This window comes from Rhinatrema bivittatum, chromosome 1 (assembly GCF_901001135.1).
Source record: "Rhinatrema bivittatum chromosome 1, aRhiBiv1.1, whole genome shotgun sequence".
NCBI lineage: Eukaryota > Metazoa > Chordata > Amphibia > Gymnophiona > Rhinatrematidae > Rhinatrema > Rhinatrema bivittatum.
The window spans coordinates 477853769-477925696 of NC_042615.1; the positions used below are offsets into that span (position 1 = coordinate 477853769).

The following is a 71928-nucleotide window of genomic DNA, read 5'->3' on the forward strand; positions in this document are numbered from 1 at the left end:
TACCACGTATGCAACATGTTGCGCTGGAGGTGGACCCTTAGCCTGGTGCAGAATAGGTACGGCCCTTTGGTCGGACTCAGAGAGCGCCTGCCACCAGGAGGTGGAGCACACTAGGTGACAGAGGCTAGCTGGAGCTTCGCTAATATCAATCTGGGGTTTCCGCAGGTTGAGCCCATGGGTACTCAGACCGCCAGGACTTAGGTGGGCCTCAGAGAGTCTCCCAGATAGGTAGCAGAGAGGTGTGTCCACCACTAGCAAAGGTGCGCGGCTGATGAGGAATGAATGCACTAGATCTGGATCTGGATCACTGGAGACCTCTGGAAGAAGCCGGGAGGTGAAGGTCTTCCAGGCGAGATAGGCAGTGCCTATGGGTCTAGTTAGAGGTAGGCCACTGGTAGCATACAAGTAGGCTGGTCTGGTTGTCACAGGAGTGAAAAGAGTATCCAAGTGAAGTGCAAGGGTGAAAGCCAGGGTATCAGTCCGAGAATGGTCAGCCAAAGCAAGGGTAAGTTCCGAGATCAGTCCATACGTGGTCAGTAGGCAGGCAGTGGTCGGTTCCAGGAAGCTGTCAAACGTGGTCAGTGGGCAAGCAGTGGTCGGTTCCAGGCAGCGGCACCAACGTGGCCGGGACGTGCAACAGTACCCACCTTCTAGGCCTCCCCCTTACCGGCTTGGGCTTGTCTGGATGATGTTGATGGAACTCATGGAGGAGATTTTTATCCAGTATGTGGTGCAAGGGCTCCCAAGAATTATCTTCTGGCCCGAAGCCTTCCCAGAAGAGAAGGTACTCCCAATGGCCTCTACGACATCGGATGTCGAGGACCTCTCTCACTTGTAGGGTATTCTCTGATTCCGCTGAGTGTTGCATCAGCGGAGGAGGCCTTCGGGAATACCAAGTCAACACTAAGGGCTTGAGTAGCGAGACATGTAAGGTATCATGGATACCAAGACTCGTTGGTAACTTCAGTTGGTATGTGATAGCTCCAACCTGTCATACAATGGGGAATAGTCCCACATATTTTGGGGTCAGCCGTTGGGCAGGCAAGCGGAGGCAAATATGTCTGGTGCTGAGCCAGACACGTTGCCTAGGCAAGAACATTGGGGCAGCATGGAGATGGGCATCCAACACACATTTAGCTCGGTCATCAGCTTGGCGGAGCCGCCCCTTAACCTGGTCCCAGAGGTGACAAATAGACTGAGCTGTGGACTGGGCTTCTGGTGAAGGTATGCTGGTGGAATCGGCAAAGGTAGTTGGGGTTGACGGCCAAAACTACCGATAATGGTGAATCCTCTGTGACAGAGGCGACGTGGGTGTTATGAGATAGCTCAGCCCATGGGAGGAGGTCAGCCCAATTGTCCTGCTGGTTGTTAACGTATGATTGCAGGAATGTTTTGAGGGATAGATTGGTCCTCTCGGCTTGGCCATTAGCCTGTGGATGGTTTGCAGAGGTTAAATTCAGGGAGATGTTGAACTTTTTACAGAGAGACCTCCTATATCTTGCGGCAAATTGAGGGCCACGATCTGAAATGATCTCTTGGGGAAGTCCATGGAGGCGGAAGATGTGCGTCAAGAAGAGGCGAGCCAGTTACAGGGCTGAAGGTAGCCCCGGTAAGGGGACAAAGTGGGCCATTTTTTAAAAACGGTATATTATGATCCAGATCACAGTATACCCTTTGGAAGGGGGTAATTCCACGATTAAGTCCATAGATATGCTAGTCCAAGATTCCGTGGGTGCAGGAAGTGGTTGAAGGAGCCCCCAGGGCCGTACAGTAGGAGGCTTTTGTTGAGCACATACAGGACACGAGTCACCATAATCTCGGGATCTTTGACTATGCTGAGCCACCAGTAGTGTCGTCGAAGCATTTCGAGAGTATGAGTTCAGCCAGGATGGCCAACGAGTTTGGAGTCATGGGCCCAACGGAGTACACGTTCTTTGAGACAACGGGGTACGACCATCTTACCAGTGGGTATGGTGGTAGTAACCACAAGCGAGACACAGACAGGGCCAATAATGTACGCTGGGGTCTCAGAAGTGTCTTCTGGCGCTAGAGACCATGAGAGCGCATCTGAATGGAGGATCTTTGCCACCGGGCAGTAGTGGAGCTCGAAGTTAAAGCATGCAAAGAAGAGAGCCCAGCGGGCTTGTCTAGGGTTGAGTAGTTGAGCTTCTTTCAAGTGCTCAAGTTTTTTATGGTCAGTAAAAATGGTGAACCGATGTTGCGTCCTTTCAAGCTAGGGACGCCATATTTGGAGGGCGAGTTTCATTTCCAGGAGTTCACGGTGCCTGATCGAATAATTCCTCTCAGTGGGCAAGAACTTGTGGGAATAAAAGGAACATAGTACCAGAGTTCCTTTGGTAGAGTACTGACTAAGGACCGCCCTGGCTCCGATGGTGGATGCGTCGACCTCTACCATGAAGGGGCGACTGGGGTCTGGATGGCGCAGACAAGGCCCAATGTGGAAGGCTTCTTTTAGAGCTTGGAAGGCGGACTGTGCTTTGGGGTTCCAAACCCGAAGGTCGGTTCCTTTCTTTGTCATGGTGGTGAGTGCAGCGGCCAGCATTGAGTAGTCTGCTATAAAGTGACGATAATAATTTGTGAACCCGGGAATCTTTATATTGCTCACATTTCTTCTAGCTGGGGCCAGTCGTGTATACCTTGAAGTTTATCGGGGTCCATGGTGAACCCTTGGCTCGAGATAATGTAGCCCAGAAATGGAAGGCTGGATTGCTCAAACAAGCATTTCTCTAGCTTACCATAGAGGTGATGTTCCCTGAGCCATTGCAGAACGGTTTGTATGTGGGAGCGATGGGACTCCAGATCCTTGGAGAAAATTAAGATGTTGTCCAGGTATACTACGAAGAATGAGTATAGAAGGTCATGGAAGATCTTGTTCAACATTCTCTGGAAGATGGCGGGGGGCATTGCATAGCCCTAAGGGCATAACGACATACTCCTAGTGTCCATCCCGTGTGTTAAACGCTGTCTTCCAGATGTCTTCCAGCTGAATTCGGATTAGGTTGTAGGTTCCACGCAGGTATAATTTAGTGAAGATTTGAGCCCCTTGCAGTCGATTAAAGAGCTCACTGATGAGTGGGAGAGGGTACAGTTATTCCGGGTAATGGCATTCAGTCCCCTATAATCGATGCAGGGTCTCAGACTCCCATCCTTTTTTTTTAGAAAGAAGAATCTGGCACCAGCTGGAAAGTAGATGGTCTTATAAAACCTTTTGCTAGGTTCTCTTTAATGTATGCAGACATTACCTGGGTCTCCGGGAGTGACAGAGGATTGTTCCTGCCATTAGGAGGAGTAGAGCCAGGTAAGAGTTCTATAGGGAAGTAAAAGTTCTGGAGTGGAGGCAGGATATCTGCCTTCTGTTTGGAGAATATGTCTTGGAATTCCATGTATGGAATAGGTAACCCCAGAAGGGATGTTGAAGTCACTACAGGTATGGGTGGAGACACCTGTCATAGACACTGACCTTGACATTGAGGGCCCCACTGGGTCAATTGAAGAGACTGCCAGTCAAAGTAGGGTGAGTGTAACTGGAGCCATGGAAGGCCAAGGACGATGGGGTTTACTGACCATTTCAGGATCAAAAGGGTGATCTCTTTTTCATGGAGTATCCCCACAGTCAATCGGATAGCCATAGTACAGTGAGTAATACTTCAGGGTAGGGGCGGATTGGCCTGTAGGGGGATCGGGCATCCCCCCGTGGGCCGATCACTCCAGTCACGTGGTCTGCCATGTGCGGCCGTGACAGAGCCATGCTCCTCAGACCACGTGATGTGTCCTGGGCCGGCCTCGGCGGTGAATACCCGGGCCGGTCCGACATCGTGAATCCGCCGCTGCGTCAGGGAGAGGTTCTCCATGTATTGATGCAATGCACAATGGTATCTCCAACTGTTGGGTAGGTATCCATAGGAGAGTAACTGTCTCCTCAAGGATGAAGTTCCCACCTGCCCCGGTGCTACGAGGGCAGTGGTGGTGAAGGAGTGTGCCTCCTTAAGGAGGGATACAAGTAACAACAATTGAGGGCCAGATACTGTGGCACCCAAGCTCAGGACCCCCACTGGGCTTAGGCATTGGAGTTTCCAGGATGAACTGGACAAGTCTGAAGAAGATGGCCAGAACCCCCACAATAGACGCATAAGCCAGACTTTCGTCTTCGGAGTCGTTCCTCGGGAGTAAGGCGACCGCGGTTGATTTGCATGGGTTTCTCCAGAGGTTGGGAAGCCGCTGATAGTGTCTTTAACTTGGGGCTCATAGACTGTGGTGTTCATAGGGTGGGAGGTCAGAGAGCCTTTACCTCCAGGTACTGTTCCTGGAGTCGGTGGTCTGTGTGTCCGGCCAAAGATATCAATTCTTCCACGCATATGGATCTTTCGGGTGGCCAATTCGTCTTTCAGATCAGCGATAACCCCTCTAGATAGAGTGCCCATGGACAGTCTTCCTGCCATTCCAACTTGGTTACGAGGGTCCGGAATTCCACTGTGTATTCTGAGAGAGTGTGTGATCCCTGGTGGAGGTGTAGAAGATGGTGGCCGGTGACCGCAAGTCGGCCTGGATCCTCAAAGGTGCGTCGGAATGCTGAGATAAATTGTGGAAGTTGCTGTAGAAGGGAATCGGAACATTCTCACAGTGGGGAGGCCCATGACAGGGCCTTCCCCTCCAGATGAGAAAGAATGAATGTGATTTTTGTCACTTCATCTGGGAAGAGGATAGATTGCAGTGAGAACTGCATGTAGCATTGATTAATAAAACCTCAACAGAGATGAGGATCCCCATGGAAACAGGGAGGAGCTGGGAGGGTCAGCAATACCCATGAGGGCGATGAGACAGCGGGTTAGCTGTGGGCCAGAGCCCCAGGGTTGGCCAGAGTAGATTCCTTGAGTTGGGTACGCAGTCGTTCAACCGAGGTGGCCAATGCTTCAATAAATTGTTGCTGCTTCTGGACACATTTTGCCAAACCCAGAATGGCCTGCAAGGCAGAGAACTCTGCCAAGTCTATGTTCTTAGCAACCTGTTGCGCTGGAGGTGGACCTTTGGCCTGGTGCAGGATTGGTACGGCCCTCTGGTCGGACCCAGAAAGTGCCTGCCACCAGGAGGTGGAGCATACTAGAAGAAAGAGGCTAGCTGGAGCTTCACCAACAGCAATCCTGGGTTTCTGCAGGTTGAGCCCTTGGGTACCCGGACCGCCTGGACTTAGGTGGGCCTCAGAGAGTCTCCCAGAGTGCTGGTGGAGACGTGTGCCCACTAGGTATGTGAATCGTTTTAGGACGATTAAAATTATCGTCCGATAATTTTAATATCGTCTTAAACCGTTATGGAACACAATACAATACAGATTCTAACGATTTATCGTTATAAATCGTTAGAATCGTGAGCCGGCACACTAAAACCACCTAAAACCCACCCCCGACCCTTTAAATTAAATCCCCCACCCTCCCGAACCCCCCCCCCCAATAACTTAAATAACCTGCGGGTCCAGCGGCGGTCCGGAAGGGCAGCGGTCCGGAACGGGCTCCTGCTCCTGAATCTTGTCGTCTTCAGCCGGCGCCATTTTCCAAAATGGCGCCGAAAAATGGCGGCGGCCATAGACGAAAAAGATTGGACGGCAGGAGGTCCTTCCGGACCCCCGCTGGACTTTTGGCAAGTCTCGTGGGGGTCAGGAGGCCCCCCACAAGCTGGCCAAAAGTTACTGGAGGTCCAGCGGGGGTCAGGGAGTGATTTCCCGCCGCGAATCGTTTTCGTACGGAAAATGGCGCCGGCAGGAGATCGACTGCAGGAGGTCGTTCAGCGAGGGTTCCGGCGCCTCGCTGAACGACCTCCTGCAGTCGATCTCCTGCCGGCGCCATTTTCCGTACGGAAAATGGCGCCGGCCATACGCGTATGGCCGGCACCATTTTCGTACGAAAACGATTCGCGGCGGGAAATCGCTACCTGACCCCCACTGGACCTCCAGGAACTTTTGGCCAGCTTGTGGGGGGCCTCCTGACCCCCACGAGACTTGCCAAAAGTCCAGCGGGGGTCCGGAAGGACCTCCTGCCGTCCAATCTTTTTCGTCTATGGCCGCCGCCATTTTTCGGCGCCATTTTGGAAAATGGCGCCGGCTGAAGACGACAAGATTCAGGAGCAGGAGCCCGTTCCGGACCGCTGCCGTTCCGGACCGCCGCTGGACCCGCAGGTTATTTAAGTTATTTGGGGGGGGGTTCGGGAGGGTGGGGGATTTAATTTAAAGGGTCGGGGTGGGTTTTAGGGGGTTTTAATGTGCCGGTTTTTCGATTTTTCGATTTTTAACGATTTTTCACGATTTTTCACGATATTTTACCCCCCCAAACGGCAACAATACGATTCCCTCCCCCTCCCAGCCGAAATCGATCGTTAAGACGATCGAGGACACGATTCACATCCCTAGTGCCCACCATTAGCAAAGGTGCATGGCTGATAAGGAATGGATGCACTAGACCTGAATCTGGATCACCGGAGACCTCTGGAAGGAGCCAGGAGGTGAAGGTCTTCCGGGTGAGATAAGCAGTGCCTATGGGTCTAGTTGGAGGTAGGCCACTGGTAGCATCTGAGTAGGCTGGTCTGGTTGTCACAGGAGCAAAAAGAGTATCCGAGTGAAGCCCAAGGGTCAAAGCCAGGTTATCAGTCCGAGAATGGTCAGCCAAAGCAACGGACAGTTCCGAGATCAGTCCGTACGTGGTCAGTAGGCAGGCAGTGGTCGGTTCCAGGCAGCGGTGAAACGTGGTCAGTGGGCAGGCAGAGATCAGTTCCAGGCAGCAGTCAAACGTGGTCAGTGGGCAGGCAGTGGTTGGTTCCAGGCAGCGGTCAAATGTGGTCAGTAGGCAGGCAGTGGTCGGTTCCAGGCAGCGGTCAACGTAGTCAGGCAGGCAAAGGTCAGTACCGTGAATCAGTCCGAGGAGGTACGACAAGAGGAGGAACGAAGGCAGGAAACAGGAGAGACACTGGATCACAAGGAGAACCATGGGAACACAGGAACGCAGAAGCACTGAAACGAACAGGAACACAGGAACGCAGGAACACTGGAATGAGACAGGATCAGGCAGAGGAACAAAGAACAGCAAACTAGCTACACCGAAGTGTCAACCTGATTGCCAAGGTGAGGTTCTGGGGCCGGGACCTCGCCTTTTATACAGCACTTATGTGATGTCATCACCAGGCACCGCGGACTGGGTTCCCACGCTGGGCCCTTTAAAAGGGAGCACGGTCCACGCGCATGCACCTAGGGGCATGGCCAACACTGAGGAGGATGCCGAATCCCTGCGTGAGAAGTGCTGAGATTCGGAAGGCCCTGATGGGCCTGGGGAAGCCTGGGAGTGCTGCGAACGGCGGGAGTTGGCCGCGGCAGCCAGAGACGAGGAGCCGGTGCTGGTGGAAGGGAGTGTGAGGTGAGAAGGCCTGGTTGTGGCACCAACGCGAGTGGGAGGTGCAACACAACAAAGGAGGCCATTTTTTATTCATTCCAAATGGAATGGAGGAAGCAATCCCTAGATCTTTGTGCTGGCCCAGCCATGCCTAGTGAATGCTTCCACCAATTACTTCAATTTTCTTTTTTTTTTTCATTTGATATGGACCAAATGAGTTCAGTTGACCTACAAAGTGAACCAAAACCTAAATTTGGTTTCTGCACATCCCTATGATTTGTTTTCATTTTTAAAAAGTTTATTTCTCTCAACGTCCTCCCCTGTTTTGGTTCATCTGTCATTGGTCTTCATTTGCAATTAACAGGGTTACAAACCCCCAGCCCTCATCTTTATTTTCTTATCCTCTCTCTAGTCATTTAAACAACAGTCTTTGGTAGAGCATAATATATAATCTCAGGACCTTAAGCTTATGATAACTCATTCATTGACTGTTATGGTAGCAGAATAAATATGTCAGTATGTCCAGTCATGTAAATGTGATATGTCTTTCAGCAGAATGTGCATTTCAAGGAAAGCATCTGCATATGACACTGTCAAGTAATCTTGCAAATAAATCATTAAAAGGCTTTTGAAAATCACCATCCTTAAGTTCAAACTGAAGGAAATGATGGCAAATCTGACTAATTAAAATGCTGGGTATCTTGTAGAAGACTGAGAAAAGTAAGGGCAGCTCATGCATAGGGCATAAAACTATGAGAATAAAACAATACAAGAGAAATGAGTCCATCCATACGATGACATCTACTGGCACAGAAGCAGTGCACAAAACAGTTTTGCATCAGACATGATATACATCTCCTCTTCAATCATCAGATTACTCTCATGATGCTTTTACTTAGAAATGATATAAAACCTATTATACAGTAGGTGTTCTATAGTAGAATAGAACCAGATATACTCGTGTATAAGTCGAAAAATGTTACCCCAAAAATGGATCCTTAAAAATTGCGGTAGTCTTACTTATCCATGGGTCAATCCACATTAATAAGAACATAAGAACATAAGAAATTGCCATGCTGGGTCAGACCAAGGGTCCATCAAGCCCAGCATCCCGTTTCCAACAGAGGCCAAAACCAGGCCACAAGAACCTAACAATTACCCAAACACTAAGAAGATCCCATGCTAATGATGCAATTAATAGCAGTGGCTATTCCCTAAGTAAAATTGATTAATAGCCATTAATGGACTTCTCCTCCAAGAACTTATCCAAACCTTTTTTGAAGCCAGCTACACTAACTGCACTAACCACATCCTCTGGCAACAAATTCCAGAGCTTTATTGTGCGTTGAGTGAAAAAGAATTTTCTCCGATTAGTCTTAAATGTGCTACTTGCTAACTTCATGGAATGCCCCCTAGTCCTTCTATTATTCGAAAGTGTACCGAGTCACATCTACCCTAAGACCTCTCATGATCTTAAAGACCTCTATCATATCCCCCCTAACCCATCCCTTCTCCAAGCTGAACAGCCCTAACCTCTTCAGCCTTTCCTCATAGGGGAGCTGTTCCATCCCCTTTATCATTTTGGTTGCCCTTCTCTGTACCTTCTCCATCGCAACTTTATCTTTTTTGAGATGCAGCGACCAGAATTGTACACAGTATTCAAGGTGCGGTCTCACCATGGAGCGATACAGAGGCATTATGACATTTTCCGTTCTATTAACCATTCCCTTCCTAATAATTGTTAACATTCTATTTGCTTTTTTTGACTGCTGCAGCACACTGAGCTGATGATTTTAAAGTATTATCCACTATGATGCCTAGATCTTTTTCCTGGGTGGTAGCTCCTAATATGGAACCTAACATCATGTAACTACAGCAAGGGTTATTTTTCCCTATATGCAACACCTTGCACTTATCCACATTAAATTTCATCTGCCATTTGGATGCCCAATCTTCCAGTCTTGCAAGGTCCTCCTGTAATGTATCACAGTCTGCTTGTGATTTAACTACTCTGAATAATTTTGTATCATCTGCAAATTTGATAACCTCATTCATCGTATTCCTTTCCAGATCATGTATATATATATATATATATATATATATATATATTGAAAAGCACCAGTCCAAGTACAGATCCCTGAGGCACTCCACTGTTTACCCTTTTCCACTGAGAAAATTGAGCATTTAATCCTACTCTCTGTTTCCTGTCTTTTAACCAGTTTGTAATCCACGAAAGGACATCACCTCCTATCCCATGACTTTTTATTTTTCGTAGAAGCCTCTCATGAGGGACTTTGTCAAACGCCTTCTGAAAATCCAAATACACTACATCTACCGGTATCATAAGGCAAGATGCATGAATCATTTGCACACTCCTCCTTCCGATCCCTTAACTCACCCGCTGCTTTGAGGGCAATGATGACACTTGCAGCTGCGCAGGCATGTCCTCTCCCCTCCCAAGCCAGGGTCTGATTAGCACACTTAGAACCATGTGGTTCAAAGCACACCACTTGGACCCCATAGGAGAGGAAGGAGGACACAATTGAGCGATTGCAAGTTCATCATCCTCACAGCAGCAATGAGCGCTTGAATTAAGGGATCCAGTGGAGTTTTGAGGAGAGAAGCTGTCCTACTGCTACACTGGGACACCGCGGGGGAGGAGGAAGGATGTTTCTGAGCAAATGCAAGTGCCGTTGTTGTCCAGATAACAGTGGGTGAGTTAAGGAATCAGGAGGAGGGAAGGATTCAAACCAGAGGGGCAGCCATTGGGGAGGGAGGGAAAGATTCAAATGGGGGGGGGATCAGCCATGGGGGAGAAAGGGAAGGATTCAGACAGCAGGGACAGCCATGAGAATAATGACATCTTACCCTTAGGAAAATGAGCGCTGAGAAGAAAAAGAGCCTTTTACACCGCATCACTGAAACTCAAGGTTATAGAATGTGTAAAGGAGGCCAATAATTTTGTAGCTGCAGGAGAATTTGTCATTAGTGACAAACTCTTCAAAGATTGAAGAAAAAATGAAGAAAAGCTGCTAGAAATGCCAAGCCAAAAAAGCCTTACATTTCAAAATTGCATTTTTAAAGATGGGGCCGGCCGTCCATTACTCCTACCATGTGACAGGGGCCGGCCAATTGCATGGATACCCTGTCACATGGTAAGGGCAAAGGGCCATCGACACCATTTTGATTAGTGGCAGCTGACGGCCCGAGAGCGGGAGATCGCTCCCGGGACCCCCACTGAACCACCAGGTACTTGATGTGTTTTAAAGGGTCTGGGTAAGTTTAGGGGTTGCCATTTTTCCTGCCCTCCCCCAAAACGATACGAGAACCCCACAAACAATTTTGTGGGGTTTTCCTATCGGTTTCAGGGAGCCCCCAATTTCTGACGAGTTTGAAAATATTGTACGATATTTTTAATCATCAGAAAAACGATTCACATCCCTAAACAACATTGTCTATGTCCTTTCTTATCATTTCAAAACAAAATGATAGAAAAAGCATTTCATTTTCTGTTTTTCTACTAATGTTTTTAGTGTTCATTATTTCTAAATAGTGTGCACTATTTGGAAACAGTGTGTACTCTTTCTAAAAATTTAAAAAATAAAAGGGAAAACATTAGCAAAACAAAAATAGACTCCCAAACAAAATGACACAAAATTACATTTTTTGGGCCACATACCCTGATGCAGAGATGCTAACTACCTACAGTTAGAGATTTTGAATCTACAAAGATATATTTATTATTTATTATTATTTATTAACTTTTATATACCGACATTCTTGCATTAAATGCAAATCATGCCGGTTTACAGTGAAACAGAAAAAGCAGGAAAAAATTCCTTAGTCGAATACAATGAAACAGCTTAGTTAACAAAGGAAACATAAAAATAAATTTTTACATATACACAAAGGTTTGCATAATATATAGTTGGAAAGCAGGTTTTATATGGCCCTAGGGAATTGAGCTGGTCTCTGAGAGACTACCAATGTATCCTACTGGGGTGATCTTACTGGAGCTCAGCAAACAAACTATGAAAACTGATACATGGAATAAAGTTACTTTTTTTTAATGAAAGTGGCTGTCTCTGAGCTGTGTGATCCAGAGAACTGTCAGTAAGTTGTAGGGATGTGTAGAAGGAAAAACATGTGTTTCGTTTCATTTTTTGTTCCGCTGGGACCCAAATTCGTTTCATAGGGAGGAAAACCAATTCATTTATTAGTTTCATTTGTTTTTCATTTTGCCATTAAAGTCAATGGGGGAAGTATTTGCAGCCTATTTTTGGCTGCAGAATTAGGGTTTTCTTATCAATTATGATGGAACTTCTGGGGAGCAATCATCAGAACAAGAAAAGAGCTCCAAGGTACTTAAACTGTGGCAAAGTGGCACCAAAGTGGCATGAATAGCCTAAGGTACTGTAAAGGGGCAAAGGGGTACCAGGAGTGGCAAGAATGCTTTAACAGAGGTGCAAAGCAGCAGCAAGAGTGTCAAAAACACACCACAGCTTCAAAAGAGAGCACCGATAACAGTTGCATGAACCCTCGAAGACAGCACAACAGGCAAAGCGGCAAGCAAGTGGCATCAACATCCTACAGCACAATGAAGGGGGAACATAGCAAGCAGAAAGGGTGTAAGAAAAAACCCACAAGGTACTGATAAAGGGAAAAGCAACAGAAAGACTAGCATCAACACACTGAGGAACCATGATAGTGGCAAGGAGTAGAATTGCCCGGTGAATGGCAGCAAGGCAGAATGGCAGAAAATTGATAGGGGCAAGACAAGCTGGCAGAGCTGAGGTTGTCTAGCAAGCAACCTTCTCAGATAGAACCCAAGAAGAAAGTACACTATGTGCTATGCTTGCTTAAGGTAGAAATACAGTAGTCCCTTGACTTACAATATCAATTGATTCCAGAGGGCTGGTTGTAACTCAAGTTGGTTGTAAGTCAAGACTATTTTTCCCATAGGAAATAATGGAAATACTCATAATGCATTCCAAACCTCCCAAAAGCACCCCTTACCTAACCATCAACCTAATAAATGAAGGTTGACCAATGTGCAACTCTACTGCGGGCGAGCATGTCGGTCAGAGAGGAGCGTCAGCTCTTAAAAACATGGCGGCGGCGAGGCGAAGTATTGGCGGCGGCGGCAGCGGCGAGGCGAAGTATCAGCAGCGGCGAGGCGAAGTATCGGCGGCGGTGGTGGCGAGGCGAAGTATCGGCGGCGGCGAGAAGAAGTATCGGCGACGAGGAGCGACGGTGAAAGAGGGAGTAGGAGGGGGGAGGTGAGAGAGAGTGAGGGGAGGGAAGGAGGAGGTGAGAATGAGTTGGGGGAGGGAGGGAGGAGGTGAGAGTGAGTGGGGGAGGGAGGAGGTGAGAGTGAGTGGGGGGAGGGAGGAGTGAGAGTGAGTGGGGGGAGGGAGGAGGTGAGAGAGAGTGGGGGGAAGGGAGGAGGTGAGAGAGAGTGGGGGGAGGAAAGGGAATGGGGGGAGGAAAGGGAATGGGGAGAGGGGGGAGGAAAGGGAATGGGGAGGGGAGGTGGGGGAAGTGAGGGGAGGGGAGGAGGGGGAGGAAAGGGAATGGGGGGAGGTGGGGGAAGTGGGGGAGGAAAGGGAATGGGGAGGGGAGGAGAGGGAAGGGGAGATTGAGGGGGAGAATGAGGGGCAGGAGAGGGAAGGGGAGAATGAGGGGAAGAGAGGGAAGGGGTGAGAATGAGGGGGAGGGGAGAGACAGAGGGATGTGAGTAAGTGGAAAGGGTAAGAAGTTGTGGAGCAGAGAAAAAGAGGGAGTGGAGGAGGGCTGAGGGAGAGGGAAGGGGTTGTGGATGAGCTGAGAGGGGATTGGAGGGGATGAGAGTGAGGGATGGGATTGAAAGAGGGTGGGGAGTGACTGAGAGTGAGGGGAGGGAGGCAGTGGGAGGCAGAGGGTGAGTAAGACTGAGGGGTGGGAAGGGGGTGAGTGACTGAGGGGAAGGGGGAATGTGGGAGAAAATGTGTAAGAGGGTGCTGTGTTCGAAAATGGACCGAAAACAAAAATGTAATGTAGCCCATTGTGACGGGCTTAACGGCTTGTAAGCTATATAATTGAGCGGTGACCGACGTGCCACGAATGCGCAGTAGAGAGCAGCTTTCACTGACTTGCCGTGCTTGCGCAGATGAGACAGCTCTCACTGACGTGCCGCACAAATGTGCAGAAGGGAGCAGTTCTGACTGTACAGAACAGAGCTCTGACAGACGTGCCGTGAACATCCAGAGCTCTGACCGACATGCCGCGAATATATCGCCCATTTTAATGGGCCCATGAGCAGCTGTGACTGCGCAGAATAGACTGCTCTTGCTGGCACACCTTGCCTGTTTTAACAGCTTAACGGCTTGTTTCTATAATAAAAAATGGTTGTTTAATGTCTGTAATTACCAGAAACACCAATAATTTCCTAGTGTACTCACCAAAAAGTTATAAAATGTGCCTAGCCTACCAGAAACAATTTCACCTCCTCTACAAAATTATTTTTTTATTTAGATTTATATTCCACAGCACTTCAAAGTAGATTACATTCAGGTACTCTAGTTATTTTCTTAACCTGGGAGGACTTATGATCTAAGCTTGTACCTGAGGCAACAGAGAATAAAGTGACTTGCCCAACATCACAAGGAGCAACAGCAGGATTCAAACACTGGTCTCATGGTTTATAAGCCCACTGCTCTAACTACTAGGGTACTCATCCATTCTGCATATGGACTCGTTACCTGGGTATCTGTATATGGACTCTCTACCTGGTTAACATCAAGCTAGGTTGAGAGAACATTGCACAAATCTCATCTTTGTGTGAGTTTCCTCACTCTGAAGGTCATCAAATCTTCACAAGCGTGCACTGTTCTGTTTGTATATCACACTCTGCATGTCAAAGTGGCCCCTAACCCCTCCACTAATATCTACACCTCACCTTGAGTAACTAGGTGGGCTTCATATAGGGGTATAAATACCTATCTAGTATGCAAAAACTATGGTTAGGGTCTCTCTCTCTCTCCTGCTACTCATTTTGCAGACCCAGGCAGTGTCCTGTGACATTACACACAATATATAAAGAGTGTGCTTGTACAGTAACAGAATATTTGATTTAAATAATTTTCTAATGTTTGATTGAATTTTGAGGCATGTTTTTTCTGTAAGAGTAATGGTTTCTGATGTTAATTATAATTGTAAACTTACTAGTAGTCTATGGGTCTACTCTTACTTAAGAGAAACATTGTGCCAAACATTTTAATAACAACCTTTCAAACCTCTTGTCATTGTAGGCGATAAAAAACTGAAAGTAGCATTACCACAATAACTGTTTGTAAATTAAGCATTTAAATTGTTGTACCATGAACAGATTCCTATTAAATCCACTAAAAATCCTATTATATGAAAATAATTTCCACATAATAAGGTAGCATGTAAGTCGCTTCTGAATATATGTTATTTTAATAATGTAATAATTCTTGCTAAAGTATTTAAAGAGCTATTTTTCTTCACAATTAAGAAACAGTTTCTCATTTATGCAGCATTTTAATATAATTTCCTGTAGAGTTGATCTGGAACAAATTGCCACTTCAACAAACTTGAAGCTTATTGACCTGAATGGCACCTAATCTTAAGAATCAGCTTTTAATCCACATTAAAATTTAGAAAAATAAACATTGTTTTGACAAGTCAGTATAACTAAATACAGATTAAGGAGTGAATTTCAAATGGGTTTCATGTGCAAAAATGCCTTGTACGTGTGTATGTTTAACATATGGAAATTTCCATGGTATTCTCAAGAGTTAGGTGGGATAAAGAAATCAGTAGGGGTGATACCCCCAAACATTTTCTGTTTTTTTTCCTTTTCTTTCTGGGGGTGAGACATTTTGGGTCCACCTCCAGATCACTGGTTTTCTTTTTGTTCTAAATTTCATTAAAAAAACAAAACCCTGCCCCATTCCTTTCCATTTATTAAAATAAAGACCCCCTCATAACCCTCTGACTCTCCCAACACTCACCAAAAATCCCTGTTGGTCTAGCAGAGGGACTGAGACTGACCTCTCACTCCAGGCCGGTGGCTGCCATTAACCAAATAGTGCCAGCTGCCCTTTGCCCCTACCTTGTGACAGTGGTTGCCTAATCTGAAAAGATTAATACATCAATTAATCAGCTGTAGGAGTTGCTTATATTTGTTAAATCTATGGTTGGGAAATCAAAACTGAACTGCTTAGAGAAAGTGGATTGTGATGCTATAGCTGATTATTTTGAATAGAAGATTTAGTTGATTCAACAAAAATTACCAATTGTCGATGTTCAGATTAGTAGGGAAAGTATATTGGGTGGTGGAGGGAATGAACAATACGAGTTTAATCTGATGAAGGTTGAGGCTATTCCTAGAATAATTAACATGTTGAAAACTTTAAGCTCTCCAATGGATCCAGTGCCATTTAGGATTATTTGTGGGTTGTCTACTGAAATGTATGGTATTATTCTCCAGATTATGAACAGATCTTTGCTGAAGGGAATAGTGCTGCAAGTTTTAAAAGAGGTTTTAGTTTACCCATTTTTAAAGGATTCTTCTGTGTCTTGGTTAGAAATGTCTAATCTCTGCTGAATCTCAAATTTGTCTACAATTGGTGAAAGTACTAGAAACTAGAGATGTGCTTCATTTTTAGGTTTCGGGTCGGGCTTCGGTCGGCTTCTTCATTCAAAGATTTAGTTCAAAGATTTAGTTTTTCTACATGTCGTTTTTTTTTTTTTCCCGACGAACTGGGTTAGTGCGCACTATCGGGATGTAATGCACACTATCTCGGTGTCAGTGCGCAATATCCAGATGTTGTATACTTGTGAGCAGTAGCGCCAATGTCAAGGCTTCAACCATGGCTACTGACCATTCACACATTTTTCAACCTGGCCAATGCAATATTGTGCAGTGTGCAGCACTCAAGCTACTGCAACGACTCACACTTCGATGCCAAAAATTGCTGCATGACCAAGCAGCCATTTGAAGCAGAAAATGTGGGTGAGGGGGGAGATGGGAGAATTTTGAAGGGTGAGACAGCTCCCTCCCTGAATTAGTGTGTGAGCTTCTGACAAACAGCTGTCCTAAAGCACATACTTTTTTTTCATCTTCTTTTTTATTTTCGCATGGTAGGATGGAACATGAAAGGGATGGCAGGGAGAGGGAGTCCAACTCCTCCCCACCGTCCTCCTCCAAGGAGGCAACTGCAAAAAAAAACCAGATCCAGGAAGCTGCACTTTACCCAGGCTGACGTGGACCTCCTGGCTTGGCTCATCCTCCTGGATGAGAGGAACCTATACACCCCCCTAGCAGCAGGTCTAACCTGGAAAGTGAGTCTGCTGCCTTGGCCTCTCTCCAGGAGGAGTTTTGCTGGCGGGCCTCCTACCATTGTGAGGTTGAAGACCTCAAGAAGAAAGGGGAGAGATAATAATGTTGGTCATATTATTTAATTATTATGTATATTTTGTAATTGAAAATTGAATAGAGTATGATAGTAGTACTAGCTACAGTAGTTAGTAGCATAGAGTGAGTTATACAATTATAAAGTAATAACTACTATAACTAATAACAGTTATAATTTTAAATAAAAATATTTTAAAAGTACAGAAATACTAGTAGCTAGCTAGCTACTAGTTTACCACCCTTACCCTATACTATACTATTACTTACTAATAACTAAACTACAAAGGAAAGAAAATTATCTGTGGTATTTTATTGATATTTATATTTATCATTTTGAAATGCTGGTATTTAGGATTTTGAATGCCACATTGAAATATAAATTAAATAGTATTTTGTTATTACTAACTTTTCTGTGTTGCATAAAAAGTATTCTAGTAGGTCAAGGCAAAACTTGGGCATGTTGTAATAATTAATCAATGTTATTCTTTTTCCTGTATACTCCTCTAATTCTCAGGTCGCCATTTATGACTGCACCAGGGTAGGAGGCTCGAGGAGATCTGCAGAATATTGTCCTGTCCCTTGTCTGGTAGGTTGTTTTCAGAATACTACACAAGTACACACATATTATTCAATTAATTGTAATGGAATTTGTGTTTAATTATGTTTGTTTACTATAACAGTGAATGAATCATTGTGTCTGATCTCATTCTTGTTTTTAAAATTTTAACTATTGTTCTCTGAATTTTGATTTGTCTTGTACAGAACCACACCCCGGCAGGCACGAGGTGGGGCTTCTTGGGCCTAGCAGGAGGCAGAGCTGCCACCAGAGGAGTAGGAAGGCACTAGCAATGGCTAGTGGTCTAGGTAATAATATATCTGGGCCAGTAGTATATCTGAGGCTGAAAAACAAAATCTTTTTTTTTTTTATATCGGTCAGTTACAGTGGCTGGGGAATGTAGGGATGTGTGTATGTATTTAGTTATTTGTATATATTATAAATAACACTGAGTGACTACGAGAGTAAACTAAGGAATAGAAGGAGAAAGAGAAGAAGAGATTTGTTTGTTAGTGTACTTCCTACCATCATATTCTGTCTAACCTGAGAGTGACTCCATTATTTCTCCTTCCAATCCTTCAAATTATGTACTATCTCTAATCTATGTAGATTGATTTTATATCCCTCTGCTCTCCCCCTCCCTCCTTCTCCCCTCTGATGGACTCCTCATTTTCCTATAACCCTCAAGGTTAATAAACTAAGGGGTAGATTTTTTTTATAAACTTGCTTGCACATGTCCAGTATTTACTTACTTATTTGCCATATATGACTATGTATGTAATGTATGTATTGTTCTATGTCTCATGTTGAATTTTTTTTTTTTACATTTCTTTACAGGAGAAGAGGAACAACCGGTGGCAGCAGCCTGGCCCAGGACCAGTACTGCTGTACTTCCTCCAGGATATCCTCCTAGCTGTAAATGGCTTTTCCTTCTCCACATGATGATGAGTCTGACTCTGCTGCAACATTATGAAGTCAAGGCATCATATTTCACCTTGGCCTGGGCTCCTCCACTCATTTTTTTTTAATAGAAAATAAAAATATATATATATTTTTTTATTTTATTTTAGTTGAATTGGTAAAAATAAACTATATATTTGTTGTTGAAAATGTTTGTTTGTTCATTTTTATATATTATTTCTGCGCTATTTAAATAATAATAATAATAAAAATTAAATAGTATGGTACTACTAAATTACAAGAGCAGACATGTAAGGATGTACGTCGTATTATAATCCAACAAACTTCAGTGTTTTTCTACTAGAATGGCACTCAGTCAGTCATACACTTCCATAAAACATTCAGTCTGGTTGAATTAGCACAAGTTGTATACTTGTGAGCAGTAGCTCCAACATCAAGGCTTCTGCCATGGCTACTGACCATTCACACATTTTTCAACCAGGCCAATGCAATATTGTGCAGTGTGCAGCACTCAAGCTACTGCAACGACTCACACGTCGATGCCAAAAATTGCTGCATGACCAAGCAGCCATTTGAAGCAGAAAATATAATGCTTGTGACACTAAAGTAGGAGTAAGAAGAAAGCAGAATCATGAAAAAAAATCCTTTAGAAATGTACAGCTGCCGGCTGCTCAGTTTTCTTTTTTTATTATGATTTCTTAAGGTCTTTTGTTTGTTCCACATGATTCTGCTTTCTTAGTCCTAGTACTAGTAGTAAGTTAGTTACTGTAGTCTGTTAGTACTTTACTATTAGTAGTATTGCAATGAACAACAACAATACCGGGACTGGCAGAATTACAGGCATTAATACATTCTCTGCTTTAAATGGGCTCCTAGGACACATGGAAAATTTTGGTATCAAAGTGTATCTATTCTGCAATCTGCATACATTACCAGTACACACACAATCGAAGGTGTGTATATGTTTTTTAATCAATGTATTGTTACAGTAGTGAGATATAAAAGCATAGCTAGCTACTACTAGTAGTAGCTAATATCACATTAGTAGCCACTAGCTAGCAACCTTTCTTTGCTCTGTAAGTGCAATTTAATATTGCATTGGCATGAAATTCTTTCATACTTCATTCACACAATCATGCCATCGGAGATGGATGCTGAGGCAGAGGAACCCAGCGAGGACTAGCCTGCCTTGGAGGTGGACGCTGGGGGAAAGGAGCCTGGGAGTGAGAAGCCTGTATGTGTGTGTGGGGGCCATGTCCTGGGGGCCACAAGAGGCAGCAGCAGTAGCAGCAGCAGTGTAGTGGTAGCGGCACTGCCGGTGCAGGGTGTCCCAATGAGCGATGCAGGGAGCACAGCTGCATAGATCCAAGCCGCTCTTCCAGCCCTTGACCTTGGATCTCGAGCCTCAACAAGAGGCTCACTCCTACTAGTCACAGGAAAAGACCGGATACCCAAGTGGATACCCAAGTGGAAAGTTAATTTTGATGAAAACCAATTGCTCTACTAAGTCTGGAGACAAACGTGCATGGTGTGGACTCACTATGTTCCCTGTCATTGAACATACTCTTTCACTTTGCACACTGGTTGTTGGGCAGGAAAGAAAGTGCTGTGCTACTATTGCAAGATCAGGCCACATTGAAGCTTTTGTGCCCATTATGTCAGGGATGTCAGTCCATGCTCTGAATTTGCTCAGACAGAAAACACTTATCATGCATTTCTGAAACATTCTCTTGCAGGTAGGACTCAGTAGTCACACTTCTGCCAACAGCTGATGTGATTGCTTGTGACATGGCAGCCAGTTCATTAAAATTGGAATGACTAAAAATTTGATGTGTCAAGGAAGAGGTAGGGGAACAGCTGATACTAGTACTTGAGCAGGATGGAATTGGAGACTGAGAGGATGATACTAATTCTTTTTCATCATTACCAGTGGCACAGACCCAGTTTGACATTATGTTTTCAACCATTGTAATCAATTTTTTTCCCAGTGTATAAAAGCACTGAACTTAAAAGCAATACTGCCTTTCACACGTAGGTCACACATCGCGGCTAACATATGGCAAACCCTTTGCATAAAAGATTTCAATCTTAATGTTCCAAAGTAGTTAGCTGCAATTGTATAGTGGTCAGTACTCCTTATAGAGTCAAAGTTTGAAAACCTGGCGCATTCCCCTTTGCTTAGATCCTTCAAGTGATTTCAGCTATCAAACGGTTGTTGATTTCTTTCTTCAGAAGCATTCAACAAGTTTTATAACGCACTCCCAAGAGCAGGTGGTGCTAGTGCTAAGCAGGCAGATCTTTTCAAGTGCATCCTAAAGCAAAAGCAACTCCCACTTGCAATGTAGCTAGCCGTGATCGTATAGTGGTCAGTACTCTGCGTTGTGGTCGCAGCAACCTCGGTTCGAATCCGAGTCACGGCACAAGTGAGCGTTCTTTAGTATGGTGGCAAGAAGTTGTTTTGTCTACTTCCATTTGAAATTTAAATCTGTTTCAGGTTCAAAAAGATTTACGGAATCCTGCAGTCTTTACACATACGCTGTAACAACTGTGTGGAATTGTGCCCTTCCCATTGCAGATTCTAGAACCTTGCAAAATTCTGTAGCTTAAGAGCTGTAGGCTTTGAAAAGGGGAAATGGGAGGCTTCGGCTGCGCTGTGGGTGACATCGGGAGACGGAAAGCTAACCGACATTTGAGAGGTGAAAAGAGAGAGACTGAGGAATGGAAGGTCAGTTGATGGAGAAAAAGGAGTGAAATTTAACTGTGACTGGATGGAAAGGATATGAAGAGTGTAAAAGATGAAAGGAAAGGTTCAATGTCTGACACTGATGTTGCGAAGAAGGCAGGAGGAGAGAAGAAATGGGAAGCAGGATGAGACATCTGAAGAGAGTACGAGAGAGAGAGTGCAGGAGGAACGCAATCACAGAAAGATAATTGCCTAGACAAAAGAGGTTGAAAATATTTAAATTTCAGGTTTGAGAGAGGGGAATATGTCAACTGTGGGAATGTGTGTTTCTAAAATCGTTGCATGTTCTGCCTGCAGAGTCAGACTTTGCCAATAATTTTAGGAAGTTTTTCGGTTGTGTGACCGTGGCTCCAGCTGTCAGAGGGCTGAGCTCTTTCCTCCAAAGGGCTGTGGGTTTGATCCTGGGATGGGGGGAGGGAAACAAGAAGTTGGTACTAGTCAAGCTTTTTGATGGGCTGTGCCATGCAGTCTTTTCTATGAGGCAATCTGTTAACGTGCACTGTCTGGCTTTTCCTGTTTTTCCAAAAAGAGGTGTTTTTGAAGGTTCTAGAGCCTATAGTAATAGTTGCAGTGCAGCTCCTTCCCAGGTACAGTTGCTGCATTTTGCTTCTGTGAGTAGGTGTCTTACAGTATGGCAGGTTAGCTACATAGGTCCTGAGAGTCTTTTGGGCAGATTTTTGTGTTACTTCCCTAACTTTCTGGCAGTGAAAGGTGTCTGTGTAGCTGTTAATGAGGTGACACTGAATTTGAACTTTGTTTTGTATTGGTGAGTTAGTGAGCACCTGTCTTCCTCAACCAGATATCATCATGGAATGCCGGCTCAATATCATGCATATTAGCGAATGAAAGGGGACATTTCGGGACCGGCCTTGGTGGACGATATCAGGCTGGCGAGGGAACTGAGAGGATCTGTCACAGAGCAGCAGGAGGTTTTGTGGTGCACTAGCAGCTTTGGGGGTCACCCCATGCCCCACACTCAACGGAAGGGCTCGACCACCCAAATTGAAATTTCAAGGTGACACAGAAAGGACAGAAGAAGAGATTTCCCTCCAGCGGTCAAAAGTTTGAAAACCTGGCGCATTCCACTTTGCTTAGATCCTTCAAGTGATTTCAGCTATCAAACGGTTGTTGATTTCTGTCTGGCTTTTCCTGTTTTTCCAAAAAGAGGTGTTTTTGAAGGTTCTAGAGCCTATAGTAATAGTTGCAGTGCAGCTCCTTCCCAGGTACAGTTGCTGCATTTTGCTTCTGTGAGTAGGTGTCTTACAGTATGGCAGGTTAGCTACATAGGTCCTGAGAGTCTTTTGGGCAGATTTTTGTGTTACTTCCCTAACTTTCTGGCAGTGAAAGGTGTCTGTGTAGCTGTTAATGAGGTGACACTGAATTTGAACTTTGTTTTGTATTGGTGAGTTAGTGAGCACCTGTCTTCCTCAACCAGATATCATCATGGAATGCCGGCTCAATATCATGCATATTAGCGAATGAAAGGGGACATTTCGGGACCGGCCTTGGTGGACGATATCAGGCTGGCGAGGGAACTGAGAGGATCTGTCACAGAGCAGCAGGAGGTTTTGTGGTGCACTAGCAGCTTTGGGGGTCACCCCATGCCCCACACTCAACGGAAGGGCTCGACCACCCAAATTGAAATTTCAAGGTGACACAGAAAGGACAGAAGAAGAGATTTCCCTCCAGCGGGTTTGTTATACCCCAGCGCATACTCTCAAAAAGTGCCAAATGCAGATAAAAGTATGCATTCTGGCAACATGAGACATTTTTGCATTCTGCAATTGGGGAGAGAGTTATGCTGAGGAATGATGTGCAGAATTTGAAATCCCCAACACACTGAGCGGCCCCGACTTGGCCCATTAACTTTCTAGCTGGCTAAAGAGACATCCAGCTAACTTGGTGGTGGGGTGGGAGGCTTTCCGGTGCGGAGCTGTCTATCCAGTTATGTTAGTTGGTCAGTGCTGGAGGTCACAAAATAACACAGTACATAAAGACAGATAAAGATCTCAACGGTCCGTTCAGTCTGTTCAGGGGCGCTTCGTCTACTTTCGCTAGATGTGCATAGAAATTCCCATATGCAACTCAACAGCATCTTCCGCCTCTGCCGTGTCTTTTACCTGACCTTTGAACCCTTTGGGTATCACCACAAATTCTAAACTATTCCCCGGTAGCTTTCCATCATGCTCTTCTATCCTGCATTAACTTCACAGAAAAGAGCGGGGCAGTATCAGGACAGGTTGATAGAGGCCTGGTTTTACTCCCCCCTCCGCCGACGTAGGTGCTTACAGCCTTGATTTTGGGTGGGAATTTATAAGGTAAATCAGAATAAGTCCAATGATGCAATGGGGCAGAACCAGGGCTGGGTCTACCTGCCCTAAAAATTCAGTGCTGGTTGGAGACGTTACACTTTACTTTTAGATATCATTATAAGCCTCCTTAAAAAAACCAGGATTTTAGCATTTTTCTAAATAGTTTAAACTCACTCATTCCGTCATTACAAAGGGTGGAATCCAAACTACCGCTCTAGTCCTAGCTCGCAAACGTAGTCTCCATTCAAAAGAGGTTCGGACTGTAAATGTTTCCTCCTTATAGAGTCAAAGTTTGAAAACCTGGCGCATTCCCCTTTGCTTAGATCCTTCAAGTGATTTCAGCTATCAAACGGTTGTTGATTTCTTTCTTCAGAAGCATTCAACAAGTTTTATAACGCACTCCCAAGAGCAGGTGGTGCTAGTGCTAAGCAGGCAGATCTTTTCAAGTGCATCCTAAAGCAAAAGCAACTCCCACTTGCAACGTAGCTAGCCGTGATCGTATAGTGGTCAGTACTCTGCGTTGTGGTCGCAGCAACCTCGGTTCGAATCCGAGTCACGGCACAAGTGGCGTTCTTTAGTATGGTGGCAAGAAGTTGTTTTGTCTACTTCCATTTGAAATTTAAATCTGTTTCAGGTTCAAAAAGATTTACGGAATCCTGCAGTCTTTACACATACGCTGTAACAACTGTGTGGAATTGTGCCCTTCCCATTGCAGATTCTAGAACCTTGCAAAATTCTGTAGCTTAAGAGCTGTAGGCTTTGAAAAGGGGAAATGGGAGGCTTCGGCTGCGCTGTGGGTGACATCGGGAGACGGAAAGCTAACCGACATTTGAGAGGTGAAAAGAGAGAGACTGAGGAATGGAAGGTCAGTTGATGGAGAAAAAGGAGTGAAATTTAACTGTGACTGGATGGAAAGGATATGAAGAGTGTAAAAGATGAAAGGAAAGGTTCAATGTCTGACACTGATGTTGCGAAGAAGGCAGGAGGAGAGAAGAAATGGGAAGCAGGATGAGACATCTGAAGAGAGTACGAGAGAGAGAGTGCAGGAGGAACGCAATCACAGAAAGATAATTGCCTAGACAAAAGAGGTTGAAAATATTTAAATTTCAGTTTTGAGAGAGGGGAATATGTCAACTGTGGGAATTTGTGTTTCTAAAATCGTTGCATGTTCTGCCTGCAGAGTCAGACTTTGCCAATAATTTTAGGAAGTTTTTCGGTTGTGTGACCGTGGCTCCAGCTGTCAGAGGGCTGAGCTCTTTCCTCCAAAGGGCTGTGGGTTTGATCCTGGGATGGGGGGAGGGAAACAAGAAGTTGGTACTAGTCAAGCTTTTTGATGGGCTGTGCCATGCAGTCTTTTCTATGAGGCAATCTGTTAACGTGCACTGTCTGGCTTTTCCTGTTTTTCCAAAAAGAGGTGTTTTTGAAGGTTCTAGAGCCTATAGTAATAGTTGCAGTGCAGCTCCTTCCCAGGTACAGTTGCTGCATTTTGCTTCTGTGAGTAGGTGTCTTACAGTATGGCAGGTTAGCTACATAGGTCCTGAGAGTCTTTTGGGCAGATTTTTGTGTTACTTCCCTAACTTTCTGGCAGTGAAAGGTGTCTGTGTAGCTGTTAATGAGGTGACACTGAATTTGAACTTTGTTTTGTATTGGTGAGTTAGTGAGCACCTGTCTTCCTCAACCAGATATCATCATGGAATGCCGGCTCAATATCATGCATATTAGCGAATGAAAGGGGACATTTCGGGACCGGCCTTGGTGGACGATATCAGGCTGGCGAGGGAACTGAGAGGATCTGTCACAGAGCAGCAGGAGGTTTTGTGGTGCACTAGCAGCTTTGGGGGTCACCCCATGCCCCACACTCAACGGAAGGGCTCGACCACCCAAATTGAAATTTCAAGGTGACACAGAAAGGACAGAAGAAGAGATTTCCCTCCAGCGGGTTTGTTATACCCCAGCGCATACTCTCAAAAAGTGCCAAATGCAGATAAAAGTATGCATTCTGGCAACATGAGACATTTTTGCATTCTGCAATTGGGGAGAGAGTTATGCTGAGGAATGATGTGCAGAATTTGAAATCCCCAACACACTGAGCGGCCCCGACTTGGCCCATTAACTTTCTAGCTGGCTAAAGAGACATCCAGCTAACTTGGTGGTGGGGTGGGAGGCTTTCCGGTGCGGAGCTGTCTATCCAGTTATGTTAGTTGGTCAGTGCTGGAGGTCACAAAATAACACAGTACATAAAGACAGATAAAGATCTCAACGGTCCGTTCAGTCTGTTCAGGGGCGCTTCGTCTACTTTCGCTAGATGTGCATAGAAATTCCCATATGCAACTCAACAGCATCTTCCGCCTCTGCCGTGTCTTTTACCTGACCTTTGAACCCTTTGGGTATCACCACAAATTCTAAACTATTCCCCGGTAGCTTTCCATCATGCTCTTCTATCCTGCATTAACTTCACAGAAAAGAGCGGGGCAGTATCAGGACAGGTTGATAGAGGCCTGGTTTTACTCCCCCCTCCGCCGACGTAGGTGCTTACAGCCTTGATTTTGGGTGGGAATTTATAAGGTAAATCAGAATAAGTCCAATGATGCAATGGGGCAGAACCAGGGCTGGGTCTACCTGCCCTAAAAATTCAGTGCTGGTTGGAGACGTTACACTTTACTTTTAGATATCATTATAAGCCTCCTTAAAAAAACCAGGATTTTAGCATTTTTCTAAATAGTTTAAACTCACTCATTCCGTCATTACAAAGGGTGGAATCCAAACTACCGCTCTACAAACAACCGCTCTAGTCCTAGCTCGCAAACGTAGTCTCCATTCAAAAGAGGTTCGGACTGTAAATGTTTCCTCCTTATAGAGTCAAAGTTTGAAAACCTGGCGCATTCCCCTTTGCTTAGATCCTTCAAGTGATTTCAGCTATCAAACGGTTGTTGATTTCTTTCTTCAGAAGCATTCAACAAGTTTTATAACGCACTCCCAAGAGCAGGTGGTGCTAGTGCTAAGCAGGCAGATCTTTTCAAGTGCATCCTAAAGCAAAAGCAACTCCCACTTGCAACGTAGCTAGCCGTGATCGTATAGTGGTCAGTACTCTGCGTTGTGGTCGCAGCAACCTCGGTTCGAATCCGAGTCACGGCACAAGTGGCGTTCTTTAGTATGGTGGCAAGAAGTTGTTTTGTCTACTTCCATTTGAAATTTAAATCTGTTTCAGGTTCAAAAAGATTTACGGAATCCTGCAGTCTTTACACATACGCTGTAACAACTGTGTGGAATTGTGCCCTTCCCATTGCAGATTCTAGAACCTTGCAAAATTCTGTAGCTTAAGAGCTGTAGGCTTTGAAAAGGGGAAATGGGAGGCTTCGGCTGCGCTGTGGGTGACATCGGGAGACGGAAAGCTAACCGACATTTGAGAGGTGAAAAGAGAGAGACTGAGGAATGGAAGGTCAGTTGATGGAGAAAAAGGAGTGAAATTTAACTGTGACTGGATGGAAAGGATATGAAGAGTGTAAAAGATGAAAGGAAAGGTTCAATGTCTGACACTGATGTTGCGAAGAAGGCAGGAGGAGAGAAGAAATGGGAAGCAGGATGAGACATCTGAAGAGAGTACGAGAGAGAGAGTGCAGGAGGAACGCAATCACAGAAAGATAATTGCCTAGACAAAAGAGGTTGAAAATATTTAAATTTCAGTTTTGAGAGAGGGGAATATGTCAACTGTGGGAATTTGTGTTTCTAAAATCGTTGCATGTTCTGCCTGCAGAGTCAGACTTTGCCAATAATTTTAGGAAGTTTTTCGGTTGTGTGACCGTGGCTCCAGCTGTCAGAGGGCTGAGCTCTTTCCTCCAAAGGGCTGTGGGTTTGATCCTGGGATGGGGGGAGGGAAACAAGAAGTTGGTACTAGTCAAGCTTTTTGATGGGCTGTGCCATGCAGTCTTTTCTATGAGGCAATCTGTTAACGTGCACTGTCTGGCTTTTCCTGTTTTTCCAAAAAGAGGTGTTTTTGAAGGTTCTAGAGCCTATAGTAATAGTTGCAGTGCAGCTCCTTCCCAGGTACAGTTGCTGCATTTTGCTTCTGTGAGTAGGTGTCTTACAGTATGGCAGGTTAGCTACATAGGTCCTGAGAGTCTTTTGGGCAGATTTTTGTGTTACTTCCCTAACTTTCTGGCAGTGAAAGGTGTCTGTGTAGCTGTTAATGAGGTGACACTGAATTTGAACTTTGTTTTGTATTGGTGAGTTAGTGAGCACCTGTCTTCCTCAACCAGATATCATCATGGAATGCCGGCTCAATATCATGCATATTAGCGAATGAAAGGGGACATTTCGGGACCGGCCTTGGTGGACGATATCAGGCTGGCGAGGGAACTGAGAGGATCTGTCACAGAGCAGCAGGAGGTTTTGTGGTGCACTAGCAGCTTTGGGGGTCACCCCATGCCCCACACTCAACGGAAGGGCTCGACCACCCAAATTGAAATTTCAAGGTGACACAGAAAGGACAGAAGAAGAGATTTCCCTCCAGCGGGTTTGTTATACCCCAGCGCATACTCTCAAAAAGTGCCAAATGCAGATAAAAGTATGCATTCTGGCAACATGAGACATTTTTGCATTCTGCAATTGGGGAGAGAGTTATGCTGAGGAATGATGTGCAGAATTTGAAATCCCCAACACACTGAGCGGCCCCGACTTGGCCCATTAACTTTCTAGCTGGCTAAAGAGACATCCAGCTAACTTGGTGGTGGGGTGGGAGGCTTTCCGGTGCGGAGCTGTCTATCCAGTTATGTTAGTTGGTCAGTGCTGGAGGTCACAAAATAACACAGTACATAAAGACAGATAAAGATCTCAACGGTCCGTTCAGTCTGTTCAGGGGCGCTTCGTCTACTTTCGCTAGATGTGCATAGAAATTCCCATATGCAACTCAACAGCATCTTCCGCCTCTGCCGTGTCTTTTACCTGACCTTTGAACCCTTTGGGTATCACCACAAATTCTAAACTATTCCCCGGTAGCTTTCCATCATGCTCTTCTATCCTGCATTAACTTCACAGAAAAGAGCGGGGCAGTATCAGGACAGGTTGATAGAGGCCTGGTTTTACTCCCCCCTCCGCCGACGTAGGTGCTTACAGCCTTGATTTTGGGTGGGAATTTATAAGGTAAATCAGAATAAGTCCAATGATGCAATGGGGCAGAACCAGGGCTGGGTCTACCTGCCCTAAAAATTCAGTGCTGGTTGGAGACGTTACACTTTACTTTTAGATATCATTATAAGCCTCCTTAAAAAAACCAGGATTTTAGCATTTTTCTAAATAGTTTAAACTCACTCATTCCGTCATTACAAAGGGTGGAATCCAAACTACCGCTCTAGTCCTAGCTCGCAAACGTAGTCTCCATTCAAAAGAGGTTCGGACTGTAAATGTTTCCCTCCTTATAGAGTCAAAGTTTGAAAACCTGGCGCATTCCCCTTTGCTTAGATCCTTCAAGTGATTTCAGCTATCAAACGGTTGTTGATTTCTTTCTTCAGAAGCATTCAACAAGTTTTATAACGCACTCCCAAGAGCAGGTGGTGCTAGTGCTAAGCAGGCAGATCTTTTCAAGTGCATCCTAAAGCAAAAGCAACTCCCACTTGCAACGTAGCTAGCCGTGATCGTATAGTGGTCAGTACTCTGCGTTGTGGTCGCAGCAACCTCGGTTCGAATCCGAGTCACGGCACAAGTGGCGTTCTTTAGTATGGTGGCAAGAAGTTGTTTTGTCTACTTCCATTTGAAATTTAAATCTGTTTCAGGTTCAAAAAGATTTACGGAATCCTGCAGTCTTTACACATACGCTGTAACAACTGTGTGGAATTGTGCCCTTCCCATTGCAGATTCTAGAACCTTGCAAAATTCTGTAGCTTAAGAGCTGTAGGCTTTGAAAAGGGGAAATGGGAGGCTTCGGCTGCGCTGTGGGTGACATCGGGAGACGGAAAGCTAACCGACATTTGAGAGGTGAAAAGAGAGAGACTGAGGAATGGAAGGTCAGTTGATGGAGAAAAAGGAGTGAAATTTAACTGTGACTGGATGGAAAGGATATGAAGAGTGTAAAAGATGAAAGGAAAGGTTCAATGTCTGACACTGATGTTGCGAAGAAGGCAGGAGGAGAGAAGAAATGGGAAGCAGGATGAGACATCTGAAGAGAGTACGAGAGAGAGAGTGCAGGAGGAACGCAATCACAGAAAGATAATTGCCTAGACAAAAGAGGTTGAAAATATTTAAATTTCAGTTTTGAGAGAGGGGAATATGTCAACTGTGGGAATGTGTGTTTCTAAAATCGTTGCATGTTCTGCCTGCAGAGTCAGACTTTGCCAATAATTTTAGGAAGTTTTTCGGTTGTGTGACCGTGGCTCCAGCTGTCAGAGGGCTGAGCTCTTTCCTCCAAAGGGCTGTGGGTTTGATCCTGGGATGGGGGGAGGGAAACAAGAAGTTGGTACTAGTCAAGCTTTTTGATGGGCTGTGCCATGCAGTCTTTTCTATGAGGCAATCTGTTAACGTGCACTGTCTGGCTTTTCCTGTTTTTCCAAAAAGAGGTGTTTTTGAAGGTTCTAGAGCCTATAGTAATAGTTGCAGTGCAGCTCCTTCCCAGGTACAGTTGCTGCATTTTGCTTCTGTGAGTAGGTGTCTTACAGTATGGCAGGTTAGCTACATAGGTCCTGAGAGTCTTTTGGGCAGATTTTTGTGTTACTTCCCTAACTTTCTGGCAGTGAAAGGTGTCTGTGTAGCTGTTAATGAGGTGACACTGAATTTGAACTTTGTTTTGTATTGGTGAGTTAGTGAGCACCTGCCTTCCTCAACCAGATATCATCATGGAATGCCGGCTCAATATCATGCATATTAGCGAATGAAAGGGGACATTTCGGGACCGGCCTTGGTGGACGATATCAGGCTGGCGAGGGAACTGAGAGGATCTGTCACAGAGCAGCAGGAGGTTTTGTGGTGCACTAGCAGCTTTGGGGGTCACCCCATGCCCCACACTCAACGGAAGGGCTCGACCACCCAAATTGAAATTTCAAGGTGACACAGAAAGGACAGAAGAAGAGATTTCCCTCCAGCGGGTTTGTTATACCCCAGCGCATACTCTCAAAAAGTGCCAAATGCAGATAAAAGTATGCATTCTGGCAACATGAGACATTTTTGCATTCTGCAATTGGGGAGAGAGTTATGCTGAGGAATGATGTGCAGAATTTGAAATCCCCAACACACTGAGCGGCCCCGACTTGGCCCATTAACTTTCTAGCTGGCTAAAGAGACATCCAGCTAACTTGGTGGTGGGGTGGGAGGCTTTCCGGTGCGGAGCTGTCTATCCAGTTATGTTAGTTGGTCAGTGCTGGAGGTCACAAAATAACACAGTACATAAAGACAGATAAAGATCTCAACGGTCCGTTCAGTCTGTTCAGGGGCGCTTCGTCTACTTTCGCTAGATGTGCATAGAAATTCCCATATGCAACTCAACAGCATCTTCCGCCTCTGCCGTGTCTTTTACCTGACCTTTGAACCCTTTGGGTATCACCACAAATTCTAAACTATTCCCCGGTAGCTTTCCATCATGCTCTTCTATCCTGCATTAACTTCACAGAAAAGAGCGGGGCAGTATCAGGACAGGTTGATAGAGGCCTGGTTTTACTCCCCCCTCCGCCGACGTAGGTGCTTACAGCCTTGATTTTGGGTGGGAATTTATAAGGTAAATCAGAATAAGTCCAATGATGCAATGGGGCAGAACCAGGGCTGGGTCTACCTGCCCTAAAAATTCAGTGCTGGTTGGAGACGTTACACTTTACTTTTAGATATCATTATAAGCCTCCTTAAAAAAACCAGGATTTTAGCATTTTTCTAAATAGTTTAAACTCACTCATTCCGTCATTACAAAGGGTGGAATCCAAACTACCGCTCTAGTCCTAGCTCGCAAACGTAGTCTCCATTCAAAAGAGGTTCGGACTGTAAATGTTTCCTCCTTATAGAGTCAAAGTTTGAAAACCTGGCGCATTCCCCTTTGCTTAGATCCTTCAAGTGATTTCAGCTATCAAACGGTTGTTGATTTCTTTCTTCAGAAGCATTCAACAAGTTTTATAACGCACTCCCAAGAGCAGGTGGTGCTAGTGCTAAGCAGGCAGATCTTTTCAAGTGCATCCTAAAGCAAAAGCAACTCCCACTTGCAACGTAGCTAGCCGTGATCGTATAGTGGTCAGTACTCTGCGTTGTGGTCGCAGCAACCTCGGTTCGAATCCGAGTCACGGCACAAGTGGCGTTCTTTAGTATGGTGGCAAGAAGTTGTTTTGTCTACTTCCATTTGAAATTTAAATCTGTTTCAGGTTCAAAAAGATTTACGGAATCCTGCAGTCTTTACACATACGCTGTAACAACTGTGTGGAATTGTGCCCTTCCCATTGCAGATTCTAGAACCTTGCAAAATTCTGTAGCTTAAGAGCTGTAGGCTTTGAAAAGGGGAAATGGGAGGCTTCGGCTGCGCTGTGGGTGACATCGGGAGACGGAAAGCTAACCGACATTTGAGAGGTGAAAAGAGAGAGACTGAGGAATGGAAGGTCAGTTGATGGAGAAAAAGGAGTGAAATTTAACTGTGACTGGATGGAAAGGATATGAAGAGTGTAAAAGATGAAAGGAAAGGTTCAATGTCTGACACTGATGTTGCGAAGAAGGCAGGAGGAGAGAAGAAATGGGAAGCAGGATGAGACATCTGAAGAGAGTACGAGAGAGAGAGTGCAGGAGGAACGCAATCACAGAAAGATAATTGCCTAGACAAAAGAGGTTGAAAATATTTAAATTTCAGTTTTGAGAGAGGGGAATATGTCAACTGTGGGAATGTGTGTTTCTAAAATCGTTGCATGTTCTGCCTGCAGAGTCAGACTTTGCCAATAATTTTAGGAAGCTTTTCGGTTGTGTGACCGTGGCTCCAGCTGTCAGAGGGCTGAGCTCTTTCCTCCAAGGGCTGTGGGTTTGATCCTGGGATGGGGGGAGGGAAACAAGAAGTTGGTACTAGTCAAGCTTTTTGATGGGCTGTGCCATGCAGTCTTTTCTATGAGGCAATCTGTTAACGTGCACTGTCTGGCTTTTCCTGTTTTTCCAAAAAGAGGTGTTTTTGAAGGTTCTAGAGCCTATAGTAATAGTTGCAGTGCAGCTCCTTCCCAGGTACAGTTGCTGCATTTTGCTTCTGTGAGTAGGTGTCTTACAGTATGGCAGGTTAGCTACATAGGTCCTGAGAGTCTTTTGGGCAGATTTTTGTGTTACTTCCCTAACTTTCTGGCAGTGAAAGGTGTCTGTGTAGCTGTTAATGAGGTGACACTGAATTTGAACTTTGTTTTGTATTGGTGAGTTAGTGAGCACCTGTCTTCCTCAACCTGATATCATCATGGAATGCCGGCTCAATATCATGCATATTAGCGAATGAAAGGGGACATTTCGGGACCGGCCTTGGTGGACGATATCAGGCTGGCGAGGGAACTGAGAGGATCTGTCACAGAGCAGCAGGAGGTTTTGTGGTGCACTAGCAGCTTTGGCGGTCACCCCATGCCCCACACTCAACGGAAGGGCTCGACCACCCAAATTGAAATTTCAAGGTGACACAGAAAGGACAGAAGAAGAGATTTCCCTCCAGCGGGTTTGTTATACCCCAGCGCATACTCTCAAAAAGTGCCAAATGCAGATAAAAGTATGCATTCTGGCAACATGAGACATTTTTGCATTCTGCAATTGGGGAGAGAGTTATGCTGAGGAATGATGTGCAGAATTTGAAATCCCCAACACACTGAGCGGCCCCGACTTGGCCCATTAACTTTCTAGCTGGCTAAAGAGACATCCAGCTAAGTTGGTGGTGGGGTGGGAGGCTTTCCGGTGCGGAGCTGTCTATCCAGTTATGTTAGTTGGTCAGTGCTGGAGGTCACAAAATAACACAGTGTTGCGATCCCGGGTCAGCCCCGGGATCGCCGCCTACCTGACCGCGGCTCTGGCGCTGCCTCATGCCCCCCAGGCCTCCGCGGACCCCCGCTGCCGCGGCCCCGACGTCGGGCGCTCTCTCCCGGGCCTGCAGGGCCCTCTGCTGCCTCCTCTTCGCCTCGCCGGAGCAGCCGGCGTCGTTCGGCAATTAGCCCCGCCCCCTAGATGCCCGCGCGCGCCTTAGGCCAGAATTTAAAGGGGCCAGCGCGGGAAAAGCACAGGACGCTCCCTGATGACATCAGACGCTGCAGGGTATTTAAACCCTGCAGCTGGACTTGGATTTTGCCTTGCAACGAGGTTCCCAGGTTCGTCCTGCTCCCAGTTGCTGTGTTCCTGCTCGTCGCTTGATCTTCTGGTTTTCGACTTCGGATTGGCTCGTGGTTCTTCCCGGTTCCTGATTTCAGCTTGGCTTCGGTGGTTTCTGGCTTTCGACTCGGTTTGGCTTACAGTATCCCTCTAGCTCTTGACTCGGACTGGCTGACGACGACCCCCTGGCTCCGGACCCGGACTGGCTGACGGCGATCCTCCCACACCTGACCCTGGCCTGGTGAGCAACGACTTCGCCGGTAGAGATCTCCTAAGTCCCAGCGGCCGGGTTCCTACGGGCTCCTCCCGGGGGGACACCGGCTTCCAGGGCGAATCACCTAAGTCCCAGCGGCCGGACTCTTACGAGCTCCTCTCGGGGGAGTACCGGCTTCCAGGGCGAACATCACCTTCCACCAGGTCAGCCTCTTCTCCTGGACCTTGGTCGCATAGGGCCCTTCGTGCCTTCCTCTCAGCAGTCCACAAGCCTGCCTTCGCCGCCTCCCGGTTGGAACCGGTATCACAGCCTCACCAAAGGCAGTCCATCTTCTGGTTCCGATCGGCCCAAGGGTCCACGAAGCTAACAGATTGCAAGGCCATGGACCCGGCGGACCTTGCTGGCCTCAAGGCTATTCCAGGCTTAGCCCAGAAGTTGCAGCAGCAGCAGAGTTGCCTCGACACGCTGATGTCGACGGTACAACGTCTGGCGGATCGCGTTGATGGAGCCTCCGCAGCAAGTCCCCGGGCGTCTACTTCTCGGGCCACCCCTGACTTCGTCGCTCCGGTTCAGATGCCTGCCCCATCCCGGTACTCAGGGGATCCAAAGGCGTGCCGGGGGTTCCTTAATCAATGCTACATCTGTTTTGATCTACTACCCGCACAATTCCCGACGGATCGAGTCAAGACGACCTTTATAATCTCCCTCCTGGATGGGAGACCTTTGTCTTGGGCTTCGGCTCTCTGGGAACGTCAGGATTCCCGACTGAACAACTTGGTTCAGTTTGTCAAAGCCTTCCGCAGAGTCTTCGATGAGCCTTCCCGGGCCTCCACGGCTGCTTCCGAACTGCTTCAGCTGCGGCAGGGCAATCGGCCCCTAGAGGACTACGCCATAGAGTTCCAGACCCTGGCCACTGAGCTGGCCTGGGGGACCGACAGCCTGCATGGCATCTTCATGGAGGGCATCTCTCCTCGTCTACAGGACGAGCTCGCCGGTCGTGACCTGCCCGACGACCTTCAAGAGCTCATTGAACTAGCTGGGCGCATAGACCGACGAATCCAGCGTCGGTTCCGAGAGCAACGGCCTACCCAGGGGCAAACTACCCGCAGGATCACTCCGCCTCGAGTCCGGGCGTCACCTCCTACAGCCACCACTCCATCCACCGAGGAACCCATGCAGTTAGGCCGTGGCCCCCTATCTACGGAGGAACGCAGACGCCGTCGTACCCAAGGACTGTGTCTTTATTGCGGGGGTCAGGGGCATTTTCTGGCCCGTTGTACCGAGCGTCCGGGAAACGCCCGAACCTAGAGTTCAGCGGGGAGTTGACTCTAGGCAACATTTCACCCAGCTCCCCATGTACCGTTCCGGTACGCCTGTGTCTTCCGGAGGGAGGCTTTGATACCCTAGCCTTACTCGACTCTGGGGCCGGGGGAAATTTCGTCCTCCAGGAGTTAGTACAACAGCTACAGCTCGGGGTTCGCCCGCAAGAACCGCCTGTGCGGGTTTCTTCTATTCAAGGGAATCCACTTCCTGGCTTAATATCCACTCGCACCAGTCCTCTGAAGCTTCAGGTGGGAGCCCTCCACCAGGAGGAAATCTCGTTTCTTATCCTTGAAAAATCTATTCACCCAGTCTTCCTGGGCCTACCCTGGCTTAGGGAACACTCTCCGGTGATCGATTGGAGGTCCCTTCAGATTACCTCCTGGAGTTCCGCATGCCATCGTCATTGCCTTCCCGCACGTCCGCTGCAACCCATATCACTCTGCACAGCTCCATTAACGGTACCTCCTCCTTACCATGCCTTTCAGGATGTCTTCTCTAAGGAAAAGGCAGAATTACTCCCGGAGCACCGACCCTTTGATTGCGCAATTAATTTGCTACCAGGAACCACACCGCCCCGTGGGAGGGTCTATCCCCTGTCTCTGCCGGAAACCCAAGCTATGTCAGCCTATATTAAGGAAAACCTGGATCGGGGTTTCATCAGACCGTCCAAATCCCCGGCCGGGGCCGGGTTTTTCTTCGTAGGGAAGAAAGACGGCTCTCTCCGCCCCTGTATTGATTATCGGGGCTTGAATCAAATCACCCACCGGGACCGTTACCCCTTGCCTCTGATCCCGGAACTGCTGGACCGCCTCCAGGGGGCTCGTGTGTTCAGCAAATTGGACCTCAGAGGGGCTTATAATCTTGTCCGCATACGCCCAGGGGACGAGTGGAAGACCGCGTTTAACACCAGGGACGGCCATTACGAATATCTGGTCATGCCGTTCGGTCTCTGTAACGCCCCAGCGGTATTCCAGAATCTGATGAACGAGGTTTCTCCGCGATTTCCTGTACACCTTCATCATCGTATACCTGGATGATGTCTTGATTTATTCCCAGGATCTCGAGACACATCGACAGCACGTGCGGCAAGTTCTGCAGAAACTGAGGGAGAACTGCCTGTACGCTAAACTCGAAAAGTGCCAGTTCGACCAAGAATCGCTGCCCTTCCTAGGATACATCATCTCCTCCACAGGCTTCCGCATGGACCCGGACAAGGTGAGTGCCATCAAGGGTTGGCCGCAACCATCGGGAGTGAAAGCGCTTCAGCGGTTCCTAGGATTCGCTAACTTCTATCGTAAATTTATCCCACATTACTCCAGTCTGGTAGCCCCCCTGACGGCCCTCACGCGGAAGGGCGCGGATGCACGGAACTGGTCTCCCGCTGCTACGCAGGCCTTCCAGGATCTCAAGGAGGCTTTCCTACAGGATACCTGTCTCCGGCACCCTGACCCTCTACGTCAGTTTATAGTAGAGGTGGATGCTTCTGATGTCGCGGTAGGGGCGGTGCTGCTCCAAGTCTCCCCGACCGGCAAAACCCGGCCTTGCTCATTCTTCTCCCGCAAGTTTTCACCGGCAGAGAAGAATTACGGGATTGGCGACAAAGAGCTGCTGGCCATAAAATTAGCGTTCGAGGAATGGCGGCAGTGGTTGGAGGGCGCCCAACACCCGATCATAGTATATACCGACCATAAGAATCTGCAGTACTTGTCTCATGCTCAGAGACTCAATCCCCGACAAGCCCGCTGGTCCCTCTTTTTTAGTCGGTTCGACTTCTCGCTTCACTACCGACCCGCAGCCAAGAATGTCCGGGCGGATGCTCTCTCCCGCACCACAGAAGTTGATGACGCTACCGAGACCCCTCAGTACATATTGGACCCAGCTAAAGTCCTACTGGCAGCCTCTGACTTAGGACCCGAGGGGAGAACGGTGGTTCCAATCCGTTCTCGGAAGAAGGTTCTGGCATGGGCACACGACTCCTTGACGGCTGGCCATCCTGGGATTGCTCGAACCCTTGAGTTGCTCACCGAGTTTTATTGGTGGCCACGAGTGAAGGAGGATGTCCGGCTCTATGTTCTGTCATGTCCCACATGCGCTCAGCAAAAACCTCCACCGGGGCGCCCGTGGGGCTTACTCCAGCCGCTTCCTATCCCCACGGAACCATGGTCTCACCTATCCACCGACTTTGTGGTGGAGTTGCCTCCCTCTGAGGGGAAAACTGTAATTTGGGTCACGGTTGACCGCTTTTCTAAGATGGCACATTTCATCCCTCTACCCAAGCTGCCTACGGCTCCTGAGCTGGCGGACCTATTTGTCCAGCATATTTTTCGATTACATGGACTGCCCTCGCATATCGCTTCAGATCGTGGCCCCCAATTTACGGCTAAATACTGGAGGGCATTATGCAAGAAGTTTGGGATACAGTTGGATTTCACCACAGCATTTCATCCCCAGGGTAACGGCCAAGTGGAGCGGACCAACCGGTCTCTTAAGACCTTTCTCCGAGCTTTTGTGGATGAGCTCCAAGACAACTGGGTCTCTCTCCTTCCCTGGGCGGAATTTTCTTACAATCGCCACAAGCACTCCGCTACGCTACAGTCCCCCTTCCAGCTCGTTTATGGGAGGGTCCCAAGACCTCCACTACCATTACCGGTGACCGTCACCTCTCCGGCAGCACAGCTAACAGCAAGCCAGCTTCACCACCTCTGGACTACCACTCAGGAGAAGCTCCGCAGCACTGCAGCTCGCTTCAAGGCATATGCCGATCGGTATCGACGGCCCGCCCCGGTCTTTTTACCCGGGACGAGGGTATGGCTAAGTACTAAGCACATTCAATTGCGGACTCCCTCCATGAGACTAGCGCCTCGTTACATTGGACCCTTTCCGGTGGACGAACGCGTAGGGGCCGTGTCCTACAGACTGAGGCTGCCCTCCTCGCTTAGGATCCATGATGTCTTCCACGTGTCCCTCCTCAAACCGTTGGTGCTCTCTCGATTTCGGGCTTCCCCGCCAGTACCTTCCAATGTTTCCTCGGATCCGGACGTCATCTACACGGTTAAAGAGGTTTTGGATGTCCGCTGCCGTCGCCACCGCTGGGAGTACCTACTGTCTTGGGAGGGATACGGCCAGGAGGAGAATTCTTGGGAGCCTTCGTCCCACATCCTGGATAAGGGCCTTCTTCGGCAGTTCCACCTCCAACATCCGGACAAGCCCCAGCCCCGCGGACGGGGGCGTAGGAGGGGGGGTACTGTTGCGATCCCGGGTCAGCCCCGGGATCGCCGCCTACCTGACCGCGGCTCTGGCGCTGCCTCATGCCCCCCAGGCCTCTGCGGACCCCCGCTGCCGCGGCCCCGACGTCGGGCGCTCTCTCCCGGGCCTGCAGGGCCCTCTGCTGCCTCCTCTTCGCCTCGCCGGAGCAGCCGGCGTCGTTCGGCACTTAGCCCCGCCCCCTAGACGCGCGCGCGCGCCTTAGGCCAGAGTTTAAAGGGGCCAGCGCGGGAAAAGCACAGGACGCTCCCTGATGACATCAGACGCTGCAGGGTATTTAAACCCTGCAGCTGGACTTGGATTTTGCCTTGCAACGAGGTTCCCAGGTTCGTCCTGCTCCCAGTTGCTGTGTTCCTGCTCGTCGCTTGATCTTCTGGTTTTCGACTTCGGATTGGCTCGTGGTTCTTCCCGGTTCCTGACTTCAGCTTGGCTTCGGTGGTTTCTGGCTTTCGACTCGGTTTGGCTTACGGTATCCCTCTGGCTCTTGACTCGGACTGGCTGACGACGACCCCCTGGCTCCGGACCCGGACTGGCTGACGGCGATCCTCCCACACCTGACCCTGGCCTGGTGAGCAACGACTTCGTCGGTAGAGATCTCCTAAGTCCCAGCGGCCGGGTTCCTACGGCCTCCTCTTGGGGGAGTACCGGCTTCCAGGACGAACATCACCTTCCACCAGGTCAGCCTCTTCTCCTGGCCCTTGGTCGCATAGGGCCCTTCGTGCCTTCCTCTCAGCAGTCCACAAGCCCGCCTTCGCCGCCTCCCGGTTGGAACCGGTATCACAGCCTCAACAAAGGCAGTCCATCTTCTGGTTCCGATCGGCCCAAGGGTCCACGAAGCTAACACACAGTACATAAAGACAGATAAAGATCTCAACGGTCCGTTCAGTCTGTTCAGGGGCGCTTCGTCTACTTTCGCTAGATGTGCATAGAAATTCCCATATGCAACTCAACAGCATCTTCCGCCTCTGCCGTGTCTTTTACCTGACATTTGAACCCTTTGGGTATCACCACAAATTCTAAACTATTCCCCGGTAGCTTTCCATCATGCTCTTCTATCCTGCATTAACTTCACAGAAAAGAGCGGGGCAGTATCAGGACAGGTTGAGAGAGGCCTGGTTTTACTCCCCCCTCCGCCGACGTAGGTGCTTACAGCCTTGATTTTGGGTGGGAATTTATAAGGTAAATCAGAATAAGTCCAATGATGCAATGGGGCAGAACCAGGGCTGGGTCTACCTGCCCTAAAAATTCAGTGCTGGTTGGAGACGTTACACTTTACTTTTAGATATCATTATAAGCCTCCTTAAAAAAACCAGGATTTTAGCATTTTTCTAAATAGTTTAAACTCACTCATTCCGTCATTACAAAGGGTGGAATCCAAACTACCGCTCTAGTCCTAGCTCACAAACGTAGTCTCCATTCAAAAGAGGTTCGGACTGTAAATGTTCCCTCCTTATAGAGTCAAAGTTTGAAAACCTGGCGCATTCCCCTTTGCTTAGATCCTTCAAGTGATTTCAGCTATCAAACGGTTGTTGATTTCTTTCTTCAGAAGCATTCAACAAGTTTTATAACGCACTCCCAAGAGCAGGTGGTGCTAGTGCTAAGCAGGCAGGATCTTTTCAAGTGCATCTTAAAGCAAAGGCAACTCCCACTTGCAATGTAGCTAGCCGTGATCGTATAGTGGTCAGTACTCTGCGTTGTGGTCGCAGCAACCTCGGTTCGAATCCGAGTCACGGCACAAGTGAGCGGTCTTTAGTATGGTGGCAAGAAGTTGTTTTGTCTACTTCCATTTGAAATTTAAATCTGTTTCAGGTTCAAAAAGATTTACGGAATCCTGCAGTCTTTACACATACTCTGTAACAACAGTGTGGAATTGTGCCCTTCCCATTGCAGATTCTAGAACCTTGCAAAATTCTGTAGCTTAAGAGCTGTAGGCTTTGAAAAGGGGAAATGGGAGGCCTATGCTAACCAACTTGATAACGAGTTTCCTGAGCTCCTCTGGTGCTTGTTCCTGTTCTTCGGACCTGCGGTTCCTGCCTTGGATTTCTACTCTCTGTCAGTGGACTCTGACTGGGTACCCACTCCTCGGGGGCCCGCTCTGCATCATAGAATTCCGGACTCTCGCGTCAGAACTCCACTGGGATCCTGACTGCCTTCAATCCATTTTTCTCAAGGGAATGAGCTCTCAAATCAAAGATGAGTTGGCAGCCCGCGAATTGCCTGTATCTTTGGACTCTTTAATAGATCTTGCCGGGCGGATTGACCGCCGTCTCCAGGAACGTTCACATGAGACCCAAGCTTCCAGAAGATCTACACCAAGCTCATCCTGCATTCAATGCTCTTCTTCCCCCAGGCTGGACTCGGCTTAGAACAAGGCTGAGGAAGAACCTATGCAAATGGGTCAGAGCAGGCTTTTAGCCAAGGAACGACAATGACGCCAACAATCCAGCCTCTGCTTATCTTGCAGCAAATCCAGACACGCCTTAGCCACATGCCCCGTCTGTCCGGGAAACTCCCAGGCCTAGGTTCAGCAGGAGGATTGCTCCTAGGCCTGACTTCTCCTTCTTCTCCATTGATTCTGCCCATCTCTATCAAGCTGGACAATCAGGATTTCCATTCCCTGGTTTTGTGGATTCTGGTGCTGGTGGAAATTTTATTTTAAAACAATTGATGGAGCACATCCGGATTCCCACCATCCGCTCCCCAGTACCTCTACTCCTTTCTTCCATCCACGGCGAACTACTGCCTGGTCAGTTCGCCCATACCACAGCTCCTATTCGTCTCCGCATTGGGTCCCTGCACGTGAAGTCCATCTCCTTCCACATTCTGAACAAGGCCATACATCCTGTGGTCTTAGGACTACCATGGTTACAATAGCACACCCCTAGTTTGACTGGGCCACCTTACAACCTTCCTGCTGGGGTACCTCCTGCCACGCCAACTGTCTGGATCCAATCTCGCCTTTGCCTTGCCTTGGTACTTCACTTTCACTTCCAGGCCTTCCGTCTCAATACTCTGCTTATCTGGATATGTTCTCCAAAAAGGCCACGAACACTCTGACTCTGCATCGTACCTACGATTGCGCAATCAACTTGTTACCCAACACTGAGCCTCCTCGGGGCAGGATCTACCCATTATCTCTCACAGAGACTCAGGCCACATCGGAGTACATCCGCAAGAACCTGGCTAAGGGGTTCATTCGACCTTCCAAGTCTCCCACCAGAGCGGGATTTTTCTTTATGAGGAAAAAGGATGGATCACTATGTCCCTGAATCGACTACCTGGGTTTAAACGAGATCACCCTGAAAGACCGCTATCCACTACCTTTAATTTCTGAATCCTATAATTTGGTTCGAATCCGCAAAGGAGATGAATGGAAGACAGCTTTTAACATTCGATATGGCCACTTTGAATACCTTGTGATGCCGTTTGGCCTTTGCAATGCCCCAGCTGTCTTCCAGAATTGGATGAACGAGGTCATCAGGGATATGTTATACCAATGTTTTGTGGTGTATCTCGATAACATTTTTGTGTTCTCTAAAGACCTACAGAGCCACCGTCACGATGTCGATGAGCAGGAGACCATCCCCTTCTTGGCTACATAGTCTCCAGTCAAGGTTTCAGAATGGATCCTCAGAAGTTGAAAAGCATCCAAGACTGGCCTCAGCCTACAGGCCTTCGGTCCTTATAAAGATTCCTTGGTTTTGCAATTACTACCAGTCCTTCATTCATCATTACTCCACTCTTACCACACCCCTCACGGCCATGACTCGTAAAGTAACTATATAATAATACTGTAGAAAAACTAAAACAAAACCTTATATACCTATAGTGGTAGAATTTAGGGATGTGAATCGTTTTTTGACGATTTAAAAGAATCGTCAGATATATTTTAAATCGTCAAAAATTGTTAGCGCCGCGATACAATAACAATTCCCTCGATTTATCGTCAAAAAATCGTAAATTGGGGGAGGGGGGAGGGCAGGAAAACCGGCACACCAAAACAACCCTAAAACCCATCCCGACCCTTTAAAACAAATCCCCCACCCTCCCGAACCTCCCCAAAATGTTTTAAATTATCTGGGGTCCAGTGGGGGGGACCCGGCGCGATCTCCTGCGATCTCCCACTCTCAGGCCAGGGCTGCGTTAATAGAAATGGCGCCGGTGGCCCTTTGCCGTTACCACATGACAGGGAAAAGGTAGCGCCGGCTCCATTTTGGTTCCTGTCACCCGACGTCACGAGTGCAGGAGATCGCTCCCGGACCCCCGCTGGACCCCCAGGGACTTTTGGCCAGCTTGGGGGGTCTCCTGACCCCCACAAGACAATCCAAAAGTCCAGCGGGGGTCCGGGAGCGACCTCCTGCACTCGCGCCGTATTGCCAATATTCAAAATGACGCCAGTGCTACCTTTGCCCTCACCCGTATGACATACTGAGGGCAAAAGTAGCGCTGGCGCCATTTTGAATATTGGCAATATTCAAAATGGCGCCAGCGCCCCTTTGCCCTCACTATGTCATATGACCCATATGTCATACGACCCGTATGACATAGTGAGGGCAAAAGTAGCGCCGGCGCCATTTTGAATATTGGCAATATTCAAAATGGCGCCGGCGCTACCTTTGCCTTGCCATTTTGAATATTGGCAATACGGCGCGAGTGCAGGAGGTGGCTCCCAGACCCCCGCTGGACTTTTGACAAGTCTTGTGGGGTCAGGAGGCCCCCCCAAGCTGGCCAAAAGTCCCTGGGGGTCCAGCGGGGGTCTGGGAGTGATCTCCTGCACTCGTGACGTTGGGTGACAGGAACCAAAATGGCGCCAGCACTACCTTTGCCCTGTCATATGGTAAGGGCAATGGGCCACCAGCACAATTTCTATTAACGCAGCCGTGGCCCGAGAGCGGGAGATTGCGGGAGATCGCGTCGGGATCCCCCCACTGGACCCCAGGTAATTTAAAACATTTTGGGGGGGTTCGGGAGGGTGGGGGATTTGTTTTAAAGGGTCGGAGTGGGTTTTAGGGTTGTTTTGGTGTGCCGGTTTTTCCGCCCTCCCCCGATTTACGATTTTTTACAATTAAAAAAAAACCAAAACATGACAATCAGATTTCCCTCCCCCCCCAGCCAAAATCGATCGTTAAGACGATCGATCACACGATTCACATCCCTAGTAGAATTTGAGCTGTACGTACGTACACTTGATTAACTGCACAGTAGAGTCTGCTGCACTTGTGTGTCTATGTGACTGTCTCAGTTTCTGTCTCTGTAGCTTTGTTAATTGTTAGTGCATGTAGTAGAAGCAAAATGGCCCCTGGGGACACCACAGAGCATGTCCAGGTTAGTGCGCACTAACTAGAGGTAGTGCGCACACATTATGCCATAGTGCGCACTGACTCAAATTAGTGTGCACTACGCCGGATGAGTAAAAGTAATGGTTCTACATTCCCACTGGCTGTCTTCAAGGTGGAGTGAACCAGTGGGAACCCAGAACCATAGCTCTAGCTAACGAACTCCTCATAAAGTGATACGTTTTAACTTTTAAGTTGCACTTTTTGTTAGTGCGCACTAACGCTGGTATAGCGCGCACTAATGCCGAGATAGTGCGCAGTATGCCCGTTAGTGCGCACTAACTACGTTCGTCGAAGAAAAAAAAAAGACCTGTGAAAAAACTAAATTTTTGCACAGAGCAGCCGACCTAAGCCCGACCCGATACCTAAAAATGAAGCACATCTCTACGAATAACTACACCATAAAAGGTGTAGTTATTTCGGTGCGAGATAGGCAGCGATACAGAAGCTTACCGTTTCTGCATCAGTGCCATCTTTGCAGCTTCCGCCCCGGTGCCACCCCTACTCCTCCTCTTCCTGTCTTGACGGCGCCCACATTTAGTGATCACACACGAAAAGGGACATTTCACGCGCAATCGCTTTAGTAAATTATCCCCTTAGTGATGCTGTCTGAAAACTCAGAGCACTGACTGGCTACCACTAAGCCAACTATTTATCTGGCTAAAGAGTTATCTGAAAAGTGAGGGGCAGGATGGGGGCAATCCAGGGAAGAACTATTCTTCTCCTGGTTAATGCAGATTTTCAGCCATATCTGGCTTAGTTAATTGGAGAAGTCTATGACAGCTACTTGGCTGACCTGTACCTATAGCTATAGCAGTGCAGCCACATCACTGAAGATCTTGGCTAAATTAGCTGGATAAGTTTATCTGGCTAATTTGCTCAGTTGGATAGTGGCTGAATATTGGCTTTCAGATTTTGTTTGTACTTGAGTCATCTACTGTAATGGTGCTAGATCTTAGCCAGATAAGCATACAAAAAATATATTTGAAGTACAGCAGAGCTTTTAAAAGTTTTCCTTGCCCAGTGGGAATGGTTTGAGACAAATTATGTCACAAAGGACTGAGATGCTGTTTGTATATATAGATTGGTGCAGTACTAAATTTTCTTGCTGAAAATTTAGTACTGCACCAATCATCTCATATGTTCCTTTGGTATTGCAATATTAGAAGTTCCTTCTGTCAAGGATGCTCGTTTATGTGATACTAAGTGCCATGTTTTTCCATTATAGGACTGATTCTTTAGAATTCTTTGCCGTTATGTTTATGATTGTCTCTTTTCAAAAAATAATTGACAAGAGGCATTTCCAGAGTCTGAGGCTAGGGTTATTTTAGCCATTCATTTGGATGTTTATGGTTGAATTGTTTTTATTTTATGTTTTATCTCTTGTTCATTGTGTGCTTTGTGTGTTTATTATAATATATTTTATTTTTATATTGTAATCTGCTTTTACATTATATTTGTTATAAGCAGACTAGAAATATTTTAAATAAATAGATATTATAGATAGATATATATACACATGCACACACAAAACACAGAGCCACAAAAATTGTTCCTGATTAAAATGTGAGGGCCTACAGAAAGAAAGGAAAAGGCACAGAGTCATGGGAGAAATCCAAAATAAGCACCACTGTGACAGAGGAGAAAGAGATTCTGACAGAAATGTGTGTCTTTGAAAAAGATTAGTCTAAACATTCAGTTTTCTCTCTATCAGAACTGGGGGATCTAGGTGCTCTATTCTCTTTGTTATCAGGAATTTATTTAGATCTTTCAGCAGTTGTCTCAGTAGCTTGGGACACTTCCGGCTTTAAAGGTCTTTTCTTTCTTTTTTTTTTTTTTTTGTTTACTAAAGGCCTGAGTTAGCATCCCCTCCCACCCAATGGGAAAGCAGCACTCTCTTTATTCTCAGCTTCTATTACATTTTCTGTTTCAGATTCAGCCCCAGCTCAATGCCCTCAGACTCTGATTCACCATCTGACGCACCACTCTTCTGGTTGCTTCCTATTTTGTTTTTTCTTTTTTTTTTTCTGCCAAGCATTGTTTCCCTAAAAGAATTCCACTTTCACAGTGAAAATGTTGAGGCAACTACAATATAATCAGAATCCTCAATTCTATATTTCAAGGAAACAGCAAAATCTTGTTATTGCTATGGAAAAATCCTCAAGACTGCCTTCTCAAAGACAGAACAAGTTTCACTTCCTCTGCTCTGAGATCCAAAGGAATCATTTTAGAAAAGGACTTCTTAACTCCCCATACCTGGCCAAGTGTTTTGCAATTAACTGCTCATTGCTCAAAAATGCTGGCACAGAACTTTAGCTGAAGGTGTTAAGAAGAGGCACCCATACCTTCTGAAATGACCTAGGGGGTCATTTTTAAAAGTGATCGCACGCGAAAAGTCTCTTTTCGCGTACGATCACTAAATGGGGGCGGTGTCAAGACCAGGACAGGAGGAATCAGGGCAGACGTCGTGAGGACATCACGGACAGCGAAAAGGTAAGAACCCTTCTTTGCTGCCAATTTTGCGCCCACCTTTTATGATGGCACTATTGGGTGCGATCGCCGCCGGCTTTCACAGGCCCGCCCCTCCATTACTATGCGATTCACGACGCTGCGGTAGCTTAGAAAATCTAGGCCCTAGTTTGCTAACTCTGCCTGTTTACAAAAACCACAACAGCTTTGTTCATTCAAGAAGCATAGCTTACACCCTTGTAAAGGCTAAACTTGCCTAATCGCTGACACACACAGTCCTGCACAGGAGCACTCACAGGAGAGATTTCTAACCCCATCCCTGCAAGCTGAAACCTCACTTCACTATTTGTGCTTGGTGGAGGTTTTGCCCCTGAGCTGCTCATGTCAGCCAGGATTTTGCTGGCTTAAGGTGAGAGATTAATTAACATCCACTGTCTCAAAACAACCAAGGGGGGGGAGACGACTTGAGTTTCTCCAAAAGTACACACAGAGTGAAAAAGAGAATATGGAGAATCACAAAACAATGTTTAATTGTCTTAAATGGAATGTAGTATAACAGCTGAATCTTAATAGCTGGTACAGGGACAGATAGCTAGCTATATTCAGAATATATCTATAGATGTAACCCCTGGACTGGGTTCCTCTGCAGGAGTCAGTGGGGGAAGATATTTAAACTCTTGGGGCTTAAATCATTTCATAACACTTGACTATTTCTCTTCAGCCCCGGTGCATACAGGATTCTTCCATGGAGTGGGGGGGGGGGGGGGTGAAATAACATTTTGGACCCTGAGCATTATCTTCATCTGTAGCGGATTGTAAAAATCACTCGGGAATCCTTTTGGGGTTCCAACATAACTTTACTGAAAGGTTTCTTTAAAAGTGAAACATGCTACTTCTTGCAATTCTGTTTCCTTTTGCAACATCCAGAAAACAAAGTTGCTCTACTCGTGAGTTATCTGTGACTCTCGAGTTTTCGCAATAATTCAATCTCAAACAGATCCCTCTCTGCTCTGGTTGTAGTTCGGCTTTCTTTTCTGGAAAGTCCACACTAACAGGGTAGCTAAGCACAATTTAACTTCCCATTTACCATACCCTGACTCAGATGTCCTGGTATCAATATCCCACTCCTGGTCTACCTGAAGGCTGCCTCTTTACTCCATTCTCTGGATATTGGATAGATATTCATACTGGTTATGCACCACATGAATTCTCCTTCATTCCTCTTCCGTTTTTCTTCCACACCTCTCGGCCACTAAAAGAAACATTTCAAAAGCCCAGCATCAATTAAGGAATGTGTGAAGAAGTTGGGCTTGCGCGCGACAACCGTATTTTGAAAAGCGCCCAGATAGGTACATAAAATCCGCTGTGCGCATATCTGAAAAGTTTTGAAAAAGGAGGTCTGGCGTGGGCGTTTGAGGGCCTGGCCGAGAGACGTGCGTATAAATTACCTACGCGCCCCTGTGCGTGCTGAGATCCCCTGCCGATTTATTTTCCTTTTGCTATGGATGATGTGTACGTTATAAAATAAAAGGATTGAGACATTTTTGGATTTTTAAAGGGTCTGGGGTAACAGGGGGGAGTGTAGGCTGTCAAACCAGCAGGATTTGGAGGATCTAGCTGTTAACTGGGCAAACTGGTGGCCGAACTGGTAAAGTGGCAATGACGTGAGCATGCGCCCCTTTCAAAATCCCCCGAGTTATGTGGGAGAAGTGGGATTTGCACGCCCGTGTGCTCACATCCACTTAAAATTTGGTGCACATGGCCAGGCTATTTTATAACATGCCCTCATAATCACACGCAAGATATAACCTGGCTGCGTCCCTGGGCACACACCGACGCACAAGTGCCAAGGTGCGCCCATGCACTGGTTTGAAAGTTACCATCCCTGTGAATGTTCAAGCTGTCTTCCAGGTTTTTGGTTAGGTGGCGGCTATAACTGTCAGCTGGACAGGAAGAGATGAACAGATGAAATCAATCCCAATATTCAAAAATAAGGAACAGTGGAAAAATGTCCTTCGAGGAAATTCCAAGAATCGCTGGTCCTCGCTTCTTTATGCAGTCCTACCCAGGGGTGTGGCCTGTGGACTGATGGATTCCCTGCCTCTCAGGCCAATACAAAGGCAGGAGTTAGTTTCAGACGGCACCAGGCACGTGTACAAAAAAGCAGAAAAAAAACTGCTTTTCTGTACACCCTCCGACTTAATATCATTTTAATATTAAAAAAAATAAATAACTTATTTAAAAAAAAAAACCATCCTGACCGCTGCCTGCCGGTTGGAAAACAGATGTGCAACTTTGCCGGCGTCTGTTTTCCAAACCCGTGGCTGTCAGCCGGTTCAATAACCGACACTGGTAAAATTAAGCGTCAGCTGTCAGACCCGCTGACACCTGCCGCCTCCTTATTAGCGCGGGGCCCGAATTTAAATAAAGAATCGTGTGCCCAGGAGGGGTGCATGGGCGCGCGTCGGGAGAGCGGGCGCTCGCCTCAGAGTGCCGGCTCTCCCGCGGACTTTATTGAATGGGACTGTCTGTTAATAAATTTCTGAGGGGAATTGTCCCTGTGAACCAACGAACATAGAAATAAAACACTTTTTATTATTTCAGGAATCAGGACTGCTGTAGGAGTTGTGTAATAAAAGGTTAAACACATATACCAGTGCAAACATCCATAATCAGTACACACAGTTCTAGAGTAACATTCTGCTCTTAGAATGATCAGCCATTGATATTGTATATCTTTGTATTTGCTAGTACCAAGGCCTGATACACCTTTAAATTATCAGCACGCTCACTATATCCCCTCAAGGGTTTAACTACTCTAATGACTGGGTTCTGTATTACTCATGCACAAACAAATACAACTGTCCCCCAGGCCTTCCACAGATGTGTCCTGCAGTGCTTAATGTTCCTTAACCCACAGGAGTTATCAGCCATGTGAAGTAACTCGACTTTCTGAGATTGGCAGAATATATTGAAGCACAATGCTGGTTCAGCTAGGTTGAGCAAAAGATGTCCCTTCCACTCCTAGGGTACAAAGATGGTGCCAGGGAATCAAAGGTTAGTATTTCATCTCAGAGCTGTACCGGTATTTACTTGTAATCCATAAACTTACAGGTGGTGCAGATGAATAATTATCTTTTAAGGAGTGACTGTTACATTAGTGAAATAGCAGCTCCTTGATTTTAGAGCCCAAGCTCTAAAATAGCCCAATAGCAGCACAGAGTTTAGAGCCCAGGGTCTATATCCCTGTGTGTGTGTGTTAGAAGATTGATCATGCTCCCAAGGCCTGCTGGATAGCGTTCTGATCTCTACTGCAGGAGCCTTTATTTCAGCTTTTCTGTCTAGAATGCAGCAAATCCAGCACAGATTCCAGCAAACCACTGCAGGGACTTAGCATTTCCTTCTGCAGTGCCTCTTACACTGGGGCCGATGTAATAAAACTCACACAGAAAGAGTTTGGTTTAGCACAGGTTTTATTTAACATGGGTGTTTATAAAACAGGATCCCTGTGGGATGCAGTAAGGTAATGTAACCCCATCTCCCACTGCTGAATTAACACTGGTGGAGTCATAAAAGAATAGGGATGTGAATCGGGCTTCGGACGATTGAAAATATCATCGATATTTTCAAAATCGTCAGAAATCGGGGGCTCCCCCAAAACGATAGGAAAACCCCACGATATTGTTCGTGGGGGTTCTCTTATTGTTTTGGGGGAGGGCAGGAAAAATGGCACACAAAAATAACCCCTAAACCCACCCCGACCCTTTAAAACTAATCCCTTAGCTTCCCCCACCCTCCCGACCCCCCAAAAACTTTTTACAGGTACCTGGTGGTCCAGTGGGGGGCCCGGGAGCGATCTCCCACTCCCGGGCCGTCTGCTGCCACTAATCAAAATGGCGCCGATGGCCCTTTGCCGTTACCATGTGACAGGGTATCCGTGCCATTGGCCGGCCCCTGTCACATGGAGGGAGCACTGGATGGCTGGCCCATCTTTAAAAATGTTAAATAAAACATCCTTTTGAAGGTGAGTCAGACTTGCAAGATAGGGAGGGCTGATTTGACCCTGGAACTGGACCCAGATCTGGACTTGGAGTGGTGGCTCAGGAAGGAGGACTTGTTGAGCCAGCCATGGGAAGTTTAACACCTGCTCAGAGGCAGGTCCCATTTCCCATGTTAATTGGAGATGTGCTAGGCAGCCTGCTCACTTGCATGTCTCCTTCATTGCAAGGTAATAGCTAATTAGGCTATTACCCTGTAATTTGCATGCACCCATGTTAAATTTGATGTGGAGTTTTTTAGCATGGGTTTTTTTGGCACTAAAGTCCTTATTGCATATCTGGGCAAGGTTAGCACCGAAAAATCTATATTAAAACATGAATAAAAACCCACAGTTGGCTTAGTGTGGCTTATTACATTGGCCCCAATGATATCTTAACTGCCCAGCCTAAGCAGGAGAATAATTGCAAAGAGTAGCTGATCTCTTTCAGCTCAAGCAGAGTCAGCCTGTCTGCTCTTCTCTCTCTCCTCTCTCTCTCTCACTCTCTCACTCTCACTCTTTTTCTTTCTTTCTTTCTCTCTCTCTCTCTCACTTTCTACCCAAAAAGACAAGGCTGACTTGAAAAAATTTGCTTCTCCACCCAATGGCTCTTAGAGTCATGCATTTGAAGCACTGTGCAATCACATGGTGCAGTGACCCAGTCTAAGCAGCCATATTATGGTTGTCTCCCAAAGACTCAGCATTTCATGGTTGGCATTTCTGCATCACTGATCATTGTATAACCCTTAGCGGGGTGTGTTAAGCCCTAAGGCACACAATCTTATTTCTATCTTCAGGGGATGCTCTGGCTAGCTACTCATTTCCATGCAGACTCTTAATCTCTGGGGGAACTCTTATTATGGGGGGGAAGGTCTCACTTATGGCCCAGACAATGACAAGAGGTCACCAGTGTATGCGTTGTTCTTTAGGTGCTTCCCATGAGGTGAGAGGCTGTAAGAACTCAGACAGGACCAAGACTGGGTGTTAAATTAAAGTTTACTGATTCTTAAAGTCAAAGTCCATTGTCCAAAATGATGAAGGAACATCTGACTGTAATTACAGGGTTTCTTTCTGTGTAGGTAGGTGTTTTTATTACAGACCTCTGGGTACAGCCCAAGACTATTTTAAATGTGCTTACTCTTCCAGCGGCTGTGCTGTGGGAATCCTAAGGGAGGGGTCCCCTTGGCTTTGAAAAAAATCTTACCTTTAGAAATCTTCTCTCCCGTGGACACCCAGCCTGTGCTGTTTCCTTGGGGGAAATCGGTATGGGATCTCCTTCTCTTGCTCTTCCTTGGATTCAGTTGTTCATTCTCCTTAGCTGTTCCTTTAGGTGATTTCTCTGGTGGAAAAAATGTGGGGAGCAGGCTATTCACAGCACTGCAATCCCAGCGGGGAAGGGGGATCCAAAAACCTCCCCACTACTCATTAGTCCCAAAAAATACTTTCTCCTAATCTAGATAGCTTCTCTGCCCTCACTGTCTCTCGCAGCAGGATCTAGTGAGTAGAGTAGGCTTGCAGGTCTTTGGTCTCCTGAAGACAGTCCCTTGCCACAGAACGGTATCAGGCTTAAAAAGTCTACCTCGCTGTAAATTATAAGAAGGACCCTCTGGCAGGGAGTGCACGGTGAGGTGTTTCTTCGAAAAGAAAACTCAATTGGGCAAGGCTGGGAGGCCCTACCAGAGGAGCCGATGCAATAAATTAGCACAGAAAGAGGGCACTGAACGGTCAGCGCCCACTTTCTTAACATGTCCCAGGTACTCCCAAGGGGGGCGCCATGCAACATTTAAATTAGGTGGTCGCGTTAGCAAGGAGGCGCAGGGGTCGTTGCGCAACCCTTGCACCTCCTTGCTAACGAGAGCCCAATTGGTTTTCGTGACTCGGCCATCCACCGGCTAGGAAATCCGACACCGGGTTTATCGGCATTGGTTTTCCTTACCGGCGGACATCTGAGTCACGAAAACCCATGCCAAGGGTTCAGTAAACGAACGCTTGTCAGCCGAGCGTCCGTTTCCTGAACCCGACTGTCTTTTTTTTTTAACTTTGTTTCTTGAATTTTTCATCCTACTTAATATCACAATGATATTAAGTAGGAGGCAGTACAGAAAAGCATTTTTTTCTGCTTTGCTGTACATGTTTTAGATGCGCTCAGCTATTAACGCCTGCTCCAGGCAGGCGTTAATAGATGACAGTTAAATGTGCATCCGAGACGCACATTTTTTTTCCGCATCGGGTGTGAATGCCTAATAGCCTCATTCACATGCATTTGCATGTAATAAGCGCTATTAGATTCACTCCGTGTTGGACGCGCAATGTATATACACTAATCCTCTTATTGCATTATGGGATTGATTAGCGCCTATTCAACCCGCGTCCAACTGCGGGTTATACCATGCATTCGGCTGAATGCACTGTATTGCATCAGCCCCAGAGTATGGAAAAAATGCATGTTGCCTCTGCAGCTGCTCTCTCTAACGAAGCCCTGAGTGTTAAAATGGCTGGACTAAGTAGCACTGAGTCACCCAACCAGAATCTTCAGGCGGGAGGGACTGAAGGGTATGGATGGCTCCTAGCTATCGGCTCGATACAGTAAGGCCGCAGTAAAAACAGTGCGGCAGTGTCAGGCGCACCCTTCCTCCCCGCACGCACAGTTCTCTTCACTAACTCCCCGATACTCTCCTCTAATCGCATGCAAATGCATGCCGCGGCTGTGACGCGTTAGGGAAGGGTTATGCCCGCGCAACCCATTTTACTGTATAGGCGCTGTAACAGCGCCTATACAGTAATCTGGGTGCGCTGGTACCTGTCATTTCAAATGACATTTGAAATGACAGGCACCAGGAAGTGTAAAAAAGTGTAAAAAACAAAAAACCTGTGTGTTATATAAAAAAATAAAACAATTTTAAATACCTGTCGGAGGGCCGTGGGTCCAGGCGGCCGGTGGGCGGCGGGCAGCCATCAGCGGCATCCGGTAGTCCCTTCTCCCTTCCTCCCTCCCTCCCCTGCCTGGATGAGCGCCAAAATCGCATGGGCGGGTCGGCAGCGGGGGGGAGGGGGGGGGCGGGTAGGCAGCAGCGGGGTCCGGGGGGGCAGCGGCAGTGGGGTCCAGGGGGGCAGCGGCAGCAGGATCCAGGGGTGGCAGCGAGATCCGGGGAGCGAGTAGCGGCAGCGTGTTCGATCGGGCAGGCAGGTAGGTGGAAAAATAAAGATGGCCGCCTGCACGGGAAAATCGTGCAATTGGACGCTGAAGACGTGACGTCACGACGTTTGGCGTCACGGGGTGTGACGTCCGTCTTCAGCGGCCAATTGCACGATTTTCCCGTGCAGGCGGCCATCTTTATTTTGCCACCTACCTGCCTGCCCGATCGAGCACGCTGCCGCTACTCGCTCCCCGGATCTCGCTGCCGCCCCTGGATCCTGCTGCCGCTGCCCCCCCGGACCCCGCTGCCGCTGCCTGCCCGGACCCCGCTGCTGCCTACCCGCCGCTCCCGGATCCTGCTGCCGCCCCCCCGCTGCCGACCCGCCCGTGCGATTTTGGCGCTCATCCAGGCAGGGGAGGGAGGGAGGAAGGGAGAAGGGACTACCGGATGCCGCTGATGGCTGCCCGCCTCCCACCGGCCGCCTGGACCCACGGCCCTCCGACAGGTATTTAAAATTGTTTTATTTTTTTATATAACACACAGGTTTTTTGTTTTTAACACTTTTTACACTTTTTACACTTACCATAGCAGGCCCGAGCCTTGCTACTTTTTCGTTTGTTTTTTTTTTGCTTCGGGAGGAGGGGACCGGATGGGGCTGCAGGAGACCGGACGGGACCAGGGCGGGTAAGCAATGTTTTTACACTACACTACACTACACTAACTCCTACTAGGGGGAGGCGGTAAACTAGCAGGTTAAGGCCGCGGCAGAACAGCGGGTTACGGAGGAGATAATATCAGCGCCCGTTACAGTATCGCAGGGGAATAGCTAATTCCTTCATTATACAGCTTTTTCGTTCATTTACATGCTGGGTGCGGAAAGGGTTTAGGAAAGGGTTTAGGAAGCGCTAAGGACGCGTGAAACTGGAGACTGTATCGCTGGATGGCCTTACTCGTCTGTATTTGCGCTCCCAGCACGTTACAGACCGAGAATCTTTAACTCAACGTTACTGTATCGACCTTAAGTGTTCTAAGTATAGGACTACAAGGATAGTGTTCTAAGTTAAGGACTACAAGGATAGTGGCATCTAGTGGCCAGACCCAATAAGGGTACCAGATTTAGTACCCTGGCTGTTCCTCAATGACAGGCACATAAGCAAGGAGGGAAAACATTAGATTTAAATAGGAAAAATCTCAAGAGAAATCTCCAAATTCTTCTCCAAATCTAGGCCACACGGTGCAAGGCCTAGGGTTTTTTCTTAAGCAAAAGCCAGGAACTCAAAAGAAACACTGCTCATTCTCTGATTTCTAACTAAAAGCTCCGCACATCCACAAGGAACAAGCAGCAACCACTCAGCAGCCTCACAAGGAAGTGCTGCAAGACAATGTTATGCTCTTCATTACTACTCTACAAGACTTGTCTCTCTCTGCCAAATAAACTAGTAGAGAATCCAATGGGTTCTAGAGAGAGTGAGAGAGAGAGTATAGATATAGCTTTGCAGAGAAACATACTATCAAAATGCCTCACGATAATCACTTATGCAAAACACTAATAGACCCTTGCCAAATATATTAATCGCAAATTAGGCATGGAAATATGCAGGGAAAAATATAAAATTGAAAACCTCAAGAAGCGATACTCTGCATTCAGTGAGCGTAACAATGGAGAAATAGAAAAGGAAATGCATTTTCTCCTGTACTGTGCAAAATACAAAGACATCAGAGATGAAGAGCTCTCAAAACTGACAGAGAAAATCAAAGACTTCACAAAATAATGAATAAGAAAAACTCCATATAATCCTAGGGGAAACAGCAGATACAGCAACTATAGCAGCAAAATATGTTATAACCTGCCACCAGGTAAGAAATCAGTTCTGACCGGATAACCCTGACCAGCTCCAAAATCTTTCCATTCTCTGTAATTCTAATTTTATGTGTGTGTATTCTTTTTCTCCTTTAATTTTAACTATGGGGAAGCAATTTTCAAAACATTTTATGTAGCATGGGTTCTTTGGCCCAAGGGAAGGGAAAGTACACGCAAACTAAAAATCCCCACTGCTCACCACCTCATATTTTTAAAGGGTAACTCTGCGAGGAGTTTTCCTTTGAAAATTAGCTTGCAGTCCCATATTTAGTTTAAACATAGCTCTATGTCTATTAATTTGATAACACCTATACAAATTACAATAAAGTTTCCAGAATTTGTAAGAAGTATAGTGATTGCTGTTTTAGTCCACTTGAAATGGATTCATCAAGCAAGTTGTAGCTGTTATTCTTTTTTTGTTGGACTAACTTAATATATCTGTGACTAGCTTTAGATCGAATCTTCTTTTATCAAATCAATGAACTGACAGCACAGTTGCACTAGGTTTAAATAGTACACAGTCAGCCAGGACTGAGCATGCATTTGCCACTACAGATCTGTGAAGGGAAATGTTTGGAGGAGAGTTGACAGAGGTGATTGTGTGACAGGTTGAAAGTCTGGCATTACAATTACATGGGTATTGTGTCTCAGTGCTAGTATAGTGTTAAGAAAGGCAAAAACATAACATCCCTATGATGCACTGCTGGTAAAAATAAAACAGGTAACATGATTTGGATAAAAAAAAAAAACTTAAATCCAGTCCATAGACAAATACAGACAATGATTGAAATACAACTTCTACTTACTGTTACAATTCCCGGTCTCATGAAGCCTGTCCCTACCTCCCATCACCGGGCCCGGGCCGCAGCCCTTCTCGCTCTGCCCACACTTGGCAGCTGCCACCGTGGTCCTGCTGCTTCCTGGCTCTCCAGCTCAGTTCAGGACTGCTCCTGGCTCCCCCCTCCGTGGCAGAGGGGTGCCACCGCCTCGACCTCTACAAGGGTCATCTCCCAGCTGCGGCGAAGGAACGATGCCATGCCGCCCTCGCTGTTGCAGCCGCCTTGCTCGGTCCCTGCTCCTAGGCGCGCGCGCCGCCAGTCAGAATTTAAAGGGGCCAAGGCAAGCTCTGACTGTCAGAGCTTGCCTTGGCAACAGGTCTCCTTGCTCTTGTTTGCTCAAGTTCCTGAGTTGCTGTTCCAGTTCCTCTGTTCCTGTCCCTGCACCCGTCTCCAGCTCCTGCTTCTGCTCCGGATCTCCTCATTCCAGTTCCCGCTTGTCCCTTGCTTCCTCAGACGGACCTCCTCCTGCCTGACCTCTGGACCAGACCTGACCATGCATTCTGCTGCCTGCCTCTGACCTCAGGACCGGGCTTGACCACGCATTCTGCTGCCTGCCTCTGACCTCTTGACCGGATCTGACTATGCATCCTGTCGCCTGCCTTTGACCCCTGGGCCAGGCCTGTCCATGCTCTTCACCACTCGCCTGGTCCACTGGACTGGATTTGACTCTGCTCTTGGCTTCGGCCTCAGGCCTTTCTCTCCCCACTGCCACCATGCTCTCTCACCAACTCCCTGGGATCATCCATGCAGAGGCCTACCTAAGGCCAGCCAGCTCCGGTACCTAAGGTCTCAACCTGCGTGGAATGTGTGCTTGTAGTGGCAAAGCTTCAGCCAGCCTCTGCTTCCCATCCGGCCTTGCCACCCGACAGTGGGGACCTGTGGGGGTTCTCCCTACAGATGGCGCCAACACCACCTTGGGCTAAGGGTCCATGAAAGCAACAGGTTGCCAAGGCCATGGACCCGGCTGAAGCATCCGCCTTACAGGCCATCCCAGGCCTGGCACTCAAGATCCAGGAACAACAGCAGTACCTTGAGGCTTGGCAGCTTCCATCGAGCTGCTCAATGCCTGCCTCAACTCAGGTCGCATTCCTGCTGCTCCACCATCAGCTCCCAGACCCCCAGTGCAGTCACCTCCAAGGACACACCTTTTTCTCCAAGCTCCGCCTCGCTTCAAGGGTGACCCTGTGCAGTGCCGAGGTTTCATCAACCAATGCTGCATGCACTTCACGCTTCAAGCCGCTGCCTTCCCAGATGCAATGACGAAGACTACTTTCATCCTGTCACGACTCGATGGCAGGGCCATGTCCTGGGCTTCCTCACTCTGGGAGTACTCCGACACCCTTCTCCAGGATCTGCCTTGTTTCATCTCTGAATTCCATAAAACCATCGACGGCCCGGCTAGTTGCACCTCGGTCAAGGCTGACGGTCCCTCAGTAATTATGTAATAGAGTTCCATGCATTAGCCTCTGAGCTGGTTTGACTGCCTCTATCCGATTTTTCTGGATGGCCTGTCTGCCCTACTAAAGGACGAACTCGCTGCCCGTAAATTGCCTGACTCCCTGGAGGGGCTGATCGACCTAGCCAGCCGTATGGATCATCAAGCCCAAGAGCGCAGCCGGGAGCTGCGGCCTTCCCGTTGCCCTCTTTCTGAAGCATCCCATCCGGTTCCCACCAAAGAAGGGTCCCTGTTGGGAGCTTCTCGACCCAAACTTCCGAAGAACCCATGCAGTTGGATTGGGGCAAATTGTCCCCCAAGGAATGCCTTCACAGGAGACAGTCGAAGCTCTATCTATATTGCGGAGCTGTGGGGCATCCTCTAACCAAATTGCCAGTCTATCCATGAAACTCCCTGGCCTAGGGCCAGCAGGGGTGCTGACCCAAGGCGCTGCCAATCCAGACCTTCAGCTTTCTCTTCCTGCCAGACTCTCTTGCGGTACCCACTCTTCTCCAACACTAGCCCAGGTCGACTCAGGAGCTGGCGGGAACTTCCTGTGGGAGAACCTGTTGCATCACCTGCAAATCCCCATAAAGATGCTTGAGGTACCCCTGTCCATTGCCTCCATACACAGGGATCTCCTGCCAGGGAGGATATCCCAGGTCACTGTACCAGTCCAACTGAAGGTCAGCACCCTCCACCAAAAGGAAATTGAGTTCTACATTCTGGAAAACTCCATCCATCTGGTGGTTCTGGGCCTCCTGTGGCTCCAACACCACTCTCCCCAGTTTGACTGGATCACCCTGCAGCTTTCTGAGTGGAGTTCTTGCTGCCAGGAATCCTGTCTGAAGCCTATTGAACCAGTGGAAGTTTCCAGCCTCTCTCCCTTGCCACTGCAACCCCTGGGATACCAGCACCTTACTCTGAGTATGCCAACATTTTCTCCAAACAGAAGGCTGACATCCTACCATCTCTCCAAAACTTTGACTGTGCCATTGAACTCTTGCCTGGGACCTCTCCTCCTTGGGGTTGGATCTATCCACTTTCCATTCCCAAGACTCAGGTGATGGCTGACTACATCAAGGATAACCTGGTGAAAGGCTTTATCAGGCCATCTTCATCTCCCAGAGGAACTGACCTCTTCTTTGTAACCAAGTAGGACAGGTCCCTGCACCCCTGTATTGATTACAGGGACCTCAATGCCATCACCCGCAAAGATAAATATCCTCTACCCCTAATTAACAAGCTCTTCAACTGCCTGCAAGGTGCCACCATCTTTTCCAAGCTTGACTTAAGGGGCACCTACAACCAGGTCCGTATTCAGCCCACGGATGTCTGGAAGACAGCCTTCAACACTCGAGATGGGCATTATGAGTATCTCGTAATGCCCTTTGGCCTTTGCAATGCCCCAGCGGTCTTCCAAAGAATGATGAATGAAATATTCTGGGACCTGCTCTACTCCAAAGTACTTGTTTATCTGGATGATATCCTGATTTACTCCAGGACTTGCAGACACACCGCCAGGATGTACGCCAAGTCCTTCAGTGCCTCCAGGATCATCACTTGTACACAAAACTGGACAAGTATGTCTTCAAAAAGCTGAGCCTACCCTTCCTCAGCTACATTGTATCCAGGAACAGTTTTGCCATGGACCCCGGCAAGCTTCAGTCAATCCGAGATTGGCCCCAGGCATCCAGCATGCACACTCCAGTGCTTTCTAGGATTCGCCAACTACTACCGCCAGTTCATCGCCAACTATTCCATTATTGCAGAGCCCCTCACAGCCTTCACCAACAAATGGTGGATCCAAAGAATTGGACACCAGAAGCTATCTTGACATTTCAGACCCTCAAGGAAGCTTTTCTTAAAAGACCGTTCCAGTTCCCGCTTGTCCCTTGCTTCCTAAGATGGACATCCTCCTGCCTGACCTCTGGACTGGACTTGACCATGCATTCTGCTGCCTGTCTCTGACCTCTGGACTGGACCTGACTACACATCCTGCTTTCTGCCTCTGACCCCTGGATCAGGCCTGTCCACACTCTTTGCCACTCGCCTGGTCCACTGGACTGGATTTGACTCTTCTCTTGGCTTCGGCCTCGGACCTCTCTCTCCCGGCTGCCACCATTCTCTTTCGCTAACTACCTGGGATCATCTACACAGAGGCCTAATAGAAAAAACAGTACAGAAACAACTAGCTGAACACCTAGATAGTAATAACATACTGTATCTGTCCCAACATGGATTTTGCAAGCACAACAGCACTGAGACACTACGTCTCTCACTAACAGATAACATTCTAAGAGGTTTTAATAGCGGTAAACACTACATTCTAATAATGCTAGACTTATCAACAGCCTTCGACACAGTAAACCATAAAATATTACTGAAAAGACTAGAAGAAATTGGATTATACAACAAAACAATAAACTGGTTCAGTTCTTATCTAAAAAATAGGTTCTTTCAAGTTCATATCAACAACGTATTATCAGAAAAAAATCAATCTCAAAATAGGAGTACCGCAGGGATCAGCCCTGTCTACAACCCTCTTCAACATATACATGCTGCCCTTATGCCATCTACTAGCAGGATTGGGAATCATATACTACATTTATGCAGACGATATTCAAATAATTCTACCAATCAAGGACACAATAGAGAAAACGTTAAACCTAGCTAACATGTACCTAGACATAATGAAACAACTTCTAAACCAAATGGAACTTGTGATTAACATTGAAAAAACAGAATTTCTACACTTAGAACGAAAAAATACCAAAATCATTCAAACACCAATAATACTCAAAAACAACCAGAAAATTGAACTAGCTGAAAAAGTACAGAACCTTGGAATAATAATGAACCCTGAAATCAACCTAAAACAACACATATAGCTAAAAGTAAAAGAAGGCTATGCAAAGCTCATGATCCTCAAAAGACTAAAACCGCTACTAACACCAACTGATTTCAGAACAGTACTTCAGGCACTAGTTTTCTCTAGCACTGACTACTGTAATGCACTTTTACTTGGACTCCCGAATACGACATTAAGGCCACTTCAAATACTTCAAAACACAGCAGCTAGAATACTAACCGGAAAAAGGAGGGACCATAAAACTGAAACCCTAGCTGAATTGCATTGGCTACCTATTGAACACAGAATAAAATACAAAGTCTTATGTACCATATATAAACTAATACATGATGAAAAATCGGACTGGCTAAACACAGCACTACGAGTATACGTCCCACACAGAAACCTTCGTTCAGCAAACAAAGCACTTTTAACCATTCCTTCAGTAAAGACAGCAAAACTAACCCAAGTGAGAGAAAGGGGCTTATCATTAGCAGGCCCCACACTTTGGAACACAATGCCTCTAGAGATCAGAGTATAAAGGGATCTCAAAACCTTTAAGAAAAGTTTAAAAACATGGCTTTTTAAACAAGCTTTTTATAAAGAGACCGGAGAATAGAAAATAAACAAGAACAGGCAGAAAAGCACCAGCACACAGCACTATTCTCAGAATGTAAATTAAAATAGGCTAACAACTCTATTTCACATCAAACATAATTGTAAAACACAAAGATTATGTATTTTATCTGTGAATAGTACCTTACAGGCACTCCTGATCATGACCGTTTCCACTAAACAATCAATTGTATTATTTAATATATTGTAGCTGAACCTATTGTGGCACCTGTTAGAATGTACTATGATATACATCTCACTTACTTTAATTTATGTGCCTACATGTAAACCGTTGCGATGGTACATAACTTAGCGACGGTATAGAAAAGATTTTAAATAAATAAATAAATAAATAAGACCAGCCAGCCCCAGTACCCAAGGGCTTAACCTGCGAGGAACATGGGCTGGTAGTGGCGAAGCTCCAGTTGGCCTCTGCTTCCCATCCGGCCTCACCACCTGATGGCGGGAACCTGTGGGGGTTTCCCTCAGAGGTGGTACCAACACCACCTCAGGCTTAGGGTCCACAAACGCAACATTTACAGATGTATGACACAGGGTTTCAAGACACATAATATAACATTAATATATACATATTGAGAAGAGCTCACTGGTCTTCCTCCAGGATCCCTAACAACAAATTGGCTTCCTAGCCATCTAAATGCCAGGAATAATATCCAGATCTTCCAGCATTCCTATTGAATCCCAAAGGGCCAATCCCAAGCCTCTGGGATGGGGCCATTCACCAGACTTCCTGGGCTTTGAACCTAAGTTCCCCAAAGCCATGCTGTAGCTTTGTGCATTGCACACTGGCCTTGGACTGAGTAGACTCCGTTCAAGGCTAGCTATGGGATCTTTTGCCCTAATAGTCTGATAATAAAAGGACCTACAGCTGATAGAAATTGAGAAAGAGGCCTATGACCTAAAATGTAAAGATAGCTGATAAAAGGGGCTTCACTTGAAAAAGTGCACTAAATGATATAAAATGATCCAAATTTCAGCTTTTCACAAGATTTTTCATGTGAATGCTCCTTTGTGTGAAATTGCAATTTTGCAATTTTTTTCCTCAGAGTCCACTAAAATTCTGAATTAATGAACTGCTGTGATGTTACATCATGCAAAGCAGCTCATTAATTCAGAATTTTGTAAAAACTAGTGTGTAAAGATATCTTTATGGGCCAATTTTTGCAAAAAACAAACAGATAACTACATCTTAATGAGGTATAGTTTGCTTTTTTGGACTTTCCCCCAGGACATTTTACGGTGAATTTCAAAAGTGATGTGTGCAGTAAAACCGGGAGATGTAAGTGTGCTAGTCAATTTTATAAAGCTGCCAAATATGTGTACAAGTACCGATGCTCAAATACCTCACATTGGGGAAAAAAGGGACAGAATTTGGGCTGGGCATAGGTGTTTTGGGGTGGGACCAAGAGATATGTGCGTATATAGCTATGTGCATAGATGCGTGTCCAAGTCCATTTTGGCGCAAAGTTACTTCTGCTATTCATGAGGTATAAGTCTGAAAAAAACTAATTCTAGCCATATGAAATGCCCAAGGGGGTCTGGCTCAACTGGAGGGAGTGTGGGCTAGAGAACCGGGGGGGTCTTGAGGACATAGCTATAGACTGGGCAAACTGGTGCATGAATTGGATAAATTGGTCATTTCCTGGATGCGCACGTTATAAAATTCCTTGACGTCTAAATGCCAACATTTCCTCTGTGTGTGTACACGCTTAAAATTAGGATGTACAAACACGTGCCAGGTCTATTTTATAACATGCACATGTACTTGTGTGCAGGATATACAATTTCACTGCATTTTGCTTTAACTACCTTGATTGTGAGGTCATTTAGCGGTCTTTAGAGAAATGTTCACCTACTGAGGTATCATTCTGTTCTGTGCGCTGTAATGTGTTATTTTATGTCTTGTGAAAATGTATTTCCATCCTTAAATTTTGGCTTATTTCACCAATGTAGCATACATCTTCACATATTTTACACTGAATAATGTATTCCAGATTATAAATCTAAGAAAAAGAAAAAGATTTTTGCATCACACAAAACTCAAAATAGTGCTCAGACTTTGGTGAAAATTGGCATGAAATTGCCAATACTAAAGAAAACTAGAGCCCCCTCACATAAGCATCATGCTATAGCAGTAGAAGATAGGGTTGTGCAGGCCACACATTTTCTGTTTGTTTTGTTTCATTTCATGGGGGGAGATTTCAGCCACATTTCATTTTATTTTGGGTGGGCTTTTTTTTATTTTTTCAGGATTTCTTCGTTTTGAGAAATAGCGTGCACTATTTGGGAACAGTGTATGCTATCTGCAATTAGCACAAGCTCTTTAGAAACCATTCTGAGAAATAACGTTCATACTATTTGGAAATAGTGCATGCTATTTCCCTAAATGAAAAACACAAACATTTTCAGGGTTTTTCAGCACCATGAAGGATTTGTTTCATTTTTCAGTTTCGATTCCTTATTCCTTTCAAAGAAATGCACATCCCTAGCAAAAGACATGGTTTGTATTTTTACATTTGTAGGAACTTAAAGTAAATCTTACATCACACATTGGGGTCCATATTCAGCTGCTAAGTGGCTAACAGGTCTATCCAGTAAAGTGCGGCCGCGTTTACCCCGCTCCTAACCCACGTTCTACTCACTTCCCGGCCGCGTTAGCCCTTCCTGCAATCCACAACCCCCTTTAACCTACTCCTACCGCGTCCTAAAATCCCTGGGCAACCCCTTCCGCACGCGGCATGTATATTGCATGCAAACGAGTGAATTAGCTATTCCCTACCATCCAGTAACACGCGCCCCGACTATCGCTTTTTTACCCTGCCGTTTTGCAGCGCATTTAACCTGCTAACTTTCCGCCTACCCCTACCCCTGCGTTAGAGGCAGGGGTAAGGGTAGGCGGCAAACTTTCCCCCAGCCCTCGCTCTCCTGCCCTGGCCGCGTCCATGGGTGCCGGTCCCAGGGGCAGCCCCAGTCCTCTCCCCTCCTCCCGAAGCCAAAAAAAAAACAAAAACGAAAAAAAAAGTTGCAAGAGAGAGAGGGGAGAGGACAGGCAACCCTACCTTTGGGATTGCCAGTCCTCCCTCCCCTCCTCCCGAGGCAGGCGCGAAAATCAGCCTTGCTCCGGGAGGAGGGGGGGAGGGGACTGGCAGTACGAAGCGACTTACTTTTTGCAGCCCCCACTCCGGACATCCACGAGGACGGGATTGCTAGCCCCCCTCCCCTCCTCCCGAAGCAGGGCGCGAAAAGCAGCCTTGCTCCGGGAGGAGGGGGGAGGGGACTGGCAGTATAAAGCGACTTACCTTTGCAGCCCCCCATCCGGACATCAGCGAACGCGACCGCGGCTCCCGTCTCCTGCCTCCATCTGCTCAGGAAGATGGACGTCACGTCTTGAGAGGCCATCAGCAGAAATGGATCGCGGCTCCCCTCCCCTGCCTCCCGGCAAAGATGGATGCCTGCACGGGGGAAAGCGGCCCCTGTGTGTGCAATTGGCCGCTCAAGACGTGACGTCACGTGCCGTGACGCCAAACGTCGTGACGTCACGTCTTGAGCGGCCAATTGCACGCACAGGGGCCACTTTCTCCCATGCAGGCCGTCCATCTTCGCCGGGAGGCAGGGGAGCCGCGATCTGTTTCTGCTGATGGCCGCTCAAGACGTGATGTCCATCTTCCTGAGCAGCTGGAGGCAGGAGAGGGGAGCCGCGTTCGCTGATGTCCGGAGGGCTGCAAAAAAAAGTAAGTAGCTTGGTCGCTTCACACTGCCAATCCTCTCTCCCCTCCTCCCAGAGCAAGGCTGCTTTTCGCGCCTTGCCTCGGGAGGAGGGGAGAGGGACTGGCCATCCCGAGCTTAGGATTGCCCGTCCTCTCTCCCCTCTCTATCTTGCAACTTTTTTTTTTTCGATTTTTTCGCTTTTTCGCTTTTTTCGCTTTTGTTGCTTCGGGAGGAGGGGAGAGAGGGCTGACAATCCTGAGCGTCAGAGAACTGTCCACTTCCTGGTACCTGTCATTTCAAATGTCATTTGAAATGACATTTGAAATGACAGATACCAGCGCATCCGTGAAGCGTTAGGTCCGCGCAACCCGTTTTACTGTATAGAGCGAAGCTCTCTATACAGTAAAACGGGTTGCGCGGGCCTAACGCTTCACGGACGCTTCTAAGACGCAGCTTGCATTAGCAAGCTATTTATATACAGGATCGAGCGGTACGTGAGCTGCACTGTGCGTGCGGCAACCGCAGGTGCGCCGGGCACTAACGCAGCTCTTCCTACCACTCGGTACTGGATTGACCTGTAAGTTAGCTGAAAATATCTATCCAGCTAACTTAATTGGGATATTCAGCAGCAAAGCAGCACCGCTGAATCAACTATCTTAAAAGTTAGCTGGATAGGTATATCCAACTAACTTTAGACCTGCCTACAGCATGGCCAGTTTTAGCTGGCTAGGTTCAGTTATCTGTAGGGATGTGAATCGTTTTTTGACGATTTAAAATATCGTCCGATATATTTTAAATCGTCAAAAATCGTTAGAGCCGCGATACAATAACAATTCCACCGATTTATCGTCAAAAAATTGTAAATCGGGGGAAGGGGGAGGGCGGGAAAACCGGCACACTAAAACAACCCTAAAACCCACCCGACCCTTTAAAATAAATCCTCTACCCTCCCGAACCCCCCCAAAATGCCTTAAATTACCTGGGGTCCAGAGGAAGGGTCCCGGTGTGATCTTTTACTCTCGGACCTCCGGTGCTTGTAGAAATGGCGCCGGCGCTACCTTTGGTTTTTCCGTACGGAAAAATGATTCGCGGCAGGAGATCACTCCAGGACCCCCGCTGGACCCCAGGGACTTTTGGCCAGCTTGTGGGGGGGCCTCCTGACCCCCACAAGACTTGCCAAAAGTCCAGCGGGGGTCCGGAACGACCTCCTGCAGTCGAATCGTGTTGTCTACGGCCGGCGCCATTTTGCGCAAAATGGTGGCGCAAAATGGCGCCGGCCGTAGACAACACGATTCGACTGCAGGAGGTCGTTCCGGACCCCCGCTGGACTTTTGGCAAGTCTTGTGGGAGTCAGGAGGCCCCCCCAAGCTGGCCAAAAGTCCCTGGGGGTCCAGCAGGGGTCCGGGAGCGATCTCCTGCCGCAAATCATTTTTCCATATGGAAAAGCGATTCGCATGCAGGAAGTCGTTCCCGGACCCCCGCTGTGCTTTTGGCAGGTCTTGTGGGGGTCAGGAGGCCCCCCCAAGCTGGCCAAAAGTTCCTGGGGGTCCAGCGGGGGTCCGGGAGCGATCTCCTACGCTCCTGACCTCGGGGGACAAAAAACAAAATGGCGCCGGCGCTAACTTTGACCTGTCATATGAAAAGTCAAAGGTAGCGCCGGCGCCATTTCTACAAGCACCGGAGGTCCGAGAGTAAAAGATCACACCGGGACCCTTCCTCTGGACCCCAGGTAATTTAAGACATTTTGGGGGGGTTCGGGAGGGTGGGGGATTTATTTTAAAGGGTCGGGGTGGGTTTTAGGGTTGTTTTAGTGTGCCGGTTTTCCTGCCCTCCCCCCCACTGGACCCCAGGTAATTTAAGGCATTTGGGGGGGGTTCGGGAGGGTGGGGGATTTATTTTAAAGGGTCGGGGTGGGTTTTAGGGATGTTTTAGTGTGCCGGTTTTCGATTTACACGATTTTCACGATTTTCACGATATTTAAAAAACCCAAACGGCGACGATCCGATTCCCTCCCCCTCCCAGCCGAAATCGATCGTTAAGACGATCGATCACACGATTCACATCTCTAGTTATCTGTCGAAATGGCTTTTCAATATCTAACCCATTGTTTGAAGTTTTCAGAAGAGTAGTCACTTTAATCAAATAATGTAAAGATATTTATGGATATATTTTCAAAGCAGCTCTTGTAGAAAAAAATGTTTGCAAGTAATTTACACTCATGGACTATATGCAAATTTTAAAAGAGAAAGTGCACACTTACTTTTTCTTTGTGAACTACCCATGGGCACAACTGTCTACAGACCTTGCACCTGTTTTTTTTGTGCTGGTTAAATTTGGCTGGGAGAAAGTGCACACACATTGCATTTTCAAATGCACACTTGCTATTTCTTAATCCCACCCAAAGCATGCTCTCCAGGAATGCTTTCCCTTAACCCAGCTGCAATTGCACACACCGTGGAACCCCCGTGTGTACTTTCAATCAGATTAAGGATGGGGAATTTTTCAGACTGTTGTTTCACACAGATAAATTGGTATTCACCCAAGTAAAAGCTTTTGGAAAGTTGTCCTCCTAAAGAATATGTTCTTTTTACATCACTCATGCTACGTAATCTGTGGACATCTGATATTATTTTCTCAGCAATTCTGTAAAGCACACTGCTTATACCAGAAAGACTAGAGTCCTTTCTTCACCAGTTTTTCCAGACTAGGCAGCAATAATGATATAAAAGTCGATTTCAATGTAACAACATCAAAAGAAAAATTGACTTTTAGTTGAAATATGTAGCTGTTGGATCTTGCTAGAGACTAAATCAATTTTTATATAGCAGCATTGAACTCAAACTCCTTGAAGGTATGAGTTTGAAAAACTTACAAAGCCACCTGCAAAATGCTCTTAACTTTGTCTGATCATGTATGGATGACATGGCCCTTCATGTCTTTCAAACAATCCAGATAATTATGAAGGAAATAGGTTTTTGCAGGAAGAAAGTAGAAGCCAATTTCTACTTAACAACATTGAAAAACTGTGACTTCCGTTTTAAAGAAATGCCTGTGTTGAATCTAGTAAGGATTACATTGATTTATTCAGAGCAACAGAAAAAAAGGAATTTGGCTTCTTAGTGATGCAAGTTAGAACATGCTTAAAGATCTTCTACAGAAAAAAAAATCTTGCAAAACCTCTAAAACTTACAGGGTCATTCATCAAAATATGTTAGGGTCTTAATGCCTGCGATAACGCCATAATGAATGCATTATTTTTCATGTCGCAAGATGCATATGCAAATTCTAAAAATTTAGTCAAAGGGGAGGAGTTTATGAAAATGAGGGTGTTTAAATTTGCATGTGATAGCAAGACCCATGTTATAATGCCGGAAATAACCAGGATTTGCGATAAATATCCTAAATCCCATTGAGAGTGAGAGAGAGAGAGAAAAAAAAGAGAGAGAGACTATAAGGCTCAGAGAAAGAGACAAAATCACAGTCACCACTAGGATCCCACCCTATACCACTAGGAGTATTGGGTCTTTTCCTAATGCCAGCTTCCAAAAGGAAACTCAGCTATGCAGGACTGAGACAAGCAGCACTTTTGGAATTTGTTTGTAAAGATCAATTGGAGAATTTTTGCTGTCAATTGTATTGAAGGTATGTTTGGTTGCAATACAATTTTTGGTGGAACAGCCCTCCAGCATGTCCACTATTGATTGTGAGAATTTAAGAGGTGCTTGTAATACAAGGACCACCCAATTGAGAGCACATTTGAGAGAGCAAACACTGAGAGATTTTTGGGCCTGTGCAATACAGTGCACTCAGCTGAGCACACTGCTTAACCCATGGTTGGATGTGCGTTTTGGACACACGACCATAACCCCTTATTCAATAAGGGGATTAGCACATCCAAAACGAGTGTCCAATCCCCCGCAAAGCTAATAGCGCTTATCATATGTAAATTCATGTCCATGAGGCTATTAGCTATTACTTCCTGATGCCAAAAAAAAGTGTGCACCAAATGCACACATTTTTGTTCTCAGAAATTAATGCCTGCCCTGGAGCAGGCATTACGTTCTGGGAAGCCCCTAAAGTTGACAGAAAAGCTGAAAATACGGCTTTTCTGTAGTTCCTCTGATTTAATTTCATGGTGATATTAATTCAGAGGAACTGAAAAAAGAAGTTAGGTAAAAAAAAAAATTGAAAAAAAAAATGCCAGTGGTCAGGTTAGGAAAAGGGACACTCAATTAATGAGCGTCCGTTTCCCTAACCTGCTGACAGCCACCTCTCCTGGCACCCACTGCCGAGGTAGCGCTAGAGGCACACAATTTCCCTAGTGCCTCCTTTTTTGCCACAGCAGCCCATTTGCATTTTGCATCGGGCACCCCTTAGTGGTAGATAGGCACATGTTAGGAATGCCCATTTTCCGTGCGCTGATATTGCATCAGCCTGATTATGAATAATGCCATCCCACTATGCATTGGGTCCTGGAGGTTGAATAATCCTCCCTACTGGAAAGAACCCCAGCTTATGGGACCAGTGGACTGAACAAAACAGGAAAAGGTGTCAGAAAAGGAGTTAAGGGCCCTGGGAATCCATGCTCCCTTGTATTCAGGAAACCTACTGAAAAGGAGTTTACATTTTATATAAAGCATAAGAATTACAAATTGTTTAATATAATAAATATAGGCAAAATAAGTGATAGAGCTTATGGGGCGGATTTTCAGAGCCCTGCTCGCCTAAATCCGCCCAAAACCGGGCAGATTTAGGCGAGCAGGGCCCTGCGCACCGGTGAGCCTGTTTTACATAGGCCTACCGGCACGCGCAGAGCCCCGGGACTCGCGTAAGTCCCGGGGTTCTCCGAGGGGGGCGTGTCGGGGGCGGGCCTGGTCGTCGCGGCGTTTCGGGGGCGTGTCGGCAGCATTTTGGGGGCGGGTATGGGGGCGTGGCTATGGCCCGGGGCGGTCCGGGGGCGTGGCCACGCCCTCCGTACCCGCCCCCAGGTCACGGCCCGGCGCGCAGGAGGCCCGCTCGCGCGCGGGGATTTACTTCTCCCTCCGGGAGGCGTAAATCCCCGGAGAAAGGTAAGGGGGGGGTGTAGACAGGGCCGGGCAGGTGGGTTAGGTAGAGGAAGGGAGGGGAAGGTGAGGGGAGGGCGTTAGAGGATTCCCTCCAAGGCCGCTTCGATTTCGGAGCGGCCTTGGAGGGAACGGGGGTAGGCTGCGCGGCTTGGCGCGCACCGGCTATACAAAATCGATAGCCTTGCGCGCGCCAATCCAGGTTTTTAGCAGATACGCGCGGCTTTGCGTGTATCTACTAAAATCCAGCGTACTTTTGTTTGCGCCTGGAGCGCAAACAAAAGTAGGCCTATTCGCGGAGTCTGAAAATCCGCCCCTATATGTACATCTTTGAGGTTCATAACTTAACTTACCCCAATCTCTGCTCCTTATCTCTGGGAAAACCTTTAGCTGTGTATGCAATAATTTAATAACACAGTTGAGAGGTGGAGATATTTATATGAACTGCATTCAGATACTCACTGGTAGGGATGGGCATTGGGAGAAATTCAATAAGAAGCGAGACAAAATTTCCTATTTTGTTTTGAGTCATTTTCAAAATGCATCAATTTAAATTTCAATGAAATTTCATTGGAATTTTATCCCATTTTGAAAATAAGGGGAAAAAATGATACCAGTTGGGCCTAGGCTTAGGCCCAAAGCCGGGGCCTTGAATAAGGAATAGGTAGCGACCCAAAACATGGGCCCTGGCCTAAGCCTGAACGTGACACTGGCGCTTCAGCCTAGGCCTAGGCCCAAAACTAGGGCTCGCTTTGGCATAGGGACCAGCGCAAAGTGCCACAGCCTACACCCAAGTGTGATGCCAGGGTCTCAGTCTAGGTCCTGGACTGGTGCTGGGGCTTTGGCCAACAGCTAAGCAAAAACCCTGGTCTGGGAAATTTCCTAACACCCACAATATATCCATTGAGAATCCGATACCACGTCCATATGCGATCCTAATGCTGGGCCTGGGCCCAAGCTCATGCCCAACACCAGGTCCCAGCTCGAAGGCCAGGTCCAAACACCTGGGCATCAACCTAGCCCAGGTACAGGGCCCAGTCCTGATGCTGTGTCCTGGTCCAGAGGATAGGTCCCAACATCTGGGCCTCTGTCTAGGCCAGGGCTTGAGCTCAGGTTCAATGCCATGGCTCTGTCTGAAAGCCCGGTCCAGATGCCTGGGCCTCAGCCCAAGCCCAGGCCCAATGCTAGGGCCCAGCCAGGAGGCCAGGTCCTGACACCTTGGCTTTGGCCCTGGGGTTAGGCCCAGTCCCAGCCACCAGAGCCCAGGCCTCAAATGTCCATCATCTTCTTTCTTGTCTTTTTTCTTGAAATGATGCTGTTTACTGGGGATGCGCCAGAGAAAATTAACTTGGGGGCATCTTCCTCAGCAGAGGGCAACATTTTGTCATACAGCAGTTCAGTTAATTGAACTGCCATACAACAAAATAGTGTCCTCTGATGATTAGGATGCACAGGAGATAATATATTCCGGTGCATCCCCATCAGATGGCGTCATTTCAAGAAAGAAAATGAAAAATAAAAAAGATGGTGGACCTATAGGGCTTGGACTCCCATGGCCAGGCCTGGGCAGAGGCCCAGTCATCAGGACCCGGCCTCCAGGACAGGTCTTGGCATTGGGCCTGGGCCCAGTTGATGCCCAGGTGTTGGGACTTTGCCTCTGGCCTAGGTCAAGGCCCAGGCATTGGGACTCAGCATCCCAAATGGGCTCTGGCAATGGGCCCTGGTGTTAGCCTAGTCCTAGGCCCCAACATCAGGACCAGGCCTCCAATCCTGGGCCTTGTGTAGAGCCTAGACCTATGTTGCAGTGACCTACCATGGCCTAGACCTTATCAATGGATCCCCAGCCCCGGACAGGTACGTGAGGGCTGGAGAGGATCCTAGCCATGGCATTTTTTTGAGTGGAAACCAGAGCCCTCAGGAGGCCCTGTTTCTTTTTTTCCCCCCATTTTTTTTTTGGGGGGGGGATTAATATTTATTTGGTTTTCTTAAACTAAATAAACAAAATAAACATTAAACGAAACAAAATTAGTAGGGGAAAATCTCCCTAAAAATCAAATGAAAAAGAAATAAAACTTTTATTTCTTTCTACCCCAACTGATTGGTAAAAAAACAACTTTTTTACCTGGCCACTGTAATAAGG

The 71928-nt window shown here is 47.1% G+C and overlaps 6 non-coding genes across 6 annotated transcripts; all 6 read left to right on the forward strand.

Annotated features, from left to right (window-relative positions):
• Positions 1 to 20637: 20637 nt before the first annotated feature.
• TRNAH-GUG lies at positions 20638 to 20709 on the forward strand. Its single transcript has one exon. It is a non-coding gene; the product is annotated as a tRNA-His (tRNA).
• A 3124-nt stretch (positions 20710 to 23833) lies between these two features.
• TRNAH-GUG lies at positions 23834 to 23905 on the forward strand. The gene has a single exon. It is a non-coding gene; the product is annotated as a tRNA-His (tRNA).
• Positions 23906 to 26407: 2502 nt separating this feature from the next.
• On the forward strand, positions 26408 to 26479 carry TRNAH-GUG. Its single transcript has one exon. It is a non-coding gene; the product is annotated as a tRNA-His (tRNA).
• A 2488-nt stretch (positions 26480 to 28967) lies between these two features.
• On the forward strand, positions 28968 to 29039 carry TRNAH-GUG. Its single transcript has one exon. It is a non-coding gene; the product is annotated as a tRNA-His (tRNA).
• A 2487-nt stretch (positions 29040 to 31526) lies between these two features.
• On the forward strand, positions 31527 to 31598 carry TRNAH-GUG. Its single transcript has one exon. It is a non-coding gene; the product is annotated as a tRNA-His (tRNA).
• Positions 31599 to 40080: 8482 nt separating this feature from the next.
• Positions 40081 to 40152, forward strand: TRNAH-GUG. Its single transcript has one exon. It is a non-coding gene; the product is annotated as a tRNA-His (tRNA).
• Positions 40153 to 71928: the final 31776 nt, after the last annotated feature.